Here is a 72,089-nt window from a genome sequence, read left to right as displayed (position 1 = left end):
GGCAGTGCTTAAAGCTCAATTTTTTATGAGAGTCCATTGTTCTTAGTTCATGTTCAAAAATTCATGGTAATGCTCCTAACTTCTCATTACTTTTTTTTAAATTTCTTTGAATTACCCAAAACATTTCCTTTAAAATTTCTAAATTACTAATCTTTTAGCATAACTATTTAAACCAAACAAAGAGATAATCCTTTCTCTGTCAATCAGTTAATAGGTATTTGTTACATTTCTACTTGTTTTGTCTTGTTTTGTGATGTTATATTGATTGGGGAAAGGAGATTGTAGCAATTATCAAAAGGGCATTACTTTTTAAAAAATTCCTAAACCTTTCCTATTTCAGTGACACCAAAAATTCTTTCTCTTATTCCTCTAATCTTTACTTGCCAATCATGCAGACTGATTTTTCTTTTTAACTTCATTGACTTTTGCTTTACACTTTAGCACAGGCACCCAGAACAACTGTCCAGGTGATGGGGTGTGGCCCAAGCCGAGATCTTAGCCCCTTGCCCCAAAGGGAATCTGACTCCCATTTGTCTACAGTCCCAAGCCCTTCATCTCCCTTTGAAAGCCTTAGCTTACCTTTTAATCTTATTCAGATGCACCTTTGCCCCTTGACCTAAAAGAGTCTGGCTCCCTTTTGTCTATGGGCCTCAGAAAGCCCTTACTCTTGTCTCAAATGGTTCCTTATCGACTCCCCTTATCTCCCTTTGGAAGCCTTAGCCTTCACCTTTTGACCTTACTCAGATGCCTTCCAGTTCCCTTCATTACAGGCCCCATAAAACTCGTCCTGTTCCCTCCATTAGCTATTCCCATTGTCCATTCAATCTCTCAGACCTCCCCAATTAGAATTCTTACCTCGAACCTTTTCCCAGCCCCCTTCTCTGGCCGCCCAAAGTTACTTTAGTATTTAAGATCCACCTTGGCCCCCATTCAGATGCTGAGAACCTCATGCTCAAAAGGCTGAGACTTTCTCATGCCTGCTCATCCTTACAGGCGTCACCTGACCTATGAAATTTATCACTAATAAACTTTTCTTCTGGCTTGAAGAAGATTTGAGTTGAATTCATTCAAGCAGGGCCTGGTACCATGATCTTGGGGTTCCCAACAGAACCCCAAAAGTCCTAGACCTCTTCACAGGGACAAGAGGGGCTTGAAGCATGTGGCCTCACTACTGCCTGTCTCCCATTTTTGTTCCCAAGCCTTTTTATCTACTTTAAGTATTTTCCCTCCAGCCTTTATTTCTCTTTCCAAATCTTTGAAACCCATTACTCAGACTATTCAGCTTTCATTTACATTTCAACCACATACCAGACTGCACATACTGCTGCTAAACCTTCCCAAGCTATAGAGTTAATTTCAACCTGGGTGATTCTCTTCATTAATTTACCCATAATTATAACCTGTTGTTTGATTAGTTGCAATTCAGGTGTTATCTACTAGATCAAATAACACCAAACCTTTCTCATTCTCCCAAAAGGTTTCTATTCAGAAACCTGCGAATTCCTAGTCCCAGAAGAAGTTTAAAAATCCATTTTTTGTTTTAGTAATTAGAAAAACTTTTAGGAAGCCCTTTGAAGCCCAGTGGGATTCTGAATTCCTCCAAGCCCATTAACAGCTTACAAAAGGCTTGACTACCCAATTGAAAATAGAGATCTGTCATGTTGCCTAGGAAACATTTTTCCAAATTAAAAATCATACTTACTTTCTTTTCTTTCCTGTTACTCTTCACTTTTCAGTATCTGGAGAGAGTTAATACTTAATAATTCATCAATCAAGAGTTGTATTTCTCTCATAATTTTTACCAAAATTACTTATATAAATAGCTTTTACAATAGTAATGTCCATTTTAGACCTAAATTGCTGAAATTCTAAAGTGATTGCACTTAAGGTTAAGATAGAAAAACCTTGATCAAAGTGTTTTAAAAAAGAAAAAAATATTTTGCAGTTTATCACATTACCCTGATGTCAAATATTTCCCCAAATTTAAATTGAACACAATCTACAAACTTCAGTTTGGGAACCAATTAAACCTGAATTTGTAAAATTTTAGTATTCAAGTTCATTTTCCAGTCAAAGGTTTTAGCCTAAAAGCAGGAAGATAACTTACCCTCTAGCAGCTTCTGAGCTAAGACAAAACTTTTTTCCATACTTTTCCATATGTAGGTGTATACTCTGGGACCTTCCATTTCTCGGTCCTCACAAAATAGGATATAGCATTCTATTGGGACCAAAGGACCTGCATACCAACCAGACTGCCCATCCAATCTGTGTGATCTGGGCATGGCCCTTCTCTCTCTGTGCCTCCCTTGTAAAAAGAGCAGTTTTCATTAAATAATCTCCTGATAATGTCAGGAGGGAACATCTATTTGAATAAATGAGTGCTTCTCTAACTTATCTTAGAAATGTTATGCCCAGAGGATATGGGACTATCCTAACATGGTCCATGTGAGACTATGGAACAAATCTGGAAGTTGTCAAGATGTCCTGCAATGAAGCAGGAATGGGTAATCAGCCTGGCAATGGAGATTGGATCAAGATCATAAAGGACTTTAAAAGGCAAACGGAAGAGTTAGTATTTTCTTTTAGAGGCACTAGTTGCCACTGTAGCTTATTGATCAGTGGAATGACATAGTCAGAGTTGTGATTTAGAAATTCCATCATCTGTGTGAGGAGGAGATGTTGAGAGGAGTGGCTAGGTGAAGTGTGGGGGAGGGGGAGGGAACAAGCATTCATTGAGTTCCTACTGTTTCCCAGGCATTACACTCTTTATAACTGTTATCTCATTTGAGCCTCACAATGATCCTAGGAAGGAAGTACTATTTATTCCCATTTTATACTATACAAGAGAACTGCCCAATCTTCAAAGATAGAAAATGAAATAGCAATTTAAAAATGCATAGATCACCTCTAGAAAAGAACAGAAAAACCCAAGGGTTCTGTACTAAGCACTATATTACATACCCCTATTGCCAATCCCCACTTCCTCTTTCTGAACCACACAAATCTATGTTCATTTATTAAATGTTATTATCACAAAGAAATATCTAATTTGGTAGAACTATCTTGATTTTAAGGGAAATAGACAGCAAAAGAACAGAGCCAGCCCATCTAGTTCCCTGGAAGTGCTGTTTCCCCTCATCTACACCCTTCTTTCTTATCCCCACCACTCCTCTGAAAAGCCTAGCATTGTGCTGACCATTCATTAGTTGCTCCACAAATGATATTTGTTCTAAAACAAATTGACTTAAAATCTAATAAACAAGGAACTGCCTAACTCTGATTTCATTGATTGTCAGCTATGCACTTCCTCAAATTTTTTTGAGCCTAAGAGCAGCGTTCCCAATTCTCCCAACTTTTTCACATATATAGTTGTTGTGATTTATCTTCCTATCTGACTTTAACATAACAATAACATTTTGGCCCTGCAGATCCTACAGTCAGGAGGAGCTTTCCTTTGGATGGTGTCAGTCAATCTAGAAGTCTCTGAGAAGATATCTCTCTTGTGCCGTGCCTTTCAAGGAGGTTTGAGTGCCAGCAATCTTTTATTTCAATGTTGGAATGAAATGGGGTACTGGGAAGTTATTAGATAGTTAACAATAGCACGTTTCCTTTGGGCTGACATATCCTTGGGGATGGGGAAAGAGGAGACAGTTTATGAATTCTTCTTCTCCCCATCATCTTTTTCATTAGGTGACATTCAATTTAATGGTATATTTATTTTTGTTCTGTTTTCAACCAACACCTGGTGAAAGGGGCATGTCCATATATGTTGTTGTTAAACAGAGAGGGGAGACTATCTGTGAATCTGCAGATTTCTATGATTTAAAAACTGAAAGAACAGAGTTGTTTTAGTTTGCAGTTCTCTAATTATTAGAGATTAGGAACATTTTGTCATATGGTCATTGATAGCTTAGATTTCTTCCTTTGAAAACTTCCTGTTCATGTCCTTTGACCTTTTGGAGAATGGCTTTTAATGATTCCTATTGGAATCAATTCTTTATACATCTTCCATATGCACCATACTAAAAAGATGTTTTTCCTTATTTTACTGTTACCCTTCTAATTTAACTACATTAGATCTGTTTGTGCAAAGACATTTCAATTTTATGTAGGGAGAATTATCGATTTTATTTTCTGTGTTCCTTGCTGTGGCTTGTTCTGTCATGACCTCTTCCTTGATCCGTAGATGTGAAAATAATTTCATCCTTATTAGTCTAATTTGCTAGTAATTTCCTTTTATATTTAATTCCTGTATCGATTTGTAGTTTAATTTGATATGTGGTGTAAGGTGTTGATCTCCTATCAAATTACTGCCAAACTGCTTTCACATCTATTTTGTTATCAAATGCAAATTTGCCCACTGATATAGGGAAAGGATAGAGGGAAGCAGGAAGGGGTTCATGTCACCATGGAGAAAGGGGGCCAGCACCTGGTTCAAGGACACATATTGGCCAGGGACAGAAAATTGAGAACAGCAGAAGGAACATGTGGGGCATAGGGCCAGCTATGTGGGAGCCTGCCTTGAACTAAGAAGACACATGGGGGCTGAACACTGACACAGACAAGAGAGGACAGGTGGCATGGGGGAGGCTGGTGAAAAATACACGGTACTTGAGGGTAGATGAAAAGAAAACACACATGTGGGCACATGGGTGATTCGGCAGGGCAGGGCAAAGGACTCCTTTCCCATTGCCATAGGTCCCAAGCTAAGCCTTGGATTGGGCAGTAATGGTGGTCTCTTTTTGTGTCCAAAACCCTGTTCTTTCCTCCTTCCCCTACTCTATTAATGAGATTCTTGAATTAATTTTTTTCAAAAATATTGTTTCTATGTCTCACATAACAGTATTCCATATCCTCCCCCTTCTCCCCATCCCTGAGAGCTATCCCACATAACAAATTGTATTTTCTGTTTCAGGAAAGAAAAGAAAGCAAAACTCTGTAACACTGAGAGGTGAATATGTTTATGGCTGGAGACACTCTCTCTAAGAACATTCTTTTTACTACAGCCTTGCTCTCTAAGGAAATGCATTTAGTTTCAGAACAGTCAGTGGAGAAGATACTTGTGGCTGGAGACACTGTCTCTGAAAACATTATGGTTACTACGGGCTTGCTTTCTGGGGAAATGCATCTAGTCTGGTTATTGATAACATGGATTTCTTCCTCTGAAAACTGCCTGTCTATATCCTTTTGTCATTTATTAACTGTTGTATGACTCTTAATTTTGTAAATTTGGATCAGTTCCTTGTAGATCTTAGAAATGAGACCTTTATAAAAAAAAAACTTTCTACAAAGATTTTTTTCCCCACTTCTCACATCTCTTCTGTTTTTTATTTGGACAATTAAAAAAAATTAATATAATCCAAATTGTCCGTTTTACATTCTGTGAAGTTCATTATCTCTTGCTTGGTCATGACTTCTTTCCCTTTTCATAGGACTGGCAGATAATTTCTTCTACGGTTCTCTAATTTGTTTAGGATGTTCCCCTTTATGTCTATGTAACAAACCCATTTGGAGCTTGACTTTATCTTCTGTGTGAGATGTTGAGCTATGCCCGGTTTCTGTCAGACTACTTTTTCATTTTTCCCAAGAGCTTTTATGGAACAGTGAGTATTCTAAAAGCTAAGATCTTTAGATTTGTCAAAGACTTGGTTTTGTGCTTTGTTGCTTCAGTAGATTGTGTACCAGACTACTATTTCAGTACTCAACTTATCTATTTCTTACCCAATGCCAAATTGTTTTAAAACACAATTTTGTAATGTAGTTTTAAGATCTGGTTCCCAGGTTCTTTTCCTTCCCACTTTTCCTCATGAATTCCCTCGATATTCTTAACTTTTTATTCATCCACATGAATTTGGTTATTATTTTTTCTAACTTTCTAAAGAAATTCTTTGGTATTTTGATTGGTATTGCACTGAAATAGTCAATTATTTTTTATCATTTTTACTTGGTCTACAAATGAGCAATGAATTTCTCCAATTATCTAGACCTGCTTTTAATTGTGTAAAGAGTTTTATAACTGTGTTCATTCAGTTCCTATGTACATTTGGTCAGGTAGACTCCCAATTATTATATACTAACTACAAATATTTGAAAGGAAATTTAACTTTTTATCTCTTCCTGCTGGATTTTATTGACAATTTTAAAAATGCTAATAACTTGTTTGTGTTTATTTATATCCTCCTGTCTTATTCAGTTTGAAACTTGCTACATTTAGGTTTTTGGTTGACTCTCTAGAGTTTTCTAAGTGAACAGTCATATCATCTGCAAAAAGTGGTCCTTTCACCTACTTATCATTTGCCTCTTTGCCTATGTGTATTCTTTCCATTTCTTTTCTTTTGAGTTAATGATCTAGCTTATATTTCTAACCAGATATTAAATCATGATGGTGATAATGGCTATCCTCTTTTCTTTCCTTCTGTTCTTACTGTAAAGGCTTCTGCCTTGTCTCTATTACAGATAATTGTAGTTCTTGATTTTAGGCAGACACTACTTATTATTTTTAGGATAGCACCATTTATACCTATGTTTTCTAGTGTTTTGAACAGGAATAAGTGTTTTATTTTGTTGGTTTAAAATTTTTGTACCAATATTCATTACAGAATCAGGTCTATATGTTTCTTTTTCTGTTTGGATTCTTCCCAGTTTAGGTATCAAGATCATATTTACATGATATAAGGAATTTGGTAGATTCCCATCTTTATCTGTTTCTTATACAGCTTAGGTAGAATTTGGAATTAATGATTTTTAAAATTTGTTAGAATTTACTTTTAGGGGCAGCTAGGTGGTGCAGTGAACAGAGCACCGGCCCTGAAGTCAGGAGGACCTGAGTTCAAATCCAGCCTCAGACCAAACACTTGACACTTACTAGCTGTGTGACCCTGGGCAAGTCACTTAACCCCAATTGCCTAAAATAAATAAATAAATAAATGATTTACTTTTAAATCATTTAGTCCTAGATTTTTTTTCTTGGTGAGGTTCTTTTGGCTTGTTTTCTGTCTGTGAGATTGGGTTATTTAAATAGTTTAATTATTCTTTTATTAATCTGTGTCCTGGAAAGGAATTCTTCTACAAATCCATTGACTTTTTCTGCCAGAAACAGCCCTGCTTGGGCTCCATCAGACCATACCATCCAAAGCCAAGGCTTCAGTGACTTACTAGTTCGCTATTTGAATTTCTTCTATAACCTTCTAAGGTCCTTTTGCAATCACTCAGTCAGTAGGCCTTTATTAAACATCTATTATGGTTTTTAGTGCTGAGGATAGAAAGGCAAAAGATAGTCCTTGCTCTCAAGAAGCCTATAGTCTAGTTGGAAAGAAAGCATATAAACAATTATCCACAAGAAAGTTATAGACTTGATGAATCAGAAATTATCAACAGAAGGAATGTGCTAAAATTATAAGGATGACTTTGTGTAAAAGGTGGGATTTTGTTTGGGACTGGAAGGAAGCCAGGGAAGCTCAGAGAAGAGTTGTATTCCAGTCCTGGGGAACAGTTATTGAAAAGGGCCAGAGTTGGGAAATTCCATCTCATGTGAGAACCAGGAAGGAGGTAAATGTCAGAGGATCTCACAGTACATGGGAGATGAATGTCAGGTCTCATAAGATGAAAAGGTAAGGAGGGAATGCTATGGAGGGCTTAGAATACCAAAGGGTTTTATATTTGATCTGGGAGGTGATTGAGAGGCACAGGGATTTATTAAGTGAGGAGGAGGGTGACATTGTCAGAAGTGTGCGTTAGGAAGATTGCTAAGAGCAGGAAGAACTGGAGTGGAGAGAGACTTGAGGCAGGGAGGCCAACCTATTTCAAGAGTCTAGGTGTTAGGCGATGAGGGGTTGCACCAGGCTGTTGTCAGTGCCAGAGGAGAGAATGGGACATATTTGAGAGATGTCAGGAAGGGGAAATGGAAAGCCTTTGGCAACAGATTGGATATGAGGAGGTCAGAGAATGTCAGAAATCTAGAAGGACCCTTAGGTTGCAAGCCTGGGTGACTGGGGGTATGTGGACAGTACTTAGCTGCCCTTGACAGTAATAGGGCAGTTAGGAAGGAGGGATTGTCTTGATTCTTGATGGGCTCAGTCAATCAAACAAGCATTTATTAAGAGCCTGCCCTGTACCAGGCTCTTTCCATCGCCTCTAGTCCTTTGTTAATTTCCCATCAGACAAAAATAAGATCTATTTGAAAGTCCTGTACTAGATAAGTAGGAACCACAATTTTTCTTAGTATCTTAATGGACCAATCCCCCCAAAACCTGGTGGCCTAATATTAGAAAATCTCTAGCCTCTATTGAAGAAGAAATAAAGTAAATCCTCCTGTCCAAGGATACAGTAAAGCAGATGTTCTCATCCAGTGTTGTAATAGCTATTTGTTGTCCTTAGAGAAGAGACCCCGCAGTTTTGTTTAAATCAACTCCTTTCGACAAAAGTATGGTAGACCCTAGGAATTCATGATACCATAGGACAAATAAGATGCCAGAGACACACAGGGAGAAAGAGAGTGAAAAATCAATCAATCAATCAATCAGCTCCTTTCTCAATTGGAAAAGTATTTTTTCACTTCCTATTGTCTCCTACCCTTAAAGAAGGGTACTATTTTCCTACAATCAGTTCTACCAGTTGCCTTCCAAATCTGTCCCTTTGATCCCTTGAATGACTCCTCCTGCCTTTACCTGTCCCTTTGCTGTATCAAGCTTTACTTACCTGTCTTAAATTGCTGCAGAATGCTGCTGATTGAGTATGTAAGCTAAGTGGGCCAGAAAGATTATAAACACCTAATCTGTTCCTTAGGAAGGCAAAGCTGCTAGAAATGACACCTCACCTCACCACCACCACTATCACCACCACTGACAGGTGTGTCCTTCCCAAGAGATCCTGTTCCTGTGGTGTGAAAGAATTTCTGGTAGTCTTTTACCCTTTCTTTGTGAAGACCTAGAGAGAATCCAGATTCTTACATTCCCAGAATTCCCTATGGTGGGATCAATAGGCACCCTGGGAAGCAGAATTGTAGAGAAGAAAGAACACTGTCCAATTTACAGTTAGGGTGATATCCTGGCTGTGATGGCTTGTATCTGTATGACCTTGTACTTTCAGGGACCCAGTTTTTTTCATCTGTAGAATGAAGGGTGTAGACTCATTAGCCTCTGAGATTCTTTCTAGCTATGTATCTAGTTTTCTGACCATCCTAGCTGAGGACAGCCAGAAGGCTGCCCACTAAGAGATGAATTTCTTTGGCCACATCAACTGATAAATCCATCTGTGACATCTAATGGGCTTACATAGTTAGAGGTAGTACTCAGCATGAGTATTATACCAATGAGAATTATACCAATGCCTAACATTTGATCAGGAGACAGTATGGTCTTCCCAAATTTTTCTACACAAGTGTAGGCCTGAAGATGCTACACTTTTAGATATGGCCACTTTGTAGGTTCATTTTACTTCTCTTTTTCTTTGTTAGACTTTACAGGGAGGAGGGTGGATATCAGCAAATGACTGATGTAAAAAAATTTTTTTTTATTCATAAAAATGGAAAAGAAAGGGACATTGTGGTTGAACAGACAAAATAACTGACTTGTAGTTTGAATAAACGTGAGTTGCAACTTGATTCCTGACACTTACTATATGACCATGGGTACTGATAAAACTGTCTATGACATTTGATGAGCTATACAGTTAGAGGATCTTGGAATAATACAAATATGTAACATTTTATCATGAGACATTGCAGTCTTCTCAAATCTTTAGAAAGGGAGGGGGAGGGGCAGTGCTACAGATGCAGAATATTGTATGTCATTTTGGATTTGGCCACATTGTAGATTCATTTTGAATTACTCTTTCTTTGGTACACTTGACAGTCCTATTAGTGAGGGTAGATATCAGCAAATGACTGGTATAAAAACCATTCATTTTGTTTTATAAAAAGGTAAGGGAAAGTAGCATTATGGTTTAATGGACAGAATGAAGACTGGATGCTGAAGAAATAGGGGCTGAAACACTACCTCTGACGATAGCTATGTGGCCATGGGTAAATGACCTAAGCTGTCTGAGCCTCAGGCTTTTGACCTGTAAGATAGGGATAATACCTCCTGGGGGGTGAGGAAATATGAAGCAATTGAAGTCATGCATTCCTAGCATAGACTGTGGAGCTACTCTCCCTGCCCCACTCCCACTGGCATGCCAGGTTCCCAGAGGACAGCTGCTCCATCCTTGCTCTGGCTTCTAGAGGTAGTTCTGAGGGGTCAGGGGAGGAGATAGTAGCTCACAAGGCCCCCACAGTGTGCTCCCTCCATTATAATTGGTTGATGCCTATTAGTCCATAAGGCTGAACTGTGGGTATTTAATGCAGGAATAGTGTTGGAAACAAGCACTCTCTCCACCTCTATCCCTCCCCCATGTCAGTGACAACAGTCTCTCTCTAGGATATATAGGGTCCAGGGTTTGAAAGTGGATTCCAGCATAGGAAGCACCATGGCAAAGGAATAACTCCCAACACTTGGACATTCTTTTTGCTGATGTCTTTAGGATGTTCCCCTCCTGCCCCAGCCCCAGCTCCCCGTTTATGGTGTAGCTTTACTGCTAGGCTATTGGATAAGCCTTGAATCTGCCTTCCCTCCTTTTATCCCATCTTCCTTTGGCTTCTGTTCCAGATACTTAGGGCTGCTCACCACACACAATGTTGAATGAAAGGTCCACAAATACTCCTTTCCCCTGAATTTCTTTACAAATTCCTTCTCTGCTAGATGTTCAGCTCCTCTGATCTTGGCCAGACTAGCCTGCCGGTTTTATACAAGCCCCACAGGCCAGGACCAAGTCCCTAAACCAATCTGGGCTGACTTCCTGGCACAGGAGAGGACATGCCAGAGATGTCCTGGCCTCCTTCACACCTGGATCACACCTCTGTTCCATTGACTTGTTAAAGGTATTCAGAGAATAAGTGATTCTTTGACTCAGTCCACCCCTACATTTACACACACAAAATGATTTGCAAGCCTTAAAGTGTGAGATAACGTCATCTCTTTTAATAGAGCTTTAAGGTTTGCAAACATTTTCCTCCCAAGCCACCTTGCAGTACCATCAACCTATATTACACTTGAAAAGATTGAGGCTCTGAAAGACAAGGTCACCTATTCTGATCTTCCAATTCATTGGAGATGAGGTCACACAGGGTGGCCTTTTTGTTGTTTGTCCTTCATTCCGGAAGAAGGTCATGCCATCAGGCAGGTAATGCCATCACCTGCAAGTGAATTGGATTTGAATGGAATACCATTGTGAAGACTTCTCAGTGTAATTAAGATTTGGGACAAGACTATCCTGGATCTGGTAGTGGGTCCAGGAGGTGGGATAGGGTTAAGTATGGATTTCTGTAAGATCATCTTTTTTTTTCTTTCTTTTCCTGGTGCCAGATATTAATGGTTGGAATTTGTCTAGTTGTTAAAGCTCTGGCCTTTGACCTTACCCAATGTGTTTTCTTTTTTGGCTCCCATTCATCTACCAGTCCCGGGAAACCCAAAATTCTTCAAGTCCCCTTATCTCCTTTGACAGGATTTTACTTAGATGTCTTCCTGTTCCCAACATTGTCTGTTCAATCCCTAAAACCTTCCAAAACAATTGTAAATTATCTTCCTAACTGCACATTTCTTTTTATTGCTTCTTTGACCTTATCTCAACAAACTAAGAAATATAGAGATGTATACTATGTCCTTTGTCCTGTGTTAGAGTCTGGCTTGTGAGATTGTGAGCCGAGTTAATGGACAGCTGTGAGGGAGGGGGAGCTGAGTCTTCAGGGTTATATAAGCTGATTTCTACCTCTGTGGGCCATCTCCCATCATCAGAGCTTACTGATGGACTGATGGAGGGACACCCAAATCTCAAGATTTGAAATAATAATAATTATAGCTACAATAAACTAACTTTCTGTTTCTCCTTGTACACCTCTGTGTTTTGTTTTATTTTTAATTTGAATGGCATCCCACACAGATTTAACTGACAGAGGGCTGTGCAAAGTCACCAGCCCCACTTTGTCCTCTGGAGCCATCTGGGTCCAGTTGTGAGATATAGACCAGGATGACTGCAGGTGGCCCTGGATGCAGTGGAAGACCTTGGTCTTTTTAAGCTAATATCTTTAGCAGATCTCAGTATGACTAAGGCAAAATGCATTCAGTGATTAAGGCTAGGTAAGAAATGAGGCAGAGGGGGCAGCTAAGTGGCGCAGTGGTTAGAGCACCAGCTCTGAAGTCAGGAGGACCTGAGTTCAAATCCTGACTCAGACAACACTTGACACACAGCTGTGTGACCTGGGCAAGTCACTTAACCCCAATTGCCTAAAGTTAAAAAAAAATTAAAAAAAGAAATTAGGCAGAGACTGTCCTCTTTACTGAGTAAAAAAAAAATCAATCTGGGAGGGAAAGACCCTCAAGGTTTCCAGCCAAAACAGAAACAATTGCTGTTTACATTCACTTCAAGCCAATCAGGGCCCAAACAATGAACAAGTGAGGCTTGGCCTGGGACCTATTTCTGGCCAGTCACAGAGAGCCAGAGTTATTTGCCTTTAAGACTTGGTCCTTGGGTTCTGCTTCTGGGAGCCAAGATGGCGGAGTAAAAAGGTAGTCACTCTCACTCTCCCCTCTCAACCTCTGAAAACCCAGAAAATATCACCCCAGAAAAAACCCTGGAACACCTGAACTAGAAGAAAGACGGGGAGCAGCAGTGAAGCAGCCCAGCAAACTGGTCTCCCAGTGCCCTGAAGCATTCATCTGAAAAGATCTGAAGAAAGCAACCTAAAGTCTTCATAAAGTCTGAGCCTTGCTGATTCCAGCCCAACACGCGATAAGCTGTCAGAACCTCCAACTCTCAACCAGAAAGAGATCCTGAAGCCCAGGTGGTAGAGCAAGCAAACACCAACACCTTGACCTCCAAGTGCCTCAGTGAGGGTGGGGGGAACTGGTGGAAACCAGCTCAGAAAACCACTAGGTGCCTTGGCACTCTACCACAAAGGACTCTCCCAGTGCATTAGCAGAAATGAGGGAGACAGCACTGCGAGGAGCCCCAGGCAGATAAACACCCTGCAGCACCCATCTATGTAAGCACTTAGAGATATAAAACTTCCCCGAAGAACTGCTTTCACTGCATCCCATAGGTTTTGGTATGTTGTCTCATTATTGTCATTCTCTTGAATGAAATTATTGATTGTTTCTATGATTTGTTGTTTGACCCAATCATTTTTTAGGATTAGATTATTTAGTTTCCAATTATTTTTCAGTCTATCTTTCCATGGCCCTTTATTACATATAATTTTTTTTGTGTCATGATCTGAAAAGGATACATTTAATATTTCTGCCTTTCTGCATTGTATTGTGAGGTTTTTATGCCCTAGTACATGGTCAGTTTTTGTGTATGTGCCATGTACTGCTGAGAAAAAAGTATATTCCTTTCTATCCCCATTCAGTTTTCTCCAGAGGTCTATCATACCTAACTTTTCTAATGTTCTATTCACCTCCTTAACTTCTTTCTTGTTTATTTTGTGGTTAGACTTGTCTAGTGCCGAGAGGGGGGAGGTTCAGGTCCCCCACTAGTATAGTTTTGCTGTCTATTTCTTCCTGTAACTCCTTGAACTTCTCCTGTAAGAATTTGGATGCTATACCATTTGGTGCATATATGTTTAGTAATGATATTACTTCATTGTCTGTGGTGCCTTTCAGCAGGATGTAGTTTCCTTCCTTATGTCTTTTGATTAGATCTATTTTTGCTTTTGCTTTGTCTGAGATCAGGATTGCTACCCCCGCTTTTTTCACTTCAGCTGACGCATAATATATTCTGTTCCAGCCTTTTACCTTTACCCTGTATGTGTCACTCTTTTTCCAATGTGTTTCCTGTAAACAACATGTTGTGGGATTATGGTTTTTAATCCATTCTGCAATCTGTTTCCGTTTTATGGGAGAGTTCATCCCATTCACATTCACAGTTATGATTACTATCTGTGTCTTTTTCTCCATCCTTTTCCCCCCATTTATGCTTTTCTTTCTCCTTTTTCCTTTCCCCCCTTCACTAGTGTTTTGCTTTTGACCACCGCCTCCTTCAGTCCCTTCCCCCTTTTATTATCCCTTTCCCTTTTCTTCGCCTTTAGTCTTACTGCTTCTTCCCTCCCTTCTTTCTCCCCCTCCCTTTTCTTTTCTCCCTCCCTTTTCTTTCCCCTTTTCCCTCCTACTGCCTATAGGGCAAGTTAGATTTCTATACCTAACTGATTATATTATGCCTTTCTTGAGCCAAATCTGAAGAGAGTAAGGTTCAAACAGTGCTCCCCCCCTCCCTTCTTTCCCTCTGCTGCAATAGGATTTTATGTCTTTTCCTGTAATGTAATTTACCCTTGTCTGCCTCCTTCTTTCTCAGTACATTTTCTAAGATAAGATTGATCCACTTATTTGGATCCATTTAACCCCACTTGATTAGATTTTTTGTTTTTTATCATTACATCAAAGTCAACTAATATCCACCCCCTTTATGTATACTCCTGTAACAAGGTGTAGTATCAATACAGTTCTCGAGGGTTGCAAGTCTCATATTCCGTTGTAGGGGTTTAAACAGCCCCCCCCCTTAACAACATATTGTATCCTTCTGTCCCATTTACCTTTTTAAGTCCTTCTTGAGTCCTGTACTTGAAGATCAAATTTTTGGTTGAGCTCTGGTCTTTTTATCAGGAAAGTTTGGAAGTCTCCTATTTCATTGAATATCCACCTCCTCCCTTGAAAAATGATGCTCATTTTTGCTGGGTAATTGATCCTTGGCTGCATTCCAAGCTCCTTTGCCTTATGGAATATCATGTTCCATGCCCTGCAGTCTTTTAATGTACCTGCAGCACCCATCTAAAAGGAGCTGAAGAAAGCTAAAGGAAAGGAAAAGCAGGCAACCTAGAATTGCCTGAAAGTTCCAGCCTTGCTGATTCCAGCCCAACACCAGGTAAGCTGCCAAAACTCTATAGCCTCCAATTGCCAACAGAAGAGGCCCCAGCACACTAAGCCAGTGACTAAGACCTAGGCTCCCAACACAAGAAGCTTGGGTCAGTGCCCTCTGTTCCCCAGCAGGAGAGCTCAATCTCTTTAAAGGCCAGGGAGTAAAAAAACACCATGACTAAAAAGAAACGTACCATAGATTCATATTATGAGAAGAGTGAAGATCAAGACAGAAAGTCTGAAGAGGACAACATTGTCAACAAACCCACATCTGCAACATCAAAAGGGAATATGAACTGGTCTGAACCCAAAAAGCCTTCTTAGAAGAGCTCAAGAAGGATTTTAAAAGTCTAATGAGAGGGGTAGAAGAGTCCTTAAAAAATACAAGTGGCCAATTGGAAAAAAAGTACACTGAAGAAAACAAGTCCCTAAAAAACACAATTGGCAAACTGGAAAAAAAGTACACTGAAGAAAACAAATCCCTTAAAAATACAATTGGCCAATTGAAGAAGGAAATACAAAAACTAACAGAAGAAAACAATCTGTTAAAAACTAGAATTGGACAAATGGAAACTAATGACTCTATGAGAGAGCAAGAATCAGTCAAACAGAAACAAAAAATGAAAAAAACAAATGAAAACATAGAATACCTCATCGGTAAAACAACCGACCTGGAAAATCGATCCAGGAGAGACAATTAAAAAATCGTTGGACTACCTGAAAATCATGATGAAAAAAAGAGCCTGGATAGTATCTTTCAGGAAATCATAAAGGAAAACTGCCTTGGAGTCCTAGAACCAGAAGCTCAAATAGCCATAGAAAGAATACATCGGTCACCACCTCAAAGAGATCCCAAATTGACAATACCAAAGAATATAATAGCAAAATTCCAAAATTACCAGATGAAAGAGAAGGTGCTGCAAGCAGCCAGAAAGAATCAATTTAAATATCATGGAACCACAGTTAGGATTACACAGGACCTTGCAGCTTCTACATTAAAAGACTGTAGGGCATGGAACATGATATTCCATAAGGCAAAGGAGCTTGGACTGCAGCCAAGGATCAACCACCATGCAAAAATGATCATGATTCTTCAAGGGAGGAGATGGATATTCAACGAAATAGGAGACTTCCAAACCTTCCTTGTAAAAAGACCAGAGCTCAACAAAAAATTTGATCTTCAAGTACAAGATTCAAGAAAGACATAAAAAGGTAAATGGGACAGAAAGATACAAAATGCTGTTAATAAGGGCACACTGTTTACGTCCCTACAAGGGAAGATGACACTTGCAACTCTTGAGAACTATATTTATATTATGCCAAGTTAAAGGAGTATACATAAAGGGAGTGGATATTAGTTGACTTTGATGTAATGATAAAAAAAAATCTAATCAAGTGGATTAAATAGATCCAAGTTAGTGGCTTAGTCTGATCTTAGAAAATATACTGAGAAAGGAGGAGGCAGACAAAGGTAAATTACATTACAGGAAAAGAAAGAAAATCCTATTACAGCAGAGGGAAAGAAAGGAGGGGGGTGAGCATTGTTTGAACCTTGCTGTCATCAGATTTGGCTCAAGAAGGGAATAACGTAATCAGTTAGGTATGGAAATCTAACTTGCCCTATGGGCAGTAGGAGGGAAAAGGGGAAAGAAAAGGGAGGGGGATGGAAGGGAGGGACAAAGCAGTGGGGGCAAAGGGGAAGAGAGGTGAGGGGGATAATAGAAGGGAGGAGAGAGTGAAGGAGGTGGTGGTCAAAAGCAAAGTACTGGTGGGGGGGAAGGGAGAGAGGAGATAGAAAAGCATAAACAGGGAGAAAAAAGGATGGAGAAAAAGACACAGATAGTAATCATAACTGTGAAAGTTGAATCGCTATCTTTTTTTTTCTTTTTTCTCTTCTGTTGAGTTTTGTTTCCTCTTTCTGATGGTTCCTCCTATTGGTTTTAGTTCTTACTTACAACTTCACTAATGTGAAAATATGTTTAATAGGAATGTAAATGTATAGCCTTTATCACATTGTGCACCGTCTTGGGAAGGATGGTGGGGAGAAAGGGGGAGAAAAATTTTAAACTCAAAAGCATATGGAAGTGATTGTTGATAAATCAAAATAAATTTATAAATCAAAATTTTTAAAAAAGAGAAAAAAAAAGACTTGGTCCTTAAGAAAAAAAATAAAAAGGTTTCATGGATCAAAATTTATACTCCTTTGGGCAAAGCACCTACAGGCGAAGGTATGATACCTTATATGGATAGAGGGAATGGACTTAAGTGGTGGTGAAGTATACACATGTCTCCCATATCCGTCCTATTCTGTGATACCTCTCTAGGGCAGATGGCAAGAACAAAGCATGGCCTGGGTGGATGGTTGGATAAAAGGGTCAACAGAGCTTGGTCTCAGGCTGGCTCCACAGAGTGGGCTAGGTAACTTTCTGATTACCCACCAGTCAAGACTGCTGGACCCCAGTAGGTGAATTCCCAATCTTAGTGGATGAAATTTCCCAAGGTGTGATCTCTGGAGTTTAGGTGCATGCTGACCCAGCGGTGATTTCCCTAAGGCCCTTCATTTCTGTCTTCTGGGCCTCAGTTCCTTCACCTGCAAAATGTAGATGATAAATGTGTTTTTATTAAAGTACTACCTTTTTCACCAAGGTTTTGTAAAGATGAGATGAGGCTTGTGAAAAGTCCTTGTCATCCTGAAAGCACTTTGTGTTGGTATGGTTAATCTGCCCTAAAGTTCAAAGGCTGTTTTGGGAACTTGTATAGTTCAGTCATGTGTTTGGGTTAGAGACAGACTTACTAGGAGGTGATCAGTGAATCTTCACCTGGGATGACAGATGGTAAGTTTATTTCCTATACTTCAGGTCTTGGTGTAGTAGCTGGTTTGCATTATCTTCTTAGCAGTTTTATTCTGCAGTTAGATATGTTCTCTGTCTTTGTCTCTGACTCTGTCTCTGTTTCTCTGTCTCTGTCTCCTTTTCCCCCCTTCCCTTCCTCTCTCACTGCCTCTTCCTCCTTACCTTCCTTCCTCACTCCCTCCTGGGCTATGCATGTTTCAACACATGGGATGTGCATGCAGGTGTGCTTATCTCCTTTTCTTTTGTAGTACCTAGTGATTTATGGCCTTTCTCATCTGGGAATCCAGAGCAAAGCAGGACAGAAGCCTTCCCTTCCTCTTGGCCTAGGGATTGTAACACAGGCCAGATAAGAAGCTAGTCTGAGTGTGTGCAACTCAAGATTAGGGATATCCTTGGAGACAGACCAGACACTTTTACAACCAATAATTGGCATCAATTGACACTATCTTCTTAGACACTGAATTTTTGCCCCAACAAGGTTATAAATGGAGTGTTCAACAAAAATGAGTTGGCTGATCTGGCCCTCCTGCTTGAAACAGTGTAAGGCCTTACTGCTGCTCCCAGTTGGTTGAACAAACCTGCTTTTTACCCCAAGAAAAATATCCTTGGGCGCAATGGTGGCTAACTGGATGATGGGACTTGAATGTCCCATTTTTATCTTTTCTTCCCTATGTTCATTCAATATGTCCATTGTGGTCAATTATAATGACTTACTGAGCAAATCCAGCTAGCAGCTGTCAGTTATTCAGTGGCAGTGGGCTACAGTTGACTGGCCTCACACTAGTTCATGGGTACTGCCCATTTATGGAAAATGCATGTATACTTTATTCATGTATTTGTAAAAATCACTGGGAAGCCCTCACTTCACCATGAGGTAGACTACATTTACATCACAGACATAACATCTTCTGACACAGTTGAGATGTTGGGGGTGGAGTGGAAGAGGGTCCTAGTCATTAGGTCTGAAGGATCCAAGCTCATAGGGAATTATACCAGCAGATTTGGTCTAAGTTCAATTCCGGGGGGGGGGCGGGGTGCTCATTTAGAAAACATAAGGTGCTGAGTCAGGAAAATCTCCATTACATGTCATGTGAGTTTTGATAATACTTTCCTTCCAACTCTGACATTCAGTGAGTTTTGAGGACCCTCCCAGGTTTGTCCATCTGTTTGCTGGGGCCCCTTCTAGTGTTGCCAATTGGTGGTCCAAGGTCCCTCTCAGTACTGAACCCATTCACTTCAACAGGGCAATATTAAGTGCCTACTATGTGTCAAGCATTGTGCTAAGCAGTGGAGACACAAAGGAAGGCAAACACAGTCCCTGTTCACATGGAGCTCACAGTCTAATGGGGAACACAGCATACCAATAGCCATGTACAGTCAAGACATATACAGGAAAAATGGGAGATAATCACCAAAGGGAAGACATTAACATTGAAGTGGATTGAGAAACTGTTCCTGTAGAAGGTGTGATTTTAGCTGGGACTTGAAGGAAGCAAGGGAAGCCAGGATGATAAGGGAGAGGATTCTAGTTTTGGGGGGGACATTTTAGTGAAAGAGAAAGGGAGTCTGATGAGGGAGTATCTTGTATGAGGAAAAGCAAGGAGGCTAGAATCACTAATTAGGAGAAGAATCCGGGGTAAGAATACTGGAAAGGAAAAAAAGGGCTAGGTCATATAGTCAAACAGAGGATTTTATGTATAATCTTGGGGGTAATACAGAGCCACTGGCATTTTTTGAATAGAGGGGATGGGAGTAGGCAGGGAATGTTACATGTTCAGACATATGCTTTAGGAAGATCAAATGGTCAGCTGAGTGGAGGATGGAGAGAGTGGAGAGAGCCTTGTAAGATGGCAAACTATCCTGGTGACTAGGCCAAATGTAAGGGTGCAGATCTGTTCTGCCTTAGTTATGCTAATTGCAAAGTGGCATACCCTCTGAGAGAATACTGAGATACAAAAGAAAGAGACACTCATATGAGCTTGGTTATTACTGTTTTATTAGTAATTAAGTTAATTTTTGGAGGAGTTTACTCACAAGAGGCCAGTTGTCCTGTATGGCAGCAGGACAAAATAACATCATGAATCCTCACACCAGCCCCAGGCCAGGTCAGGTATTTTATAGAAACAGAGCAAAGATGGTGCAGGGTCACGTGCAAGTTTTCCTATGGGATATTTAGAGCTTCTTTTTCTGTTTCATTTGCTCAAGGTAATTCAGGTTTTTCTATGGAGTCATAGTTCGAGTTCCAATTTTGGCCTACCCTCATACAAGCCTTTAGCCGCAGAGGCCAGAAAACCATAGTGCTGTCTTGAGGTGAGGTGATGAGGACCTGCAACACAGTGGTGACAGTGTCAGAGGAGAGAACATCTCTCACATATGAAAGTTGTTGTGAAGGTAGAACTAATTGACAAGATTTGACAGTAGATTAGATGTGGGTAGGGGCTTGAGAGAATAATGGGGGTATAGGTTGCTGGTGCTCAGAAAAGTCATAGAAGTGTGAGGAGAGGGGAACTTTTAGAGGTAAAGCTAATGAGGTCAGTTTTGGGTATGTGGAGTTTGAAATACCTGTGGGACATCCAGTTTGAAATATCCAATAGTCAGTTGATGATTGAGCCTGGAGGTCAGGAGAGAGGTTAGGGTTGGACAAGTAGATCTGAGAGTCATCTGCATCAAAATGATTATTCAATCCATGGGAGCTTATGAGATCACTAATTGAAATAATAGAGAGGTAGAAGAGAAAAGCGCCCAGCACAAATCCTTGGGGAACCCCTACAGTTAGTGGACTTGATCAAGATCCAGACTGATCTAGCCAAGAAGACTGGTAAGGAACAGTCAGACAGGTATACAGAGAAGCAAGAGAAAACAGTGTCACAGAAACCTAGGGAGAAGAGAATATCAAGGAGATGAGAGGGACTGTATCACCCTGAGTGATGATATGACAGAAAAGAGCTGAAGAAGGATGAGGATTGCCAGAAGGCCATTGGATTTGGCATCTGGGTCCTGATAAGTTTGAACAGTGGCTCCTCTGAAATAGTTCCAGGCATTCACGTTTGCACTATTTGGAAGTTAAAATGATGGAGCCACTTCAGGGGACTCCTAATTCCCACTCATCAGGGCCTAGCTTCAAGAGATGGTTTTAGGACTGAGCAGTTTTCTTTAAGGGATGAAGTTAGCAGTTAGACTTGAGACAAGAAGAGAGGGAGAAGAAAGGAAGTAGAAGCACTGATTAGAAGTAACCTTCTGAACCAATGGTAGCCACAAAAATTAGGGAAGAGTTAGGATAACAGCTGACAAGGATGAGTGTATCAAATAATGGTTTTGTAAGGATGGAGGAGACAAGGGCACGTTTGTAGGCAGACAGAAATCAGCCAAGAAGACAAGGAGAAATTCAAGTTAAGTAGGAGAATAGTGATCATAGAAGGGGGAAAATACTAGAGAAGATGGGATGCCATGGGATTATTTCTGCATGTGCAAATGTGTTTCTTGGCAAGGAGAAGAACCACTTCTTCATGTGGGACAGAGGAGACAGTGGGGGAAGATTCTAAGTTATGTGACATGTGGATGATGTGAGAACAGGCCTTAGTGAATGAGCTCAGGTTTATTTTCAGCAAAATGTGGTAAGGTTAATGGGTGAGCTGAGAGGGAGCTCTGCAAGTTTTGAAGAGGGAAGAAAAGGTTTGTAGAAACAATTGTGGTGAGTGGGATACTGAATCACTTGGGGAGAGGTGAAAGGATTGCCTTGCTACAGTCAGGCCCCAGTTGAGGTTATGTAATAGAAGTTTGTAGAGGACCTAGGCAGCATGGTTTCAAGATTTTCTCCAGCTTCATTCAGTATCAAGTGATAAGGGGTAAAGACAGTGGATGATGGGTCTTATCTAAGGCTATGCAAGATGTTGAATTGAGGAATAGCTACCAGTGAGCTTGGGGCTTAAGGTGGGAAATCCAACAATTTGTTAGCCCCTCCCCTTAGCAATGTTGGAGGACAGTTGAAGAATGGCATTTTTATCCTAGGAGGTTTGTTTCTTGAGGGCCATAACAGGGAAGTGTGTACTAGGTATTGTTGCAAAAGTCTCAGTAGGGTAAAGAGTGTATACAGATAGAGCAAGAGGTCTTGCCTAGCTATTGTCTGTGTGAGCAGAAAAGAAGGTAAAGCGAAGAATGTAGACAGAGAAAATGCCAACACATACTTAAATCAAGGCCTTAGAGACAACAGAAGGGAAGAGAAAACAAAAAACTAGGACAGTATACTCAGCCTTCATCTGGAATCTTGGAACAGCAGTCTTGTCTGGATGTCAGCTGCTTCTGGGTTCATACTAGATGAACCTTGAGGGCCCAGAAGGTCCTGCCATTCACTCAGGAGTGGGGACTCTCTTCAGATGATCCAGGAGTCCACACCCACAAATTTGGCAGTTGTGGGAATAGTCAGAAGGACCTGGTAGGATCCCTTAGATTGAGGGGGATGAGTGAACAGGTACAGTTTCCTGAATTCAGAAAAGGAAGTGTCCAATTCCCCAAACATCTGTAACATAGAAACAATGACTGATTGATCAGTCTGAGGCCACTTTTCAGTTGCTTGAGATGTACAATTGTGAAAAAAAAAAACTCCTTACATCAATCTCTGGATCTGAGTTTCTGGTCAGCAGATAGTTAAAGGTCTAAACCGCATGTAGAGATGGTCCGGTTTCCCAGCCACTCAGGACTAAATTCAAACAATGCAATGAGGTTTTCTCCCAATTCTCACAATTGAACAACATTTTCTCACAAGACAAAAGTTGCACTAGACCCATAATTGAACAGAAACTAAGCTAGCTCCAGGATTGGGTTGCAAGATGGAGTCAGCATGGTTCACTCAAGTCTCACTATTAACCATGTGCTATACTGATCCCCTTAATTCACTCAATCTTCCCTTTGTTTTTGCCTTGTGGGTAAGTGGGCAACTCCCTCCCTCCATGGATCACTTATCTATAAGCCAAATCTATAAAGTTTTTCATAAATTCATACTCATAATTACATTGTCAGATTACAAATCAAACTACTTAGAGGGCTCACAATGGACTAGTTTTGAGAAGGGCCATTTACACCAAAGGAACCAAGAAAACTTAAACATAAACATGAAACAAAAGACCAAAGCAATAGAATAATTATCACCAATATTAACTAACATCAATTCTCCTTGTATCCTAGTGACCCATTCTCAATATCCATGTAATCAGCACATTTTGAATCCCAGGTATCTCATGTGGTCATCTTGTCCCGATATATCTTCTTTTGGAAAATATGTTTCATTCTCAGTATAATTCTGAAGAGGGATCTGCTTCTCTGATTCCAAATCTAGAGGTTCCCAGATAATTCTCCTAGTAACAAGACTTAAGACAATTTAATAAATCACTTTTTGATTTTCCAATCTTGAAACTTCAGATAATTTCAGTTTACATATGATTGGCTGTTTCTATCCTTACCTAAATACTATACCTGATATAGGAATCTTTTAAAAATTCATAAAAATCCAACCATAAAACGAACTATTATGCCTCTTACTTAAAATTGGGAAAATAATTTCACTATCTTTAATATTATCAATACAATTTATATGTAAAAATCCTTAATCCAATTTTGAGAACTTATTACTAAAACATGCTCAAAGCCTGAATTTCCATGATAGATAAATTTGGAAGCCAATCATATACATGCATATACTTCTTTAAAAAATAGTCCAATTCTCTTTTTTTTCTCAAAATTCACTATTCCATTTAATTAGAAATATTTTACATTATATCTTTGTCTTGTTACTTTGTCTAATCATTCCCGCCTTTAGGAAGATATCATCCCTATATTATAATTTGACCACAAATGTTGGTTAAAATGATAAGGTGTTCATACCTGTATCCTATTACGGTAAATCAGAGATGTTCTAGTTTCAATCTTCTATTTAATAGATTTGGTATTGTGCTTATAAAACTTTCTAATTATAGAAATTTGGTATAAAAGGAAAAAGAGGGAAATAGTTATAACAATGTCATATATCATAGTAAGGGAAAAACTCCCTTAGCTCTGTCTGATTTGAGGCATGAGTCATATCTGACAGCCAATCATGTAGTCACCAGGTATCAAAAGGAAAGCTCAGAATCAACCAGGTGGTGAAATTTCCTTTTCAAAAAGGAAATCGCACAATGGGGAAATAGAGTCATGAAGATCCTACCATTCCATGCCAAGGCCATCTCCAAAATTTTCCCAGGCACAGACATCCACCTTTAGCAGTTCCCAGACTGCATTGTCATTTTCTATTGGTGGATTCGTGACAACTCAGATGACTATCCCTGGGGTAAGTAGATAAGATAACTTGCTTAAGATTACCCAGCTAACAAATTTCTGTACCCAGAATGTAACTCAAGTTTCCCTGAATTTTTCCAGTATTTTTCCCAACACATTTATTTCACAGTCTGATGTGAGATGAGAGGGATTAAGAAGATCAGAGGGAGAGGGTCTTTTGTACTAGGGAAATCACAAGAGAGCTTTGCTTTAAATAATCTTTTCTCCATCAAGAAAGGGTTAACAAGAGGTGGTTTTTTTTTCATTCTGGGATTATTTCCAAACTAACTGCTTTCCTTCATTGCCCTAAAATAAAAAGGCTATAAATCTGGAAGAAAAAAAAATATTTCAGTGCCATTTCCCTTTAAAATTTTTGTAGAATCTAATTCTTATTTTTCCTTAAAACCAGTTTTACAGAGTGGTACCCCAAAACTCACTAAGATATTTCGGAAAGGAGGGAGTACGTGGAATTACCCATAGTCCCAGCAGTTCCCCCCTGCCATCTTAAAATGGTAAATATCCAAACTTCTTAATCTCCAAACCTCCTTAATGATTAATCTCCAAAACCTACTAAGATATATTTTTTTAGCAGTTCTGCAAACTTTCATTACATGACTTTATTTCTGTAATTCCCATGTGGCCAAGACTGAAATGATAGGGGAAACAAGTGATTTGCAGGGTTCTTTTTCTTTTTTTCCCCTTTTCTTATAACCTAATCTCAAACAGAAAACCTAAAGTGAGAGTTAGTCCTTCTTACTGGGACAATTGCTTCAAGTATGAAACCTTATTAATCTTTCCCCAGCATTCTGATCTCTTTGACTGTAGTCCTTAGAAGTTTTTCTGTCTAACTGCAGTTTCCCTTTTAGAAATCTTTCAAGGTAACAGAATCTACAAACAACACAAACATGATGCAAGGAAAACATTCTGTATTTCACAAAGACACACAAACAAAAACAATAAGACAGACACAAAGATGGATAATTCTATTTAAGCTTTCCTTAAAGAAATCTAAGTTACAAAAGGTTTCTCATTTGGTGGTTTTGAATAGCCATTTATTAAAAGCATCCCATTCAGAGTATTTTTTTCCTGCTGGCTTTATCAAGACATTTTTAGGGTACTTTATTTTATTATAAATTTATTTATTTTTAGTTTTCAATATTCACTTCCACAAGTTTTGGAGTTCCAAATTTCTCACCCCTCCCCCCACCCCAACATGGCATGCATTCTGAATACCCCTTCCCCAGTCTGCCTTCTCTTCTATCTCTCCCCCCTCCCTTCTCTTATCACCTTCCCCTTCTGTTTTCCTGTAGAGCAGGATAGACTTCTGTACCCCATTTCCTGTATTTCTTATTTCCCAGTTGCATGTGAAAACATTTTTTTTAAACATGTCTTTTTAAAACTTTGAGTTCCAAATTTTCTCCCTTCCTCCCTCCCCACCCACCCTCATTAAAAAGGCAAGCGACTCAATATAGGTTGTACATGTGCAGTTATGCAAAACACTTCCTTAGTAGACATGTTGTGAAATACTAACTCTATTTCCCTTAATCCTATCCTGCCCTCCCATTTATTCTATTCTTTCTTTTGACCCTGTCCCTCCTCAGAAGTATTTGCTTCTGATTACCCTCTTTCCCATTCTTCCCTCCTCTCTATCAACCCCCTGCTCTCTTGTCCCCTTCTCCCCCTATTTTCCTGTAGGGTAAGACAGATTTCCGTACCCAATTGAATGTGTTTTATTGTTGTTCTCTCCTTAAGCCAAATCCTATGAGAATAAGATTCCCTCATTCCCTCTCACCTTCCCCTGTTTCCCCTCCACTGTGAGAGACTTTTCTTTTCTGTTTTTTTGTGAGATAATTTACCCCATTCTACCTTTCCCTTTCTTCTCCGAGTATCATCCTCTCTCATCCCTTAATTTTATTCTCCAGATATGACCCCTTCATCTTCAACTCACCCTGTGCACTCTATCTATCTAAATATACATATATACAATTTTTTTCCTTCAACTACCCTAATACTGACAAAGTTCTCATGAGTTACAAATATCATCTTTCCATGCAGGAATGTAAACAGTTCAATCTTAATAAGTCTCTTATGATTTCTCTTTCCTGTTTACCTCTTCATGTTCCACTGGAGTCCTGTATTTGAAAGTCAAATTTTCTGTTTAGCTCTGGTCTTTTCATCAGGAATGCTTGAAAGTCCTCTATTTCACTGAATGACCGTTTTTTCCCCTGAAGGATTATACTCAGTTTTGCTGGGTAGGTGATTCTTGGTTGTAATCCTATCTCCATGCCCTGCGGTCCTTTAATGTAGAAGCTGCTAAATCTTGTGTTATCCTGATTGTGTTTCCACAGTACTTGAATTGTTTCCTTCTGGCAGCTTGTAATATTTTCTCCTTGACCTGGGAACTCTGGAATTTGGCTACAATATTCCTAGGAGTTTTCCTTTGGGGATCTCTTTCAGGAGGTGATCAGTGGATTCTTTCCATTTCTATTTTGCCCTCTGGTTCTAATATATCAGGGCAGTTTTCCTTGATAATTTCTTGAAAGATGATGTCTAGGCTCTTTTTTTGATCATGGCTTTCAGATAGTCCAATAATTTTTAAATTCTCTCTCCTGGATCTATTTTCCAGGTCAGTTGTTTTTCCAATGAGATATTTCACATTGTTTTCTAATTTTTCATTCTTTTGGATTTGTTTTACAGTGTCTTGATTCCTCATAAAGTCACTGTCTTCCAATTGCTCTATTCTAATTTTTAAGGAAGTATTTTCTTCAGTAAGCTTTTGGACTTCCTTTTCCATTTGGCCAATTTTGCTTTTTAGGGCATTTTTCTCCTCATTCGCTTTTTGGATCTCTTTTGCCATTTGGGTTAGGCTGTTTTTTAAGGTGTTATTTTCTTCAGTATTTTTTTGGGTCTCCTTTAGCAAGCTGTTGACTTGTTTTTCATGACTTTCTTGCATCACTCTCATTTCTCTTCCAAGTTTTTCCTCTACTTCCCTTACTTGCTTCTCAAAATCCTTTTTGAGCTCTTCCATGGCCTGGTACTGATTCATATATTTTTCTTGGAGGCTTTAGATGTAGGAGCTTTGACTTTGTTGTCTTCTTGTGGATGTATGTTTTGATTGTCATTGTCAGCCAAGTAAGATAATATAGTCTGACTCTTTTCACATTGCTTGCTCATGGTCCCGATCAATTACTTGAGTAATAAACTGTTTGTTAAGGTAGGGGTCTGTTTCCAGTGTGGAGAATGTACTGTCCCATGCTTCAGGGGTTTTGTGCAGCTGTTTTCAGAGATACTTCTAGGGACCTGTAAATTTTCAGTCCTTGTAAGGTGGTATGGTAATGGGCGAAGTGTTTACTCCTTTCCTGGCCTGTGACCACAAGTATTCCTTTCTGTCCCGTAACTGTGAGGAGGGGTTTCTCTCCACAGCCACTACAAGCTCCACCACGCCAGTGCTCCTCCTTACCCCAGCACTGCCGCCCAGAACTGTGACCCAGATCCACACACGGGCAAAGCAAGAGATTCCTGCCTAAGCACTGGCAAAGAGATCCCTGCAATCCCTCTCTGATCAGCCACTGGATTCCCCCTCAGTCTGTGGGCCGGAAGCTCGGGAAGCAGCTGCTCCCCCCAGGGCCATGCTCTTGGGGAATGGAGCTGAAACCCCGCCTTCCTCTCTGACCACCGACAGAAACAGATTTTTCCCACTGACCTTCTAAGTTGTCTTTGGCGTTTGTGGGTTGAGGAGTCTGGAAACCTCCACAGCTGCCCGCAATTCAGTCTTCTAAGGCCTGCTCCAGGTTTGCTGCAGCCTGCGTGCCCACGCTGTGCTGCGCTCCCAGCCTGGCACGATACACCTTTCTGATCAATCATCCAGGTTGTCTTGGGCTGGAAATTTGTTTCACTCTGTCTTTTTGTGGGTTCTGCTGCTTCAGAATTTGTTTAGAGCCATTTTTTATGAGTATTTGGAGGGGTTTGGGGGAGAGCTCAAGCAAGTCACTGCTTTCACTCCGCCATCTTGGCTCCGCCTAGGGTACTATATTTTATAACACTCAAAAGAACCCCATGTTGGCCAACAATGTCAAATTATGCCAGTTATTAAGAAACTTGAAAGTATATTGTCCGTGGACTAAATGCATATACCCTGCAACCAAATTCTTTGACATTCTCAGATTCCAAGTTTCCTATATTACAAGTGAAGGAAACAAACCCAAAGGTAACTGTTCCAGAGAAGTCTAGAGATTCCATAAAGAAGAGATGTATGAATCCTCTTTTCAGTGGAGACACCAAAATTTGAATCCTCCAAGGGAGCAGAGCTAAATCCAAAGGTGGGAGCTCAGGAATCTGAGAAGGAAAAATCACTCACTGCCACTCTCAAAGTTACAGCTCCAGGATAGTGCAACGAGATGCTGTGGGTACCTTACCTCAGGTTGAACTGGGGAGGGTAGGAGGAATTAACTCTTTTTGATCCTACTTCTGACACCAACTGTCAACTCTGAAATATAAGTGACCAAAGAGCCACAGAGGTTATATACCAACTGTTAACTCTGAAAATGCCAGAGATCTCACAATGGTTGTACACTAACTGTTAACTCTGAATAATAAAATATAATGCCAAAGAACTCCCAGATGATGTAGGCAAAAAGCCTTCTTTATTCCATTGGAAGGGAGAAACTAGACAAACATGTAGCAGTCTCATCTAGGACTGAGGAGACCCATGGCAGTGAGGCTAAGCCTTGATACACATGGTTGTGGCTAGACAAAGAATCAAGAAGGGAGGCATAGCAAATTTCCCTAATCAGCCCTTAGTTACTACAGCTGGGTTCATGGTGCCATGTTCATAGGTTCTCCTCCCTTTGCCAGGGACCCCATATCATGAGCCAAAATTATCAAAATAAAGAATGGAAAATTAGAAAGTCTTATTGTGAAAATAATTTAAATCCCTTCAGAGGAGCCATATGGTTTAGCATGGCTGAGATACTATCAATTAATCCCAATTGAGACCTGGGCAGTGCACCCTCTTAAAATTAAAGGTAAGGGACACATAATAGTCTCCTGTAAAAACAGAACATTTTTTTCATTAACCCATGGTTTTCACAACTGTGTTCATGTCACCATGCTTGTTCAACTTGGGTTTCTCTTTAATTTCTGTTCGACCTAGTTCATGAGATACATTGTAAAAATAAGGAAGTCAAAATTAGAAAGTTAAGGCTAGTGAGGTCAATTGTCAAAATCAGGGAGCTAAAATAAGGGTTCCAAATGTCTAAATAAAGTGAAAATTTCAAATTTAAAGAGGGAAATTGTGAAATTACAAAGTCAAAATTAGTCCAAATTAGGTAGTTGAATTGTTCAAATTGTTTAAATACCTCCAGATGGGTCAAGTGTCTTAGCATGGATGGGAGACTATCAATTAATCCCAACTGAGATCTGAGTGTGTGCTTTCTTAGAATTAAAGTTACAGGACACCTAATAAACCTTTTTGGCAAAAAGAGAGAATTTCCCTCATCAGCCCTTGGTTTCTACAGTTGTGTTCACCGCACTATGCTTGCCCAGTGTAGGTTCCCCTCTTTTTCACAGGGCAGTCATGAGTCAAATTGTCAAAATAAAGAAGTAAAAGATAGGGAGTCAAGACTAGTGAGAAGAATTGTTAAATTTTTAAATCAAAATTTGGAAGTGAAAATTAGGGAAATAAATTTTCTCAATAAAGAAGATAATTTTTAAAAAAGAATCAAAATTAAATAGAGAATTTCTTAAAATTATGAAGCCAAAATTAGCAGGTTCTAGAAAGGGAGTTGAATTGTTCATTTTTTTTTTCAAATTTCTCCACAGGGGCCACGTGGCTTAGCAGGGGTGGAAGACTATAAGATATTTTAAATTCAGACATGGGTGGTATACCCTTTCAGAATTAAAAGTATGGGATGCATAATAACCCTTTTCAGGAAAACTGAGCATTTCCCTCATCAGTGCTTGGTTGATATAATTAGGTTCATAGTGCCGTTCTCACCCCACATTGGGTTGCTTCTCTTTGCTGGGGACTTTGAGTCATGAGCCAATTTGTCAAAATAAGGAAGGTAAGATTAGGGAGGCTTATTGTTAAAATTGTTTAAATCTCTCCAGATGGACCACATGGGAGACCATCAGTTAATCCCAATTGAGACATGGGTGGTATAAGCTCTTAGAATTTACAGTATAGGACAAATAGTAAGTCTTTTTTGTAAAATCAGAATTTCCTTCCTTACATACAGACATGTGCCATGATCCCATGGCAACTCAACTTCAGATCTTAGCCAGATGATTGTGAAATTAGACTCGGAGTTGGCGCTGAATGATTGGAGTAAAAGGTTTTCATGTCCACTGGGAAGGAGGTCTCCAGTGGAGTGCCTCAAATAACTTTCCTTGGCCCTTTGCTGCTTAACATTTTTATTAATGCCTTAGATAAAGAGCATAGATGGCATCCTCATCAAATCTGCAGGTGACCCAAAACTGGATGAAAGTATCAGGATCCAAAAATCTCAGTAAGTTAAAGAATTGGGCAAAATAGTGAATATCCAAGAATGGAATCAAAATGGATTCCACAGGTGACATTCCACATGAATTCAACCAACAGTGTATGTACAGAGAAGCACTAAAGGCATGCTAGTCATGTGGGTTTATTTATAGAAATGGAGGGGGTTTCTAATGGCAATTCCACATCATTGTCACCACAAATTATAGAAAGATTGTGCTCAAGGATCTCAGATATATTAATCAGCAGAGATTATATAAGGAAATGATAGAAATTGAGCAACACTTTACTGAAGCTTGAAAAATATTAGTACTATTCAGTAAGTATTCATGCCTTAGCAAGGCATGAACAGGTGGCTAGAATTATCCATCAGAAGCTCAAATTTGCCAAAAGTTAACAGTTGAAAAATTTTTATATTACAAATAGAGACCTCAGGATATTCTTGAGAATTCAATAAATGATTGTACTGGAACTGAATTTAGACAAGGTTACCCACAGTACAAAGTCAAGCAATTTTGCTGGAGGATAACTTGAAAATAAGGTAGATTGATATGGATATCAGTAAATGTGAACATTCGGTAAGATTTGGGTGAAGCCAAAACACAAGTTCGAGTGGACCCCAAACAATATTTGGGTGAGGGAACCTCAAATCAAAAATGTTTTGGGTGGATCCAGGACCTGGGGAAGCCCCAAATCCTTTGTAGCCATCTCTGGCTTTCTGGGAGAGTTACTGAGGTTGGGGTGATATTCTGGGATCAAACAATTTCTAGTTGCATTAATTTAGGTTCAGACAATTTTAATGCATGATGAATAATAATCCATATTGCTCACTCCTCCTTCTTTAATCTCCTACTGAATTTCACTCTCATGCATTCATGTTTTTAAAAGTTTTATTGATGTCCTTTTTTTCAAATATTACAAACAGATTTACAGTGCAGATTATCCCCACTCTGTGAGAGGATGCTTGTGACAAAGTAAAGCAATTAGTCAAGACTAACAGTAAAATGACTTTATCTGAAAGTACATGGAACATTCCACATCTTTAGCACTCCCAAACTCTCTTTTTAAATTGCTTTTTCTAATGAAGAGAAATATATTTTCTCTCCCTCTCACCCCTCACCCTGTTAAAAATAGATGAGAAAGGAAAAATAAATTATTCATTACAAATATGCATCATCAGATAAAACAAAATAGAGTTAGACAGTAGCTATACATACATATATACATATATGTGAATATGTATGTGTATATATATATATTTACACACACACACACACACACACACACACACACACATATATATATATATATATATGTATGTATGTATGCCCATGTGTATATTTCTACATCCTAAATCTGTCATATCTGTGTCAGGAGGCAGACAGTATGTTTTATCATCTGTCCTTTAAAATCAGATATGGTTCTTGTGCTGATTGTAGTTCTTAGAGCTTGCCAAATTGCTCAAATTTACATTATTATCATTATTATGTAAATCATTTTCATGGTTTTGCTCATTTCATTCTAAGTCAGTACATAAATGTCTTCAAAATCGTTTTTATAACATTGTTGTTATGGTGTAAATTATTTTTCTGGTTCTACTTACTTCTCTTAGCATTAGTTCATATAAGCCTTTCCAAATGCCTTTGAAATCATCTACAGTTATACTTTCTACATCATGACTTTACCCATCGTGGTTTTGATATGTCATGGGTTGGCATAAGAAATTAAATGGAACTATTTGGGAGTTTTATAGAAGCTGCAAATGACATGTGAAGGCCAGTAGATGACACAAAAAAGTTTAGAAACTCACAAATGCATGAAATATATCTATAGTATTGTATAATATCAACATATTTTGTCCTTTAATACCGTAATAATTCAGACTTCTTCTCTGGTATGAAGGGAGGGCCAAAAAAATTTATGAGGATTTTCCAGATCAAGGGCCACACCCCTATCCCAAATGATGTGGAAAGAATAACTGTATTTCCTTATTTCTTACAACACAATACTCTCATACTCTCCTGAATGGAGTGAAGTGCTGCTACAAAGCAAAAGGCCTCTGCTGTCCATTTGATTAGTGCTGACTCAGCTCTCAGTGTTATGCTTCACTGTTGCCCTTTTGAACTTACTGTCCCAGAGATTGAGGTAGTGTAGGGAAGAGTATGTTCTAGATGTATTTTTACTGTCTCTTTGAAGTGAAAAATCCTGTTATAAAAGCCAACTGATATAATTAAAAGTTATTGCGCTGCTAGTCATTGGTCCCTAACAAATGGAAGGTCATTTTCTTTTAGATAATCTTGAATCTATTGGTATTCCCACCAAAAATATTTTCAAACCAACATTAAGAACGTTTCAAAATTTTCCTTTATCCATAATAATATTTGGCCAACTTTTTTTTTGTACTTTTAAAAAAAATTTTTAGAAGAATGTTAAAACTTCAATACCTAATAAGAAACGAGAAAGAAATATTATAAACTTAAATATAAAGGAAAAAAGAAAAAAAATGTCATGTGCATATCAGAACACAGGAGAAGATTGAAAATATGCAGTGATAACTCTTCATTTCAAGAAAGCCTACATATTAAATACTGTGCATTATATTGAAAGCTGCCCATCTTTGCTTTCTTGTAGGTTTTCTTTTCTTCTCTGCTGTACACTTTTTACTTCGTTGTTTTTTCCCCTTCCTTCCCCTACCAGCCACCCTAAAGTTACAACTGAACATGGATATATTTATATATAGGTATTGATATATATGTATATGTATACATACACATACATGCATCCATAATACATGTATACATAAACATATCCTTTCCCTAAGAGATTCTACTCCTAATCTTTGTTTTTATGTTTGTGCATATCTCTTTTTCCCTCTCTCCTAACTCTACTTTACTTCTACCTGCTACCTTGTCCTCCTATTACTTAACCTACCCCCACTCCAGCAATTTAAAATCCTTCTTGAACTCTTCTAAGAAGGCTTTTTGGGCTTCAGACCAGTTCATATTCCCTTTTGAAGTTGCAGATGTGGGTTTGTTGACAATGTTGTCAGAACTTCTGTCTTGATCTACACTGTTCTCACAATATGAATCTACAGTATGTTTCTTTTTACTCATGGTGTTTGCTTATTCCCTGGCCTTTAAAGAGATTGAGCTCTCCTGCTGAGGAGCAGAGGGCACTGACCCAAGCGTCTTGTGTTGGGAGCTTTGGGCCGGGTCACTGGCTTTGTGTGCTGGGGCCTCCAATGTTGGCAGTTGGAGGCTATTCTGCCAAGTTCTGGCAGCTCACCTGGTGTTGGGCTGGAATCAGCAACACTGGAACTCTAGGGGTAGGATTGGGTAGTGTGGCCCCTGGATGTTTCCTGCTTTTCCTTTCCTTTCATTTTCTTCAACTCCTTTCAGATGGATGTTGCAGGATGTTTATCCACCTGGGCCCCTTGAAGCGCTTCGCAGATTTTTGCAGAGGCACTGGGAGACTGATGTAGAATGCCAAGGCACCTAGTGGTTTTCCAAACTGGTTTCCACCTGTTCCCCACCCTCCCTGAGGCACTCAGGGGTCCAGGTGTTGGTGTTTGCCTGCTACACCACTTGGGTTTAAGGATCTCCTCCTGGTGTGCTAAAGTGGGGCTTTCTGCTAGCTTGCTGGGACATCTCTTGTTCCGTACTGCTCCCCTTCCCGCGGGGCAAGAGGGGCCTTTCCCATTAATCCCCCAAGCTACCTAGGCTACAGGACTACTGCACCCCATCTTTCTTCTGGTTCAGCTGTTCCAGGGTGTTTCCTGGGGCAATATTTTCTGGGCTTTCAGAAGTTGATAAGGGAGGATGAGAGCTCAGCCGCTTGAATGTAATTAATGAGGGAGAGCCATATAGGTTTTCAATGTTTGCTAATGAAGTACAGTCTGAGCATGAGCTCAGTCTGGATTATCTTGATGTGGACATTGTAAGAAGTAAAAGTGATTTTGTACTTCACATGCCTGATGTAACATTGGAAATTGAGCCAGAGATACTTTTCCTTCATAACATCAAACCCTCCATTTTTCAGGACTCTTCAAACTCTAACACTCCCCGAAGCACCAACCAGGAGCTTATGAAATGCAAATGGAGCCATTTGTCCACTCTCCTCAGGGAAAATGAAAAAGATGATATGTTGCTTGATAATCACTTGAATGAAGCCAAAATCCCAAATGGCAGTGGCTCTCCACCAAAAGATCTCATCAATGGAAACTCTAAAATGGCCTGGAAGACATCAAACACTTCAGGCTCTATTTGGAGGAGAAGGCACATGTTCTACCGCCAGGCATCTTGCACCTTTTCCTACTATGGCAAAGTAGGGTCTCACCGTTACCATTTCTGATGAGCTAATCCCATTGTGCTGATTAAATCATCCCGCAGCATGAATGATATCTATGATATACAGAAGAGGCATCGTCAGAGGTGTAGACAAAGGAACCAGAGTGGTGCAACCAGTTCCAGTGGAGACCCAGAGAGTGAAGAAGGGAAAACTGAGACCATGTTCAAACTGCTGTGGCTGTCCATGTTGAAGATGCCCAACGAGCTAAAGAGGCTTTGTCTGTGTCACCTTGTGATCTTGTTTTCAGTCATTGCCAAAGCAGTGTTTTATACAGATTTCATGGGCCAAGTCATCTTTGAAAGGAGACCCTAAAGCACTTTCAAATTCTACTGCTTGGCATGGATATAATGCAGGCGTGAAAATGGGTTTGGAGATTAGTCATCTATGCCTCTACTGCTGCTATTTGCTCAGCCCTATTACAGAAGTATTTGGCCAACTATGACCTTAGTATAAGGGTGATTTACCTCCTAGGAACTCTGGTTTTTTCAATTGGTACTGCAGTGATGGCCATTTTCTCCAACATCTACATGGCTATGATAATGATCAGCACTAAGGGCATGGTGTCAGTGAGCATATCCTGCTGTCCCTATGTACTCTTAGGACTATATCATGAGATTAAAGAGTATATGCAACACAGCCCTGGAAATTCAAGGCATGGATTTGGCATTGACTGTGCAATCCTCTTCTGTCAGGTTTATATTTCCCAAATCCTTGTAGCCTTTGCGGTTGGTGGGGTGGTGGAAGCCATATGTACTGTTCGTGTTATTCCAATGGTGGCATCTGTGGGATCATTCTTGGGCTTCTTGTCAGCAACATTCCTGGTGATTTACCCTGACTGTGAAGAATCCAAGGAAGAACATAAGGGACTGTCTTCTCACCACCCAGCTGGGAGTGGCAATACCGAGGATAAACCCAGTGTTTTAAAGCTCTTTGGGAAACAGGAGTCCCAAGTCTCAGTAGAGGGCAAGTCAGTCATCTGAATCTACCATTCTGATTTTACACATATTCTAAGAAGGAACTGGGGCTGAGTGTGGAGATGATTTTAAAGGGGGAGTGGGGGAGAAGTTACTGAACATTCTAGAATTGCTATTGCTTGAATTATGGAATAAATAAGATTTCATGCAAAAAATGTACTCAAGATTCGTTAGTCTTAGGTTAAGTTTGAACCAGTAGGCAAATGTATAAAACTGATTGCTGTCTCCACTTTAAAAAACGGGGAAAAAAACAAACAGAAAAACCCCACATTACTTACAAATGCCTACACCTTTTTTTCTTTTTTAATTAAGAATAAGACCTTTTGATTCCAACTGTTACTCAAAATCTGCAGCTATATTGTTCTGCATGTTTTTAACATGTTGCTGTATAGACAATAAGCAGTTAGGAAAAATTAAGAAATATTTTGCCTTTTTTAGATTGTAGCAAATGACACACTCCTCTCTGTATTTAAGGAAAATCCCCTTTGGCAGCTGTGTAGATCAGGAATGGGAGAGGACTTAAGAGACTTGAAGTACACACTAATTGGGAGGCCATTCCAATAGTCCAGGCAAGAGGTGATAAGGGCCTGAATGAAAGTTATGGCTGTGGGATGTAAGAAGTTGAGGGTCATGCTAAGGCTACAGTCCTGGGAACCTCGTATGATAGTGGTGCCCTCGACAGGAGAAGAGAAGTTCTATAGAGGGGAAAATTGTAGAAGAATCTTCCTAGAAGATTGATTGAGAAATAAATATTCTTCAGCCACTGCACCCATGAGGTTTTTGATCAAAATTGCAGTCTTACAAGATTGGGGTTCTGAGTCAAGTCAACAAGCATTTATTAAGCACCTACTGTATGCCAGGCACTGTGATAAATGCTAGGAGTACAAAGAGAGGCAAAAAACACTTCCTGCTTTCAAGAAGCTCCCAATATAATGGGGAAGATAACATGCAAAAGTCTATGTGCAAAAAAGTTTGATGCAGGATAAATTGGAGGTAATCTCAAAAGGAAGTCACTAAGATTAAGGAGAACTGGGAAATGCTTCTTGCAGAAGATGAAACTTTAGCTGAAACTTGGAGGAAGTTGAAAGATGGTGATGAGGAAGGAAAGAATTCCAGGTATGGGGGAAAGCCAATGAAAATACCCAGAGTCAGGAGATGTAGTGTCCTGTTCCAGGAACAGCAAAGGAGGCCAGTGTCACTGAGTCACACTGGAAGTATGGTATCAAAAGTTTGGAAAGGTAGGAAGTGATTTACTTATGAAAGGCTAAGAGGCCACGTTGACAAAGGGTTTTAAAAGCCCTTCATATCTGAACCTGGAAGTAATAAGGAGCACAAGAATTACTGAATTGGGGGGAGATCAGGTTGACAATTGAGTAGATGGACTGGAGTGGGAAGAGATTGCTGAGGTACTATAAGCAGATTCTTTGAGAAGATTTCAGCCATGGGGGAAACAAGAGATAGATTAGAAGTAGTCAGATAAGATTTATTCCAGTTTAATTTTTTTTTAAATTTTAATGAAACCTTTACTGTGTTCAGAGCTCAATGCTAAGTTGGAGGGATATAATTAATGTAGAACCACAGTCTGTAGAGGGTAAGAGAACCCAGCCATCATTCCTGATTAGAAGGAAAATCAAGATAGGCCTTACACAGGACATAGGTAGTCATTTGGGGTTTTTAACTAGGAAATTTTGTTTTGACATGTATAAATTTTAGCATACTCAAAATTGAATCCCCCACAATGTCAGAAAAAATTAATTAAAGCAATATAAGAAAGTAATTGCAACTGATGGTATATGTAACATATCCTACTTTAGTAGGCTGCAATTCCTTAAAGGACAAGTATAAGTTGTATTGTTTGATATCTTTATCATCTAAAGTTCTTGATCTGAGTTCTCTTGTCATTTTACATTGTTTTTTTATAGTTGTTTAAATGATGTATATCATTCTTTTGGATTGACTTTCTTCCTTCTGTATCACTTCATAGAAATCTTCCCATAACCCTTTGAATTCATACATTTCATTCTTTATTACCCCCTCAGTGGTCCATTGAATTCACAGAGCACAATTTGTCCAATCATTCCTCCAATTGTTGGCTACGTGGTTTCGAATTTGTTATTGTAAATGCTGCTTCTGTGAATATTTGTGTAAAAAGAGGTAGCATTTTAAGCTGGATCTTAAGTGATGGGTAGAATTTCAATAGGTGGAGATGCCATGGGTGAGAAATACATTCCAGGGATAGGGTAGCATGTAAGCAAAGGGGCATTTGTAGGGATGTAAGTAGTCCAGGTTGGCAGGTGTTTAGGATCTATGGAGTATTGACTGTAATCTTTGTAAAGACAGGTGGGAACAGGGCCTATTGTGGGGAAAGAATAGGCCCCTGCCTTAATAGACCTTATTCTGTCATTTCAAGATGAGGTTTACAGATTTGAAACAGAGAAGAGAATGTAACTTTAGTTCATTTGTCATTACTTGCCACAAAGATAACACAGATCAACCAGCTGTCAAAATTGGCAAATTTGTGCTGCAAATCTTAGAGGATAGACTTAGCAGGGATGAAAATGGTGCATTGCTGCCCAGACACAGACAAGTAGAATAGATAACCTCCAAAATGTCTTGCAGCCCCAAGGGTCTAACTCAAATAGGTTTTGCCTCCACAGAAAGTCACCCAAACCCAGTTTGAAGGCACCAAGCCTCCCTGGAGAGCTAGCCTCACCCATCTCTCAGTGCCTGCCTACCAAGATGGAGTCCCTGGGGAGCTTGTACTTGACACCAATCCCTGCCCTTAGAAAGCAGCCTGGACTCCTTGGGTGACATCATATTGGATTCTGGTTCCAAGACTCGCTCAGCTGGAAGGCATACCACACAGACAATTGACATCACAGTGCTATCCAGGGTGACGAGAAGAAAGGGTGATGAGAAGAAAGGGTGATGATTTTGGACTGGGGAAACTAAATTCAGGTGCCTCAAGTGGGTACTCATGTAATTACTTTCTAAATAGTTCTATTAGAATGTTAATTCCTTAAGGAATTAACAAGGATCAAATGAGATATTTGCATAGCACCATGCTTGACACCTAGTAGGTGTTATATAAATGCTTAGTTCCTTCTTTCCCTCCCCCCTTCCTCTCACTTTTGCCTTTATATCTGAGTGCCTGGCTCACAGTAAAAGATGCTCACATATCCTTACAAGAGCAGAGCTAATTTATTATCCCCATCTGATATGTTATGAAAGTGAGGCCCACAGAAGGCAGAAGGTGTGCACAAAGTCATGTGGTAAGCTAGCATTAAAACTGGTAAAACTCAGGTCTCCTGACTCCCCCATGCTTTGCTGTGTTTACCTCATTCAGTCTCTAATGAAAGAAGATAGAGGGATGGGATGAATGAAATGATTCTAGCTCCTTTTAGAATATCTTTTATGGATGAGATGTCATTGTCCCTCCAAAGCAAGTTGTTGCACCTGACAGTGGCCTGACCTTACACACCCTCAACCCTGGACTCCATATTTTTACAGCAGCTGGTATGACTTTTAGAGTCATCTCTTTCTGGCTCAGATGGGGAAACAGGATGGGTAGGCCTTCTGTACGCAGAGCGCTCTTTGATTACAAAATTGAAATATGGAAGATAGTTGCTGACCTCAGGAAGCTTAATCTTAAGCACATTTAGGGCTAGTAGAAAGAGAATAGAGAGTCAATAAACCTGACCTAAAATCCCAGCTCTTCTGTATCTGTGAAGTTATCAATGTAAAACATTCTACACAATGTAAAGGATTATTCTTATTAGCAGATGTTGCAAAGACTGACAAAAACAAGAATGTCTACAAAGGAATGTAAACCTAAGGGCTAGATGAGAAGGTCCCACAGTAAACAGGATCTAAACTTGGCAGGGTCAATCAGAATAGGTTGGCCCAGGAGCAAAAATAGTGAAACTAAATGATCTCTGTAGAGATTTGGGCTGACCCAACCTCTCCCCCAAGCTGTAACTTAGCCGTCCTGTCTTTCAGAAGCTGGACACAGATGAACCTGATATTTCAAATTCATCCTTCTACAGCACAAGTCAGCCCCTGCCTCCCAGCATGACCTTCATGGCAACCTTTGCTCTGCATCCTCATCTCTGTCCCTGGCTAACTGTCCCTCCAGGGGAGAAGGATGGTGTACAGAGAGGGCTCACAAGTCAGCAGATTCCCCCCAGGAGACCAAGCATACAGACTAACTTAGGCTGCCAGCAGTCCCAGCATCGGGAAGCTGTGTTATCTACTCACAACACTTTGGAATATTTTTAATCCTGAGCTGCCTTGTCTTACTGCTTGACATACTCCCATTAGCCTCCTGGCCAAGCCAGTATGCGCTCAGGGACTGCATACTAAATTTAAAATCAATCCATGGCATTCATAATTGGGATGCTGAAAAAAAATCACACTGCTAACCTGGTATTCCAAAGCATGTGTCCCTTGCTACCCATGGGATCAACAGATCCTGGGGTCCTAGATGTCCAGTTAGGCTAACCCTCTCATTTTATATATGATCAAACTGAGGCCCAGAGAAATGAAGTTACTGGCCTGAAGTGGCACAGGTGACAGGGCTCCTATAGAATTCAAAGTTCTTGAGAGTAGGGGTTGTTTTGGGCATTTTTTTGTCTTTGAATTCTCATCACCTATCAGTGCCTCCAGACACTGCTTCATAAGGTGCTTCTGATTAACAGTGTGTGGCATAGTCACACTTTGAACTCAGGTCTCCTACCTCCAAATCTAGTTTCCTTCCACTGTGAACTATCTCTTTGGGTTGTTTCCTCACATTAGCTTAGGTAATCAAAAGCAGACTTGACAGAGGCTCAGGATTAATTTTAGGATGCCTATTCCTGTGTGTGGCCCCAGGTATATCTCTTCTTCTTCTAGACTCACTCAGGATAATAACCAATAACCTTTAGTAACTTGCCTCAGAACCTGGAATTTGAGACATTTGCCTTTTGGTCTTGCCACTCTCTGGGTCAACTGGAGGCACTGGGGGCTGCTGCTCCAGTCTCTTTCCCTGGGCCTCTCTCACCCATATCCAAGGAAGAAGGCATGAGTATTTATGGGAAGGGATTTGGGATAGAAGGAATCCCTGGTCTCCTCACCAAATTTGATCATCTCTGGGGCTAAATGGATCTAGGGCACATCAGGGAGGCAAAATGTTTAATGTAGAAAAGCCAGCTCTCTCCTGGGCCCTGCCTTTTTCCCATTCCATACCTCTCCTGTACATCACAAGCCAAAGCAGCCTCTACATGGGCATTGCCAGGATGAGCCAAATCATCCGGATGACTGGAATCAAATTGTGGAACTGCAGCAGTATAACTGTGCCTGCCTCCCCCACCTGAAGACCTGTTACCCCTTAGAGTCTAGGATGAGACTGACACCAGTGGTCAGGCCCCCCATACTCTCCTTCATACACACCCCCAGCTACTTTAGAGCCTGGCTTCTCTCCCTCCTTCTTGGCCACTTTCATCAGCCCAGCTTTGTACAATTTTGTCAGCTCTGTTCTTGAGCCCTTTTGGCTCCCCAAGGTGAATACAGAGCTCAGAGGATCAAGCTCCCTCTCTGTTCCTTCCTCTCCCACATGCCTGGATGAGCTTATGCCTAGACAGGATATTTACTCCCTCACTTATCCTTGCTCTGAGTAGCCATCCCCACTTATCCTTTCTACTGAGTGTTCAGGTAAAAATTTCCATGGCAGAAACTAATCATATTTGTTCTTTGTTCATGGGCTTCCCAGGCCAGTTTTTTTTTAACCTTACAGTAGGCATTTCAAGTAGGATAGGAGGCCTTGAGTGGGAAGATTGAAGTTCCTTAGGTCAAGTATGGCAATCACACAAGGGCTCTAGGAGCCACCCCTAAAGCTTCAGCCCTGTTACAAGCTACTTGCCTGTTTCACATCCACCTTCTCTTTGTCCCATGCTTCCTTCAACCTTCCATGAGCCTGACCACCATTACAGAAGAGGAGACCCTTCAGCAAGCCACCATGCAGCTGGCCCAGATCAAAGAGTACAGTGCTACCCATTGCATCCCCCCAACTATCACTACTCAGCAGCACCAAAAGTATGTCTCCACTGAGCCTGACTAAGGCTTTGGCACCCCTGAGGTACATGGTCCCCTGTGCCTCAGCTCCCACTCTTAGATCTTCACAGTGGTTGGGATTACCATCACCTCTTTACAGCTGATTAGACTGAATCCCACAGAAGTGACATGACCAGCTTAAACTCACAGAGGAAGTTGGTAGTAGACCATAGCTTAAGGCCCCCATCTCCCCAACTTGCAGCTCAGGGCTTTCATAGAAAGCTAGGGCATGTATCTTTTTTGTGTTGTCATGGGACTGTCAACTTAACTGAACCTCTCAGCCTGTGGAAGATGGAGCAGAACAGATAGAGCAGGCAAGAACAACTGTGCAGAGACTAAGACAGAAGTTTATTTTCTATAGTGAGGGGAACTAAACACCTGTGCTGGGGCACCTTTAGCGGGGGACCTGCTTTACTGTGGGCAAATCTCAATACATATAGCAATGGCTACACAGTGAGCTGTAGCCCTCACAATGAGGGGTAACAGCAACAATGAGAAAAGTTTAATTCATAGCAGGGCTTGAAAATGGGTCTTGCAGATGCTTGTCTGAGCTCAGAGAACACCCAGGGCTGGTGTGAAACAATTCTGGGATTTTGCTGTGGCTGAGTTCATCCAGAGGGTGAGTACAAAGGATTGTTGTTCTGTCAAGCTCAAGGCACAGCTTGCTTGCTGGGCCTTAGCTCTAGAAAACAGGGTATCTCCTAATAGTATCCTGACATTTCCCCCATTTGTTCAAAAAGAAGGGGTATAAAAAACCCCTCCCCTTCTGGCCAATAAAGGAGAGGCAGGTATAAGCCAAGATGCCACAAGGAGACAGATGGGCTAGGACAAAATGTTGAGTTGAGAGACAGCTGTAAGCTTAGGTTAGTGTGCCAGCAGCCAGTGTGATGTGTGACAGAGTGGTGAAGAAAAAAGGGAAAGGGAACTGGAGAAAGAAAAGTCAGGCTAGGCGAGTCTGAGACTGATGCTCATAAGACTAGTTTATTTTCAGGTGTTACAAGATTATATACTACAGAAAACAGCTTTGTACCATGAGAAATGATCTACAAGCACTAATTAGTAACATAAACAATCTAAGCAGCTAAAGATCCTCGTTTTCTCATGAGAAAATAGGTTTAATGCCAAATTTTATATCTGTTGTTTCCCTGCCCAGTTCTTAGTATTGTCTACCCAAATCAACCACCTGGCCTCAAGGTTGGGCATGAGTGAGAACTTAGAATCAATAAACCATAACAAAACAGAGCTAGGGCAAGAGTCATGGGAGCGTTTATCCCGAGGTAAGCCTCTATATGTACTGACCCCTAAAGTCTATAAGGATTTAGAGATTTTCCATAAGGACCTGGCCCCCTACATCTCCCCCCTTTTCATTTGTTAATTTAAGTTCGTGCAATTGACTCATTATTGGTTTGATGGTAGCATTTATGAATCTTAAAAATAATGGGAAACAAAAACAAAAACAAATTAGGCCAATTCCGTAGGGGAGCATATGCAAAAGCAAGGATACACTTGAAAAAGGTGAAAGTTGGTGTAATGTGGGCAGGATAATATTAGCTACTTTATTGGGGGTAAATCCCAAGGCAGGGACTGCTTGCAAAGTTGGAAGTAATATCATGAAGTGTATTAATATTGAGGGTAATATTAGAATTGTACCAGACCCTGAATAGGTGAGCACATATCTTAACCCATGAGATATTAGGATCTGAAGCATCACATCACAGGGTAGCAGGGTAACATAAATATATGAATATCTATAATCACATTGCAATAGCAACCTTGTTTTCAAGGTTTCTAACTCATATCCTAAATACAATACTGATTGCTCTAATAAATTGACTTTATACAATATATCTCTATCAATAGCTTCTTGTGTTTTAAGTGCTAAGCTTATATTTTTTGCTAAGTCATTTACAAAGTGTGCAGTTTCAATTTCAGATTGTAGCACAATAGATGAAACAGTAGTAGATACAATAAGAGAAGCAACAATGATTAAACCAGTAATAAGGAGACCAATAAATTGTTTTGATTGACTTAAGGAGGAAATAATAAGTTGAGGAGCATGTTCATCAGAGTTCTGGAACTATTCATGTGAGATGTTAGTAGGGAAAATAGCAAATGATGATTGTTCTACAAAAGTACAATATAGTCATTATTATCAATACATTGTTTGAGAGTACAATTGACACAAGTAACATTCTATTCAAAAGTATTATTAGATTGAGTAAAATTTACATATCCATTAGACAAACTGGCATTAAAAATGATGTAACAAGAAAAAGACAAGGTTCAGTATTGTTGCTAACTTTTGTAAAACATATAAGTGTCCTAAATGCTACAGATTTGAGGGTAATTGTAACATTGGCTCTGTCCTAGAGAAAGGGGTATTCTTGTCCTCCAAATATATGAGTGTTATTAGTATATATAGTCCCTCCCCAATTTGTCCATATATGTGAGGGGTTGTAACCAGGGTGGAAAGGGAAAATAAATCCAGTGCTGAGTACTGTGTACATTACACACTTGAGCAAAAAGTAAACCTACCGTTGCTAAAAATACAAGTTCAGGAGTCTTCCATCGCTCGATGAGAGGGAACTTTCACTTGACCCCATGTGGGAAGGCGACTTGTCACTGTAGATTGGCACCTTCTGCGCTTTCCCCGAATCCTCATACTCTGCATTCGAGCTGTGAGTTGTGGTACACGTTCAGATATTTTTCTCCAGTACCCAGACAGGTTTATCAAAGTTTTCTGAAAAAAATACAAACATACCCTCGTCCCCACATTAGTAAGGGATCCAGGCCTCACATGTTCATTTTTCTCAAGATGTTTTTCGGCTGGAGTGTACCCATCTTTGTTAATATTTTAAAAATTAATAGCCAATTGTTGATGAGGGGTAATAGCCCAGATACCCCCTTTTTTGTTTAAGAAGAATAGTTTTAATATCTTTGTTTTTAATTATATAAAATGCTTGTGATCAGAGAAATGTTATAAAAAGCATAAAAGGAAGAAAATGTTTTGCTAATGTAAGCAGGAGCATTATCTGTTTTAATTTGTTTAGGTATAACCATAACTGAGAAGGCTTGTAAAATATGGCTGATTGCATGTTTAATTGTTCCACTTGTTTGTAAAGTGGCAAAAGTGAAAGAAGAAAAGGTATTGTCTATAACATGAATATAAGAAAGCTTTTCAAAAGAAGGCATATGAGTTACATCTATTTGTCAAATATGTTTGGGAGGAAAGCCTCTGGGATTAATGGGAAAAGAAGGAGAGTTAATAAAAGTGATACATTTGAAACAGCCTTAAAAAAATTATTTTTTATACTATGTTTCTAATACTGGAGGAGTTTATTAAAAAATAGTCACAAAATGTTATCCTGTCTACAATTACAGTTGTTATATTGGCAGAATGTAGCTAATAAAAGGCCTAATAAAAGCTTAATAAAAAGTTAAGTGGCAGCATTTTGACGAAACTGGAAATGAGAATTAATAGCTTGTTGTATGGTAGTGGTTAAAAGTGTTGGATAGAATTATAGTTGAGAATCAATAATGGTATTACTTTCAGTAAGAGGTCTGGACAAATTAAAGTGTACTCGCATGTGGGTAATATAGATAGGGTGATAACGTGAATGAAGTAAGGTTTGAAGTTGTTGAAAAAGTATATAATTGTGTATTAGTAACATATTTTAACTTTGCAGTCTCTATATTTTGAGAGACAGAGTATTTGCTATCAGAAACAACGTTAATAGGCTCAGTAAAATCCTGAAGTAATAATATAAGAGCTGCTAATTCAGCCTTTTGTGCAGAAGAGTAAGGTGTTTGAGTTGGCAAGATATAATATCCTGCCATACCTGTGCTTGATCCATCAGTGAACGCAGTGGGTGCTGAAGGAATGGGGTTAGATCTAAAAATTTTTGGAAATACCCATGAATAATTAGTAAAAAAAAAAAAAGGTTAATATATTGAGAGGTGATAAGTAATTATCAATATGGCCAGAAAAAATAGTAATAGCAATTTGCCAATCCTCTGAAGAGGAAACAAGAGTGTCTATTTGTTTTTTTATTATAAGGTTGATGAATAACAGAAAGTAAATTTCCTGTAAGTTGAAGATATCTTTTATGAAGTTTTATTATTAGATAAGCTACCATTGTAGGATAAGGAGTTATAAAATTGGGGAATTGATGAGGGAGGTGAATCCATTCTAAGACTCCAGAAGATTGAAATAAAACTCCTGTAAGGGACACTGGAGTACTAAGAATAGCACCTTGTACCTCTTCATTTAAAGAAATACAGGTGAGTTGAGCTTCAGAAATTTTCTGTTCGACTAACTGAAGCTCCTTTTTTTGCCTAAGGAGTTAATGTCCTAGGGGAATTTAGATCAGGATCTCCTCTAAGTGTGAAAAAATGATTAGTCAATTGTTCTGTAGTAATTTGGAGTGCTGGTCGAAGCCAATTAATATCCCCTAAGAGTTTTTGAAAATCATTAAGTGTTTTTAAAGATTTAAGGCATAAGTGTACTTTTTGTGGCTTCACCATTGTTTCAGTGACAATATGGCCTAGGTAGGAAAATGGAGATTTTTCTTGAACTTTCTCTGGGGCTATAATAAGCCCATATTCTTGTAAAGCTAATTGAAGCTGAGGTAATAAATGTGTGAGTTCATTTTTAGTGGAACAGCTACAAAGTATGTCATCCATATAGTGTATTATTTTTGTGTTGGGAAATTTTTTCCTAATTGGTTGTATATCTTTATTAACAAAATTTTGACACATTGTAGGGCTGTTTTTCATGCCTTGAGGAAGAACTTTCCATTGAAACCTGGTTGCAGGTTGTTCTACATTAACACTGGGTATTGTAAAATCAAAGCAACATTTGTCGGCTTCTTGCAATGGAATAGCAAAAAAGCAATCTTTTAAATCAATAACTATCAAAGGCCAGGAAACAGGAATCATAGTGGGTGAGGGGAGACTGGGTTGAAGGGCACCCATAGTCACCATAGTGTCATTAATAGCTTGGAGGTCATGAAGCATCCTCCATTTCCTTAATTTCTTTTTAATAACAAAAACAGGTGAATTCCAAGGACTTATAAAGGGTTCTGTATATCCTTCTAAAAGTTGTTGTTTGATTTAATTGTTTTAATGCAAAAAGCTTCTCTTTTGTCAAAAGCCACTGTTCCATCCAAACAGGCTTATCAGATTTCCATTGTATTTTATCAGCTTTATGGATAGGAGAAGCACAAACAGTGGCAGCCACTGTAAATTTTGGGAGGGGGGGTGGGAGAAAATAACAGCTCCCATTTGATGTAAAATATCATGCCCCCACAAATTAAGGGGAATTAATTGGGTTTCAGCTATCTGTTATTCTATTAGTTTAAATTCATCTTTTGTTTGAAGTGTAAATATTCTTAGTGAGGTATCTGAGGGTGGTAAAAAGATTAAATAATTGATTAGTGGTGATCTGTGAGGCAGGCTGAATCTAATTAATATCTTTAAGAAATTTTTTGAAAATTATTAAGAGTTTTTAAGGAATCTTGCCTAATTTGTAATATTTTGGGGGTCTAATTGTAGACTATGAAATGATATGTCTAAAGTAAGCAAAGGGTGATTTCTTTTGTACCTTTTCATGAATTGAAGGGCTTGTTAAAGCTTAGGCATTAATAAGGAGAGTTCGCTAGTAGTAGAACAACTGCTAAGTATATCATCCATATAATGAATTATTTTTGTCTGGGAATATCTCTGCCTAACAGGTTTGATAGTGTTATGAACAAAATTGTGACACATGGTGGGAAATATTCCTTCTTAAAGGAACACAATAGGGAAACTTCAAATACTGATTTAATGGAGATAACTATACTCAAATTCAAACTCAAAACAAAATTAGTTATAGTCCAAATGTTATACCGAGAAATTAGCGAGTTAGACCCAGACTAATTTAAATTGTAGACTTTATTAGCGCGCGGCTGCCAGAGGTATTCACACCCAAATCAAGCAGCCCCCATCAGGGGTCGAGCTAGGGTTTATATAGGGAGTATACAGGACAGGGAGGGGGATGGATCTTTGAAGTCTGGCAATGCTCTGCAACAAAGGAAAAAACTTTCTCACAATGGAGGCTTCCAGAGATATGATCTGAGGGCTGGGGCCTGAGCAGCCAGATAAGGGTCGTGCTAAGGAATTTGGAGGCTTCCAGAGATATGATCTGAAGGCTGGAGCCTGAGCAGCCAGATAAGGGTCGTGCTGAGGCCCATGCATGAATACTGCTAGGCACAGTGTCCTTGGGCTGGGGAGTGGTTGTCAGAGATAGTGTTTCTGAGACTAGGGAGGCATTTTTGGGGCAAAAGTATAAGCACAAGCATCCGAGCACCCCATCTTTACAGGTCAGGGATCACACAAACCAGACCAGGTGTCCTGGTTTCTGGTATAAACATAATTATCTAAAGCCATTATATTGCAAGTTTTCTTATCCATTTGCGTTGGAGGTATGGGCTGTGCTTAAGCTATGCAAGAGTACATTTCACTATTGTTTAGATTTAGGAGGAAAGAGGTCTAGGGCAAGATTAAGCAGCAACTTCTGCTTTCCATGGCCTAAAGGGTCCTACTGCCTAAATGGTAAAATAATGTTCTGCATTACACTAAGAGTCTTTTGCCTAAAACAGTAAGTTTCACTAATCATGGCTTAAAGCCAGATACAGTTAATTTTATTCTCATGGAGTTGCAATAAGTAATAAAGATTTAGTAGGACTCACATATATAAGAGAATTCACTTAACATCCTTTTTTCTCAAATTTAAACTTGTTCTGGTGTAAAAGCCAATTATTAGAAATCATTTCTATCTACTGTACATAAAGTTGCAACTTCTCAGTAAGCCAAATTAATTATTTAGGAACTCTATAATGCAAACAAGTTTTTTTCTCAGGGCAAATTACCTTGCCCACACAGATGGTTTCTAGGGACCTTGGCGAGTTTACAAAGTAAGGGGAATTGCCTTGTGCCCCTCCTTTTCACTCATAAGTAATTAACAATTCTAGGTTTTAATATTAAAACAGCAACTCCAAAAAATTAATTAATAATCTGGCAGTTTTCATAAGTGGTAGCCAAATTGTTTTAGCTATAAGCTGTTTTTTAATTACAGGTAAAGATGAAAATACCTGATTTTCTAATTGACAGTTATAAAACAGTATAAGACAAGATTAGCAGGCCTTTACAAAATAATTTAACTGGTTTTACACAATTTTCCCACTATCTTTTGGTTTCTTTTAGTTCACATTTTAATAACATCCAAATTATGAAAAGATGATTGACATAACTGATACAAAAGTTTACCAGTTGGAAAAAATACTAGATTTTTAAAACTTGAAACAAACACATTACCAATAGAATGAACTAAATTATCTTTTGGTTGTGTTCCAATACATAAAAACTTGTATTTTTGATCTGAGGGGAAAAAATTCACCCTCCTTTCCTCTTTCTCATCCTCTCTCCCTCACCCCAACCCCGGCTGAGTTGGGCGCCACAACCCGGCCAAAGCTGAATGCGGAAGAGGGGAAGAGAAAATTTTCCAACAACTTGTCTTTCTTATCTTATCTTTCCATCCACATTCAAAAACTTGGCCAGAGTCCAGAATGTAAAGAGAAAGATAATTTTTTTCTAACAATTCCCCAAAAGTTTCCAAATCGTTTATTCTCAAACCCTCTGTTCACACTGTTCATGCAAATAGATTATGCTTTTCTTTCTACCCATACTTCTCTCATTCCTGCATGCTTAAACTTTCTTGCCTTTTACCAATCATATAACCTAAATAATACAGTATTTTTTCTCTCTTTCTCCCTCCCATCCACCTGCTCCTGGGAGGTGGCTGGTATTAGGGAGGGAGAAGGGGAGACAGAAAGTGGAATTTCAGAGTCCAGCTACAGCCCCTGGAATGCTATTCTTACTGACTAGTTGCAAAGGTTATCAGATTACACGCGTGGACACTCCACTCATACCACACAGATGAACACAGAACAAATACAGAAAAAATATGACAGGGAAAATTCAAAAGCTCAGAGGGGTTTGTTAGAAATTCCTTGCACAAATCAAATAATATTTATTTTTATTTTTATTTTTTTCTTTTCATGGTTTTCCAGATGTTATGGAAACCAGGCAAAATTTACCTTAAGATCTTGGAGAATGAGTTTTCTCCAGGGAGAACACATTTTAACCAAATGAGAGGAAAGTAAGCTTGAAGGTGTTGCTCTCTATTTTTAAACTGAATCTGACCCATTTTAAAGGACAGCAGAGAAATCCCCGAATAAGCCTAGAGTTGTGTTTCTTTCAACACGAGTAAATCCCCTTACCTCTTCCCATAGTTGTAGTGGAGTTCTGAGTCAGTAAGGTGCCACTGTGTCTCTCTTAATCTCTTTTACTGCCCTGGGGTCTAAAACTTTCCCATCCAAGGATTGCGAGTCCCTGTTTGGGTGCCAACTGCCAGCAGCCGGTGTGATATGCGACAGAGTGGTGAAGAAAAAGGGGAAAGGGAACTGGAGAAAGAAAAGTCAGGCTAGGCAAGTCTGAGACTGGTGCTCATAAGACTAGTTTATTTTCAGGTGTTATAAGATCATATACTACAGAAAACAGCTTTGTACCATGAGAAATGATCTACAAGCGCTAATTAGTAACATAAACAATCTAAACAGCTAAAGAGCCTCATTTTCTCATGAGAAAGTAGTTTTAATGCCAAATTTCATACCTATTGTTTCCCTGCCCAGTTCTTAGTATTGTCTACCCGAGTCAGCCACCTGGTCTCAAGGCTGGGCATGAGTGAGAACTTAGAATCAACAAACCATAACAAACAGAGCTAGGACAAGAGTCATGGGAGCGTTTATCCTGAGGCAAGCCTCTATATGTACTGACCCCTAAAGTCTATAAGGACTTAGAGATTTTCCATAAGGACTTGGCCTCCCACACTGGTGCATTTTCTTTAAGGTGTTATTATCTTCAGTATTTTTTGAGGGGTCTCCTTTAGCAAGCTGTTGACTTGTTTTTCATGCTTTTCTTGCATTACTTTCATTTCTCTTCCCAGTTTTTCCTCTACTTCTCTTACTTGATTCTCAAAATCCTTTTTGAGCTCTTCCATGGCCTGGGACCAATTCATATTTTTCTTGAAGGCTTTGGATGGAGGAGCTTTGACTTTGTTGTCTTCAACTGGTTGTATGTTTCAATCTTCTTTGTCACCAAAGAAAGATTCTATGGTCTGACACTTTTTGGGAGATTTGGTCATGATCCCAGCCAATCACTTGAGTTATAAACTCTTTGTTAAGGTAGGGGTCTGCTTCCAATGTGGAGAATGTACTGTGCCCAGCTTCAGGGGTTTTGTGCAGTTGTTTTCAGAGATACTTCTGGGGACCTGTAAATTTTCAGTTCTTCCAAGGGACAAGGTGTTTACTCCTTTTCTGGCCTGTGCTCTGGTCTGTGAGTGACCACAGGCACTCTTTCCTGCCTTGGAACTGTGAGGAGGATTTCCTCTTTACCACCACTACAAGTTACACCATGCCAGCACTCTTCCTCACCCCAGAACCACCACCCAGGACTATGTCCTAGATCCAAGCACGGGCAAAGCAACAGAATCCTGCACCAGCAAAGAGATCCCTGCAATCCCCCTCTGATCAGCCACTCAATTCTCCCTCAGTCTGTGGGCTGGAAGCTCCAGAAGTAGCTGCTGCCTTGGAGCCAGGCACTGGGACTAGGGCTGGGACAGAGCTTCTCTCTCACCATAGTCATAGACTTTTCCTACTGACCTTCTAAGTTGTCTTTGTTGTTCGTGGGTTGAGAAGTCTGGAAATTGCCACAGCTACCCATGATTCAGGCCTCTGAGGGCTGCTCCAGGTTTGCTGAAGCCTGCGCGCCCATACCGAGCTGAGCTCCTCTCCCCACCCAGCTGATATACCTTTCCAATCAACCATCCAGGTTGTTTTGGGCTGGAAATTTGTTTCACTCTGTCTTTTTGTGGGTTCTGATGCTTTAGAATTTGTTTAGAGCCATATTTTAAAGGTATTTGGAGGGTTTTGGGGGACAGCTCAAGCAAGTCACTGCTTTTTCTCTGCCATCTTAGCTCTGCCCCTCCAAACCCAGGTTGGTACATTTTAATTTCAGGAGGTTAGTTCCTTGAGGGGACCTACTGGGGAAGTATGTCCCAGGTATCATTGCAAAACTCCCAATAGGGCAAAGAGCATAAACAGATAGAGTAATAAGTCTTGTCTGGCCATTATTTGTTTTTTTTTAATTTATTTTATTAATTTATTTTGATTTATGAAAAATCACTTCCATATTGCTTTTGAGTTTAAAATTTTTCTCCCCCTTCGTCCCCACCACCCTCCCCAAGACAGCACACAATCTGATGTAGGCTGTACATTTCTATTCCTACTAAACATATTTTCACATTAGTGAAGTTGTAAGTAAAAATTATTCACTAGTGTTTTGCTTTTGACCACCACCTCCCTCAGTCCCTCCCTCCCTTTCCCTTTTCTCCCCCTTTAGCCTTACTGCTTCTTCCCTCCCTTCTATCCCCCCTCCCTTTTCTTTCCCCTTTTCCCTCCTACTGCCTATAGGGCAAGTTAGATTTCTATACCTGATTATGTTATTCCCTTTTTGAGCCAAATATGATGAGAACAAGGTTCAAACAATGCCTACCCCCCTCCCTTCTTTCCTTCTGCTGTAATAGGATTTTCTGTCTTTTTCTGTAATGTAATTTACCCTTCTCTGCCTCCTCCTTTCCTTTTCTCTCAGTACATTTCCTCGGTTAGATCAGATTAATCTACTTCCTTGGATCCATTTAACCCACTTCATTAGATTTTTTTTTTATCATTACATCAAAGTCAACTATTATCCACCTCCTTTACATATACTCCTTTAACATGGTATAATAATAATAATAATAATAATAATAATAATAATAATAATAATAATAATAATAATACAGTTCTCAAGAGTTGCAAGTGTCATCTTCCCTCGTAGGGATGTAAACAGTCCACCCTTATTAACAACATATTGTATCTTTCTGTCCCATTTACCTTTTTATGTTTTTCTTGAGTCTTGTACTTGAAGATCAAATTTTTTGTTGAGCTCTGGTCTTTTTATGAGGAAGGTTTGGAAGTCCCCTATTTCATTGAATATCCATCTCCTCCCTTGAAAAATCATGCTCCTTTTTGCAGGGTAGTTGATCCTTGGTTGTTATCCAAGCTCCTTTGCCTTATGGAATATCATGTTCCACATCCTGCGGTCTTTTAATGTAGAAGCTGCGAGGTCCTGTGTAATCCTGACTGTGGTTCCATGATATTTAAATTGTTTCTTTCTGGCTGCTTGCAGCACCTTCTCTTTCATCTGGTAATTTTGGAATTTTGCTATTATATTCCTTGGTGTTGTCAATTTGGGATCCCTTTGAGGTGGTGACCGGTGTATTCTTTCTCTGGTTATTTTCCCTTCTGGTTCTAGGACTTCAAGGCAGTTTTCCTTTATGACTTCCTGAAAGATACTGTCCAAGCTCTTTTTTTCATCATGATTTTCAGGCAGTCCAATAATTTTTAAATTGTATCTCCTGAATCGATTTTCCAGGTCGGTTGTTTTACTGATGAGGTATTCTATGTTTTCATTTGTTTTTTCATTTTTTGTTTCGTTTGACTGATTCTTGCTCTCATAGAGTCATTAGTTTGCATTTGTGCAATTCTAGTTTGTAACAGATTGTTTTCTTCTGTTAGTTTTTGTACTTCCTTCTCCAATTGGCCAATTGTATTTTTAAGGGATTTGTTTTCTTCAGTGTACTTTTTTTCAAATTGGCCAATTGTATTTTTAAGGACTTTTCTCCCTCTCTCATTAGACTTTTAAAATCCTTCTTGAGCTCTTCTAAGAAGGCTTTTTGGGCTTCAGACCAGCTCATATTCCCTTTTGTTGTTGCAGATGTGGGTTTGTTGACAATGTTGTCCTCTTCTGAATTTCTGTCTTGATCTTCACTCTTCTCATGATATGAATATATGGTACGTTTCTTTTTACTCATGGTGTTTCTTTATTCCCCAGCCTTTAAAGAGATTGAGCTCTCCTGCTGGGAAACAGCAGATACTGACCCAAGCTTCTTGTGTTGGGAGCCTAGCTCTTGGTCAATGGCTTTGTGTACTGGGGCCTCTTATGTTGGCAATTGGAGGCTGTAGGTTTCTGGCAGCTTACCTGGTATTGGGCTGGAATCAGCAAGGCTGGAACTTTCAGGCAATTCTAGGTTGCTTGCTTTTCCTTTCCTTTAGCTTTCTTCAACTTCTTTTAGATGGGTGCTGCAGGGTGTTTATCTGCCTGGGACCCCTTGTAATGCTGCCTCCCTCGTTTCTGGGAGAGGCACTGGGAGATTCCTTTGCAGTAGAGTGCTGAGGCACCTGGTGGTTTTCTGAGCTGGTTTCCACCGGTTCCCCACCCTCACTGAGGCACTTGGAGGTCCAGATGTTGGTGTTTGCCTGCTCTATCACCTAGGCTTCAGGATCTTCTCCTGGTTAACAGTTGGAGGCTGTAGGGTTCTGACAGCTTACCTGGTGTTGGGTTAGAATCAGCAAGGCTGGGACTTTAGGAAGACTCTAGGTTGTTTTCTTTAGCTCCTTTCAGATGAATGCTGCAGGGTGCTTAGCTGCCTGGGGCCCTTTGTAGTGCTGCTTTCCTTATTTTTGCTGAGGCACTGGGAGACCCGTTTACTGGGCTGCTGCACTGCTGCTCCCTGTCTTTCTTCTAGTTCAGGTGTTCCAAGGTTGTTTTTTTTTTCTGGGGTGACATTTTCTGGGTTTTCAGAGGTTTATAGGGGAGGGTGAGAGCGACTACCTTTTTCCTCTGCCATCTTGGCTCCCGGAAGCGGAAGTCCTCTTGGCTCTCCATTATTTGTTAAAGGAACAAAAGGGAAGAGAGGGAAAAAAACTAAAACAGTATACTCAGCCCTTGTTTGGAATCTTGGGACAGCCATATTATCTGGGTGTCAGCTGCTTCTGTGTCTGTACTAGATTGACCTCGATGTCCCCAGAGGGTTCTGCCATCCACTCAAGAGTAGGGGCTTTCTTCAGATAATCTAGGAGTCCACACCAATGAGTCTAGCAGCTGTGGGAGTAGTCATAAGGACCTGGTCCAGGACAATGATTTATTGATCAGTAGGGGGCCAGCATGATATGTACAATTGTGAGAAAACTCCTTGCATCAATCTTTGGATCTGAGTTTCTGGTCAGCATAACATAGGTCCTTGGTTAAAGGTCTCTAAACAGCACATAGTTTCCCAGCCTTGCAAGGGTAGGTTCAAACAATGCAATAAAGTTTCCTCCCAATTGCCACAGTTGAATAAGTTTTTCTTGTAAGACAGAAGTTGATGGGGCAGCTAGCTGGTGCAGCGGATAGAGCACTGTCCTTGTATTCAGGAGGACCTGAGTTCAAATCTGGCCTCAGACATTTAATATTTACTAGCTGTGTGACCCTGGGCAAGTCACTTAACCTCAATTGCCTCACAAAAAAAAGACAGAAGTTGGACTAGACCCATAATTGAATAGGTAGTAAGCTAATTCCAGGACTGAGTCACAAGATGGAGTCAGAGTGGTTCACTCAATTCCCACTATTAACCACTTGCTGTCCTAATCCTCTCAATCCACTATAAACCAAATGTATATGTTTTTTTTCACAAATTCATAATCACAATTACATTAAGTCAGGTTTCATTAATGTCAGGTTACAAATCAGACTACTTAGAGGGCTCACAATGTACTAGTTTTGAGAAGGGAGATTCACACATCCCCAAGGTAACGAAGAAAATTTAAACATGAACATTAACATCAAGTCTTCTTGTATTCTAGTGACCCATTCCCAATATCCATTTAATCAGCACATTTTGAGCCCTAGATGTCTCATGCAGTTTTCTGGTCCCTAGATATATTTACTTGGACAATAGTCTTTATTCTCAGAACAGCTCTAAAGGGGATTCTGCTTCTGTGGTTCTAAATATAGAGGTTCCTAGATAATTATGACTTAATATAATTTAGTAAATTTGGTTCTTCAACCTTGAAACTTCGGAGAATTTCAGTTTATATACCATTTTCTATTTCTGTCTTTACCTAAATTGTGTTTAAAAACTTATGAGGGTCCAACCATAAAATGAACTGTTTTGCCTTGTAAAATTATCAGACAGATACTTTAAAAATGGGGAAAAAAATTTCACTTTCAATTTATGTGTAAACTCCTTAATCTAATTTTGAGAACTTATTAATAAAACATACTCAAATCCTGAATTTCCCTGACAGATAAATATGGAAGCAAATCATATGCATACGCATATAGTTCTTAGAACAGTCTAATCCCGTTGCTTTCTCAAAATTTACTGTTCTATTTATTTAGAAAATGTTTTACATTACATCATTGTCTTATTACTTTGTCTAATTGTCTAACCCCCTTAGGAGTATGGCATCCCTATATTATAATTTGACCGCAAATATAGGTTAAAACTGTAAGGTGTTAATACTTGCATCCTATTGTAGTGACTCAGAGATGTTCCAATATCCATCTGTTATTTAATGGATTTAGTATTGTACTTAGAAAACTTCTTGATTATAGAAATTTTCTATAAAAGGAGAAGGATAGACATAGTTATAACAATGTCATATAACAACGACAGGGGGGAAAACTCCCTTAGCTTTGATTCTAGGCATGAGTCACATCTGACAGCCAATCATGTAGTCACAGCATGTTAAAAGCAAGGTGAGGAAATTTCCATTTAAGAAAGGAAATTATACAATGGGTAAATAAAGTCAGGAGGAGTCTGTCTTAGGCCATGCCAAGGTCATCCCCAAAACTTTCCCCAGGCATAGGCATCCATCCACCTTTAGCAGTTCCCAGACTGCAGCACATGCCAATTCCTACTACTGGTTTCATGGCAATTCAGACAACTATCCCTGTAATCAAAGTTCAAAACAATAGTTATTCTCAGTCCCAGGAATTTTTACCTTAAATAGCAAAATTTCACTAACCACAGCTTAGGGCTTGAACATCTTTACCTATGTTTCCCTAACAGCTAATTAACGTTTTTCCTTTACTTAAAAATTAAAACTACTCATATTCTGGGCCTTCAGACATACAGCAAATATCTGATAGTTGACTCATCATTAATATGCTGAAGTTACATCTTTAAACTACCCTATATACTTTTATAATAACCAAGATGAAGATTTGCTATTATAGCAAACTACTACTACTACAACTACTACTACTACTACTACTACTACTACTACTACTACTACTACTACTACTACTACTACTACTACTTGTGCCATCTACTTTTAAGTTTTATAGAATTTAATACTTATTTTTTCTTAAAATAAATTCTCCTGAGTGGTAGCCCAGAACTCACTATTTCAGAAAGGAGTGAGTTCCTAGAATCACTCCAAATCTCAGGAGTTCTCCCCTGCAATCGTAAAAGGATCAATCTCCAAACCCAAATTTTATCAAGATATTTTTGGCAGTTCTACAAATTTTGATTATCTGACTTTAATTCTGTAATTTCAACTTGGCCAATGTTGAAATGACAGGAAAAAAAGTGTTTTGCAGGTTTTCTTTTCTTTTCTTTTTCTCTTTTCTTATAACCTACTCTCACACAGGAAGCCTAAAGTGTGAGTCAGTCCTGTTTACTGGGACAATTTGCTTCAAGTACAAAAGTTCATTAATCTTTCCCAGTGTTCTAATCTCTTTGGCTACAGCTCTTAGAAATTTTTCTGGCTGGCTGCATTTTCTTTTTTTAGAATCTTTCAGGGTAACAATACACAAACAACAAAAACACAACAAAGACATTTTACATTTTACCAATACACAAACACATGCAAAATAACAAGACAGATACAAACAGACACAAATAGTTCTAATAAGGTGCACAATCACAGTCCATAGCAAGCCATGCACTTACTGGTTTAACATGGCATGCAGCTAACCAAACACTCTCAGCCTTTGGGGGTGGGGGGAGGCAGCAGGGAGGGTGCTGAAACCAGAACAGAGCAGATAAGAGCCTCCTGGCCTGTGAAGGCCAGAGCCAAACAGACCAGGCAGGAACAATCGGTTAGGGGAACAGAGTGTGCCAAAAGGATATCCTTACCAGAGTGACTGAGATGAATTGGGTCACTGGAGGGTGACGGAGTTTTCCTCACAAAGAATGGTGAGCTTGACCAAGGTGGGAGCTTGGGCATTGGAGGAGGGAGAAGGGCAGAGGACTCACCAAACAAGAGGACTGGAGAGTCCAATGGCCAATCCCACTTCTGACACCATTAAACATCAACTGGACTAGACCTCTTGGCCTGCAGAGACTGTAGCCAAACAGGCAGAGCAGGTAAGAACAATTGTCTGGTACTAAGACAGAAGTTTATTTTCTATAGTGAGGGAAATGGCTTGCAAGCAAGGAGCGAAACTAGACACATGTGCCTGGGTTCCTCCTAGTAGAGGACCTGTTTTAGTGTGGGCAAATCTCAATACATATAGCAATGGCTACACAGTGAACTATAGCCTTCACAATGAAGGGTAACAGCAACAGTGAGACAAGTTTGATCCATAGCATGGCTTCATGACCAGAAAATGGGTCTTACAGGTGCTTTTCTGAACTCAGAGAATACCTGGGGCTGGTGTGAAACAATTCTGGGATTTTGCTGTGGTTGAGTTCATTCAGAGGGTGAGTGCAAAGGATTGCTGTTATGTCAAGCTCAAGGCACCGCTTACTTGCTGGGTCTTAGCTCTGGAAAACAGGGTATCTCCTAATAGTATTCTGACAGGTCCCTGCTGGGTCCCTTTAGCCTGTTCTCTTTTATCTCCATGTCTGACCATCTACACTGTGCCCCATCCTGAGCCTCCTTGGACATGGGTGCTCTTCTCTCCCAAGGTGCACACCACCCATCACTTGACAGTCCCAGCCTTCTGACTCCAAAGCAGGATTCAAGCCAGCCCCTAAGCCACCTCCCCAGTCTCCTTCAAGAGAATTCCATATCCCACATGTCCTCTTCCTCCACAGGCCAAGAAATCAACCAGCTGTTTCCCTTATCCCCTTACTCCCTGGGACAGACCTGAAGGTCAGAAGATGAGTGCCACTGAGGGCCACAAGAAAAGTGCTCTGCCTGCCAACAAGCAGGTGAGGGAAGGAGAGCCCTGAGAGGGGTACAAGAACCCTAAGGGGTCATTGTACTCATCTCAAAGGTGAGGCTATGGAAGGGGAATATTCTTACCTTTCTTTGTGCAGAGCTGGGTATGGGCGCTGCCCTGCCTACCTGCCCACACATAGGCAAGCAGCTTTCTCTTCCTCTTCTTTCTCAGATCAACAGATGCTAGTCAGTGACCTTCAACATTCTGAACACATCCAAGATACTGAGGAACAGTCTGCTTCAGAGGGGCTGCTAAGAAAACTGAAACCATGGCCTCTTCCCTCATTCAAAGTGGGATCTGTCTCTTCCCCCATATTACCACCACCACTGCTGGCAGCAGAACGTTTCCTTAGACCAGGGGCAAGGTAGGGAGCAAGGGAGGGGATGGGGCTTAGTAGGCATAAGGGTTTCCAGGGCAGTGTGCCTCCATCAAAGCTATTGAACACCAATATACTCCCACCTGAGACTCACCCCAGACCAGGGGTCTCTCTGCTACGTAAGTGCCCCACTATGCCCCAAGGATCCTGTGCAAATAATGGTAGTCTGGGGACACCTTTGACCCAGGGTAGAAGTGCTCTGATCCTTTGCTTGACCTTGGGGAGATCAGTCTTGTTGGGGGAAAAGATTCACACGTAGAATTCCATTAGGGCCTTTAACTTACTCTTCTGGGGAAGCTTGAGGGCCTTAGGTGTCCAAAGGATTCAGAGAAGAGAAATACTACTCTCCAAGTTTAGGAAATGGGGTGTTTGGTCTAGGTTTCTGTCCCCATTCACACTTTACCTGCCTTGTCTCTTTCAGGCAAAGCACTGAGGGACCAGGATCTGTGAGCATCTTCTGCCCATATCTTCCATGACATCCCCCCCACTCTCCCAAGGGGCCCACATGCCTTGTCTCAGTGCTTCAGTGTAGAGAAACTTCTCATCTCAGAGACACCTATACCTGCCTCTTACTCTCCCTGCCTGGAATCCCACACAGCACACCTTCCCAGGAGGGCAAATGGGGAACTGCTTCCTGGGAACTGGGGCCTGACTGATTCCTAGCCAGATCATCCTGTCCCTGTCCCTCCATTTACCTTGAAACATAGCAGTCCTTCTTAGCTCTCCAGCAGAGAATGACAGACCCAGTCAAACTGAGACCCTATAGGTGGCCAGGCCCCAGGAACCATGCTGTCCAGCTTCCCTTTCCTCCCTTCCTCAGTCTTTCTAAGCTACAAGCTTAGGAATATCCTATTGGTCACAGAAAGGGGCTGCCTCATGGCCCCCTTTGCCTCCCATTAGCTCTATCCATAGGGATGGTTCTTGTTCTGATGGCTGTGGCTGCTCCAGGGGCTGACATTGGAGAAGGCAAGTTCCCAAAATTAGTTGGGGAAAAGAGAGTCTGCATCTCTGCTACCCATACCCCAGATACCTAGGCTCTTCTGCCTTTCTCTCCAAAGGTCCCCCTCCAGCTCCCATCACAATCTTCCTCATCTCAAAACTTAAGATTCAGCATCTCCTGCCACCTCTAAGCCTCTGTCCTGCCTCTCAGTGCTTCACTGCCCTGAGTAGACATCTGCCAACACACAAATGACACTGAGGCCCTCACCCCACCCCCAGCTGATGGAACCTAGGGAAAGAAACTGGATGGCTATGTCCCCTTTCCATCCTCTGCCCCTGTGGTTCAGGGGGCATTCAGAGGTACCCAGCATGACACTTCTCTCTTCTGGGTATTAACTGCCTCACAGTTCCTTCAGGCTTTTGGAGAGACAGGGAGTAGAGAAGGTATAGAGGGAACTGGAGTGGTAGGGAGGAAATAGGGTCAGGGATCATCTGAATTTTTATAAATGTTATCATTGCTTATAAATATATGTCTTGTTTTTCTCCCTACAGGATGGACTGGCTTTGAGGGAGGAGACGGGTGTGGGGAAAGGTTCAGACCACTTATTCCCCAACATTGCCCCTTTTCCTCTATGCTGGCTGGCCTCCCCAGTTGCTGCTTGTCCCTCTGGTATTTGCTGAGGCCAGTGGAGGTCACCAAACTGTTCCCCTCAGAGAAGGGACTGTGGAAAAGAGGACCTCCAGGTTCTGGGTGTCTCCTCATTCTTTGCCTGGAGTCTCCCTGACCTGTCCTTGAGATCCTGGGCATCCCCTTCTGAGGGCTGGTTCCCCACTCCCAGGGTTCCCTTGCCCCTCTTTTCTCAACTCTCTGGGATTATTTTTCTCTGGTTTTTAAAAGGTTTGGTGGAAAGATTTTTGAATTTTGAAGTAGAGTTTTTGGGGGTTCAGCCAGAACTCTGCTCCTTTTTGTCTGTGACTTAGAGAAATCAACTCCCCCTGCACCATTTCTCCAGGTGCAAAATGAAGGGTTTACTAGCTTATCTCCATGTATAGACCCCTCTCCACCATGCCCAGATGGCCAGCTCATGATGGTGTGGCATCAGGTTCAGACCTGAGTAAAAGATCCCAGAGACCACCTGTTCCATTTGCTGAGGCCCTTTTGAGGAATCTGATTACCCAAGGAAGAAAACTAGACAAGGCCTGAGCTTAACATTTTATTGGAAGGCCTCCTTGTCTCATCTCTTGCTGCTTTGACTGGTCAGGCCTGGTCTGATACTATTGGAGCAGTTGGCTGGGATTCTTCCTCAGTCAGAAGTTATCAGGCATGTGACTGGGCTAGGACTCCTTGGCTGGTGGCTAAAGATTGGGATTGGGATGTCCTCATAACGGTCTCCTGATGGGAAGTAGACAGGAGTGTTAGGAATGAAGGAAAGGCCTAATATCGGGGGTATTTGAGGGAACCCCACTCCTTTAGTCCATGACAGCTCTTCACAGGACTAGGCAGAACCAGAAAGTACAGAGACAATTGCCCTCTCTTTGCTTTCTGAGTCTAAGAGAAGATCCTGGATGGGTGACCTGGTCAAGGCCTTTCCCTCTCTAGGCCTCCATTCCCAGATATAGAACTGAATCTCTGGACTTTCCCAGTTTGGAGCAGTGAGCCCATGCTTCGTTCTGTTGGGCCTCCAGGTCATCCTACAACACGGAAGGGAAGAGGGCATCTTCTAGCACCCTATCCTTAAACACACACACCCCTTTTCCTCATCATCCACCCCCATATAGTCAGTGTGCTGCTCTGCTCTTTCCCTCAGTTCATCTGGCCTCTCCCTACTTTTCTCATTGTAATGTAGAGTCCATGTTTTATAATAGTTGGATTACCTAAGTATTTGGACCCTCAAATCACTTCAGAAAAATCATCTTGTCCAGTTTCTCAAAGAAGCCATTTACAGACAGGAATTGCTTTACCAGAGAAAAATGAACTATCCTATGTTTTTGTTTTTTAAGGTAGTTGGGGTTAAGTGACTTGCCCAGGGTCACACAGCTAGTAAGTGTTAAGTGTTTGGTCCGAGATCAGATTTGAACTCAGGTCCTTCTGACTTTAGGGCTGGTGCTCTATTCACTGCACCACCTAGCTGCCCCCATTTGTTTTTTGGTTTTTTTGTTTTTTAGATGAACTATCCTATGAGTGGCAAAACTGTTTATTTCTTCTGGGAAGGAAGGGAAAGGCAAGTACAAGTTCGAAAGTTATATCCTTAAACTGCATACTGCAAATGTAAGTGAATGCTCTCCTACTTCTCCTGCTTGGCAACCTATCAAGGTTCTATCTACCTACACTTCCAATTCTCAAAATGCAGATCAAGCAAGACAAGTAGAAAGAGAACCACATTAAAAATACATTGTACTGAGAAGTGGGGACAGCCTAAAACAAATACTTTGACTCTAACATTGGGGTTCTTGGCACAACCCAGAAATAGTGGCCTGTAGACAGGAAATGTAAAACAGTCTACAGACTACCCTTGAGTTAACAGAGCCCCTCATGTATGGCTGATCCAGTACCCAATTACAGTATGTAAATTTTACTGTGGTTCCTTGATGCAGAGAATGTCTCCATACAGAAATGAAACAGGATTAAGCTGTAAGACATACCCATACAAGGACACGGAAAGAACAATTTCACTTTAGACAAGAAATATAAGCCAGGATCACTACCTTGAGGGGTGAGTGTCCATAGTTCAGTTTGGGGTTCAGATTGGACATAGTTACAGTAAGTTTAGAATACTGTAATATTCTGTGAAGCTCAAACATCCACGAGAATATTCTTTGAGGCCTCCAACCTAGAATAATCCTATTCCTAAGCTAGCCCTTTAAGTCTATCACTTTTCCCCAGGGAAGAGATACAGGTTCAGAATTAAAAAAAAAAAAGTACATTTTTATATTTTCCATTTTTCAGTTATATAATTCGTTATGATTGTAAAGAATTCATCACTTTTAATTTTAAAATTACTACTAGGCTCATTCACCGGCCCCTAACATGGCAGTACATTTTGCTAAAAAGCATTAATGCTTGTGAAACTATCAAAATGGAAGACATTGGTGATTTTGTCAAGCAACTTGCAACATTGTTTTGTCCACAAGTAATATATATGTCATTATTGCACATCCTTTGTTTACGTTTTAACTTTTCAAAAGGGAAACTTTCCAACCAACGAGGAAGACTGGAAGAAGAGAAGGTATGGCAATAGGCCACAGACAGTGCTGCCTAAAACCACTGCCAGGAAGGAAACTGTAGAAAGACACACAGGCAGAAAAGAAATACAGGGGGTGTCTTAAGGAAGTATAAGGCTGAAACAACTGGTCATGACACAAATTTTAGTTGCAATGAGATTGGGAGGAGTATATTTAAGGAAAACATTGAGCATTTAAGTTATTGGCTATGAACTTGGATAATGCTAAGGGATCTAAAGGAGTAGGTCTGATGTCTGAAGCACCAATAGATCAGAGTGGATCTATCGCAAGTTTGACAGAAGAGGTAAGGAGAATAGAATGGCTCTGCAGATCTTGCCAGAAAGACTACCAATAAGAAGGCATTAAAGGAACGGCAGAGAAACAAGATTTAAAAATCTTTCTCAACGTTTTGGTAAGACATTTCCCCAACAACACTGGTCTTTATCTTTACAGAGTGGTAACAAATGAAAAAAAAAATGAACAAATGACTGGTAGGTCTGCTGGAGTGAACTGAAAGACCTCTAACTACTGCAAACATACAACTTTCAAAAGACGTGAATACTTACACAGGGTATTCCAAAAGTCTTTGTGCAGTTTTAAGGTATTAAAGCTTAAAACTGCACCAAGACTGAGAATGTTGTACTTTACTAGTACTCAATCTTAACTGTTGCCCTTATAAAATTATGCTTTACCCCAATCTTTTTTTCCCCTAAAATATATTTTGATTTAGATTTCAGTTCCCATTGGCCAAGATCCGTTATTCACCAGAGGCTAATATTCTGTTTTGGCAATTGCTGTCTTTAACAAAATTCCGCTTGGATAGAGTAGGTCTGAATCTAGGCTCTTTATGCCGGCATTATACCAGGGCTCTGGATGTACACATTCCTAGAAACACAAAGATGTTTCTTAATATGGTCTTAATACCTAACCAGTTTTACATTGATTTCTCTAGTCATGTAAACAAATTAAAAAGAATGAAAAAAAAATAGAAGAAAATGTAAAATACCTCATTGGAAAAACAATTGACCTGGAAAATAGATCCAGGAAAGACAATGTCAGAATCATTGGATGACCTGAAAGCCACAATCAAAAGGAGAACCTGGACAGTATATTTTAATAAGTTATCAAGGAAAATGGCCCTGGTATCCTGGAACCAAAGGGCAAAACAGGCATTGAAAGAATTTACTGATCACCTCAGGAAAGAGATCCCAAAACAAAACTCCAAGGGACATTATAGCCAAATTTCAGAACTATCAGGTCAAGTAAAAACTATTGCAAGTGGTCAGAAAGAAACAATTCAGGTATCAGGGAGCCACAGTCAGGATGACACAGGATCTAGCAGCTGCAACATTGAAGCATCAGAGATCATGGGACATGATATTCTGGAAGGTAAAGGAGCTAGGACTACAACCAAGAATCAGTGAAATTAAGCATACTACTTCAAGGGGGAAAATGGTCATTCATTGAAATAAAAGGATTTCAAACTTTCATTAGAAGAGCAGAATTGAACAAAAAAAAATTGATCTCTAATATCAAGAACCAAGAGAATCCTAAAAAGGGAAAAGGAAACATAAGAGATTCAATGGAGCTGAACTGTTTACATCCCTACATGGGAAGATGATACTTGTAATTCTTAAAAATTGTACCACTAATAGTGCAGCCAGAAGGAATATAAATAGGGGTTACAGGTAAAAGGTGAATTTGAGGGAATAATATAAAAATAATTAAGGAATGAGAAAAAGGAATACAGTAGGTACAGAAGGAAGTGAGAGGTTATTTCACATGAAGAGGTGCAAAAGACCCATTACAGTGGAGGGGAAGATGGGAGAGTGGGTGATGGGCCTTGCTTGCACCTTACTCTGATCATTGTATCACATAGTATTGGCTCAAAAGGGAATAATATATGCAATCACTTGAATATAGAAATCTATTTTACCCAGAGAAGTAGGAGGGAAAGAGATTAAGTAAAAGGGAGGGGGGACTGACAGAAGGGAGGGCAGACCGGGGGAAGGGATAGACAGAAGCAAAACACCGGTGAGGAGGTGAGAAGGTAAGCATGATAAGAGAGAGAACAGATAGGAGGAAAAATAGGATGGAGGGAAATACACAGTTAATGATCATAACTATGAATGTGAATGGGAGGAACACTCCCATAAAATGGAAGTGGATAGCAGATTGGATCAAAAACCACAATCCTACAATATATTGTTTACAAGAAACACATTTGAAACAGAGGGACACACACAGAGTAAAGGTAAAAGGGTGGTGTAGAATATGTTATGCTTCAGCTGAAGTAAAAAAAGAAAAAGCAGGGGTAGCAATCCTGATCTCGACAAAGCAAAAGCAAAAATAGACCTAATTAAAATAGATAAGGAAGGAAACTACATCTTGCTAAAAGGTACCATAGACAATGAAATAATATCAATACTAAACATATACCAAGTAGTATAGCATCCAAATTCTTGAAGAAGTTACATGAGTTATAGGTTCATGACCAAATAAGAGAGAGAGCAGTATGAAATGTAAAAAACATAATTTTGATTATATTAAAAAGCTTTTGTACAAACAAAACCAATGTAACCAGGATCAGAAAGAAAGCAGAAAAAGCTGGGAAACGATCTTCATAGCAAATGTCTCTGACAAAAGCCTCATTTCTCAAATACATAGAGAATTGAATCAAATTTATTTGAATACAAGCAATTCCCCAGTTGCTAAATGGTCAAAGATATGAAAAGGCAGTTTTCAGATAAAGAAATCAAAGCTATCTATAGGTGTACAAAGAAATCTCTAAATCACTTTTGATTAGATAAATGCAAATTAAAACAACTCTGAGGTACCACCTCATACCTATCAGATTGGCTGATATGACAAAAAAGGAAAATAATAAATGTTGGAGAAGTTGTGGAAAAATTGGGACACTAATGCATTGTTGGTAGAGTTGTGAACTGATTCAACCACTCTGGACAGCAATTTGTAACTAAGCTCCCAGGGCTATAAAATTGTCCATACCCTTTGACGCAGCAATACCACTTCTAGATCTGTATCCTAAAGAGATCATAAAAACAGGAAAAGGGGGCAGCTAGGTGGCGCAGTGGATAGAGCACTGGCCTTGGATTCAGGAGGACCTGAGTTCAAATCTGGCCTCAGACACATAACACGTACTAGCTGTGTGACCCTGGGCAAGTCACTTAACCCCATTGCCTAGCCAAAAGAAAAAACAAAACAAAAAACAGGAAAAGGACCCACATGTACAACAATATTATGGCAGTCCTTTTTGTGGTGGCAAAATATTGGAAATTGAGGGGATGCCAATTAATTGGTGAATGGCTAAACAAGCTGTGGTATATGAATGTAATGGAATATTTGCTACAAGAAATGAACAGGCAGATTTGAGAACAACCTGGAAAGACTTGTATGAACTGATGCAAAGTCAAATGAGCAGAACCAGGAAAATATTGTACACATTATCAGCAACACTGTGTAATGATTAACTATGAATTACTCAGTCTTCTCAGCAACACAGTGATCCAAGACAAGTACAAAGGATTCATGAAGGGAAATGCTGTCTACATCCAGATAAAGAACCAATGGACTCTGAAAAAAGTATGATTCAATCTGCATTCAATTACTCTATTCTGTTTTGTGTTTTTTTTTTCCTTTTAATCTGTTTCTTCCTTCACAACTGTGACTAATATGGAAATAAGCTGTACATGATAGCACATGTGTCACCTATATCAAACTGCTTACCATTTTAGGAAGGAGTGAGGGGAGGGAGGAAGGGAGAAAAATATGGAGTGTGAAGTCTTATAAAAATGAATGCTAAAAATTGTCTTGACATATAATTGGTAAAAAAAAAATACTTTTTTAATAAGGAAAAGAGAAAAAGAAAAATGGAAAAAATCTCTTTTCTCATCTAAGCTAATAGTTGCCGAATGCCAACATCAATTTGCTTCTTTTTTCCAGGCAGAATTGGCATGATGCCAGTCAGATGGCACCTGGGGGAAGCCACCTAACAAGCTAAATGTTCTGGATTTGAGAAGTGGAACATGAAGTGAAGAAATCTTTACCATTCTGGTCCATGGAGTTAAAGTAGAGAGGAGACAGATCCACATGACAAGACCAAGGACTGCAGTTAAATAAAAGAAGCAGAATCACCTGAGAAAACAGTGAAGGAAGAATGATTCAAATGAATGTCTATTTTCTTCTAAAGAACCTACTAAATTCTGGATTCCATTTTCCTTTCAAGATGAGGACAAATCACTGCAGGAAAATTGTTCTTCCTAGGATGAGGAACCTGTTCTAGCAAGACTAGTGGGCCACTTCATTTCTCAAATATATAGAGAACCGAGTCAAATTTATGAAAATACAAGTCATTCCCCAATTGATAAATGGTCAAAGGATATGAACAGGTAGTTTTCAGAGAAAGAAATAAAAGTTATTGATAGCCATATGAAAAAATGTTCTAAATCACTATTGATTAGAGAAATGCAAATAAAAACAACTCTGAGGTACTATCTCACACCTATCAGATTTGCTATTATGACAAAAAAAAAAAGGAAAATATTAGATGTTGGAGGGGATGTGGGAAAACTGGGACACTAATGCCCTGTTGGTGGAGTTGTAAAGTGATCCAACCATTCTGGAGACCAATTTGAAAGTATGCCAAAAGGGCTCTAAAATTGTACATACGCTTTGATCCAGTCATACCACTGCTAAGTCCATATCCCAAAGACATCCAAAAAAAGGGAAAAAGGAAAAAGACCTGATTGTACAAAAATATTTATAGCAGTGCTTTTTGTGATGGCTAAGAACTGGAAATCGAAGGGATGCTCATCATTGGGGGAATGGCTAAACAAGCTGTGGTACATGATTGTAATAGAATATTATTGTCCTATAATAAATGATGAGAAGGACGATTTCCAAAAAAACTTGGAAAGACATACATGAACTGACACATAGTGAAGTGAATATAACCAGAACATTGTACACAGTAACAGCAATATTTTATGATGAACTGTGAATGACTTAGCTATTCTCAGCAATACAACAATCTCAAAGGACTAATGATGAAGCAAACTATCGACCTCCAGAGAAAGAACTCCGTATTGTTTGAGTACAGACTGAAGCATGTTAATTTTTCACTTTCATTTTTTTCTTTTGAGTATTCTTGTACAAAATGACTAATATGGAAATGTTTTACATAATTGCTTGTGTGTAACCCATATCTGATTGCTCATCATCTCAGGGAGGGAGGGATAGAATTTGGAACTCAAAACTTTAAATAAAAATGTTAAAAAAAAAAAAGACTAGTGGGCCACTGATCAGGGCTGTCCCTCCCCACCCACCATCGGTTCCCAAGGCAACAGCGACGGTGGGAGCCACTGCTCCTCACTCCACCATCTTCCTCTCAACTCCTTAGACACCTTTGCTCAAGGCTAGGATTTTCTCTTCCTTGCTCTGCCCTGCCCCCAGTTCTCCAAGGTCTCTCATTTCTCACCTGTGCCTCCAGCATTTCAATTCGGGCTGCAAGGTGGCGGCAGGCCTGCTCAACCTCTTTGATCTTCAGCCAAACCTGCCGCAGCTCCCCACTGACCCTCTCTAACTCCGCATTTTCCTTCTGTAGATTCTCCATGTGCTGCAGGTGTTCCTGCAGCCAGTTCTGCTCCTTGGCATCATAGTGAGCTCTCTCCATCTGGGGGGAAGGAGGGAAGGAGGAAGAAGGGCTGAGAGCTCAAGGGATTTCTTCCCTAGAAGTGGGACCTTGAGGGGCATCACAGCTTGAAGGGGCTTGTGCTCCTCACCTGTGCCTTAGAGCACTCAGTGGTCTGTTCGTTCTGGCTCACTTAGTTGGGCCTGGTGAAGGCAAGTCTCCTGCTGGATTTCACTTTCATGGACCTGTGGAGGGAGGGAGGAGGAAGAGGTTAACTATGAAGCCAATTTGAACTTCTCTCAATTCAAGCAGCTCCCACAAATACCTGGGAGCCCACATTTTGTGTCTTTTCTTCCAAGGGTCCTGTTTCTTAATGTTTTGAGTGAAGAACCATCATAGCATAATATAAAGAGTACTGGATTTGGAGTCAGCTGACCTCAGTCTGAATCCTGCCTATTCCACCTGCTAGTGAATGTCTGTGTACCCATTACCTCTCTGGGATGCAGTTTTCCTATCAGTAAGATGAGGCTGTTGGACTAGGGAGCCTCTAGCTCTATGATCTGAAGATACTATTAGAGAAAAGAGGACATGACACACACAGGGAGGACCCAAGTCTGCCAGGTAGCCCCTGCCTGGACTGCCCATTTCCTTTTTGAACATCTGGATGCAGGAGAGTCAAAACCAAGAGAGATCCTATCCTTCTAGAAGGGCCACATCTTCTAATTGGCAGCTTTTCTGTCCACTCTTCTTAAGACCTAGGATTATTCCAATATGTACTTTACCTCCTTCCTTATCCCCTCATGTCTGGATTATGCCCTACCAGGTCCCACGATGTTTTTGCATACTCTCATCACATTTGATCCCCCCCCACCTCGAAAAGTAATCAGGTAGGTATCCTCAATTTAAAGATGAGGAAACTGAGCCTTAAATAGGTTGTATGGCTTACCCAAGATCAGCAATATTACATAACAGTCAGGGCTTAAACTTAAGTCTCGTGACCAGATCTAGTGTTCTTTTCTCCAATACAGATTTCATTAGATATTTACTGATGAATATGAAGCCCTTGTTCCCTACACCACCTAGTATAGGGCCAAGGAGAAAGCAGGTATGGGAAGGTTGGAAGGTTGAAGCATGTGAAGGTTGAGGATGTTTGCAGCCTCGGTGTCATCCCCCACTTCTTGTCCCTTTCCCTCCCTGTCCTGAATCAGTTGCCAATTCTTTGCCTCCCTCTACTAACATAACCCCAAGATTCATTTAGGCATTCAGCCATTTCTTGCCTGGACTCTTATGAATGTTTCCTAATTGGTCTCCTTGTTGCTTTCCTAAGGCATGGGCCTGACCAACCATATCACTGCCTTATTTAGACTCAAAGGCCTTCCTTGGTTTCCTGTTATTTCAAGGATTAAAAGATAGACACACCTTGGCACTGAAAGTCTTTCATAATCTATCTCGAACTCACTTGTCCAGATATTTCACACTAATCTTTCCTCTTCATGTACACCACATCCCATCCAAATTGGTCCACTTACTGTTGCCAGAACTTTGGGTATATCCCACCAATGGGCGATTCCTAGCCTGCTTGGTGGCATCGGACTAGGACTCAGGCTACAAGAAGGACAGAAGGAGCAAGGAAAATGGCAACTTCTTCCTCAGAGCAGTTCCCTCTTTGCACACAATGGCCCTTAAGGCAGAGCCAGGTAACCTTTGGAGATGTTGCTTGCAGAGGTAAGGGCACCCATAGTGCCACATTCAATTCCCCTCTGTCCTGGATACATGGCATTGAAGAGACAGGACTTAAATAGCACTGGCTGGAGGCACTATCTCTGCTCCTCCCCATCCAAAGTCAGTACCCTTCCCTGCTCCCATAATTTGCCTTGAGATTTTGTTGTTGGGCCAGCTTCTTACTCAGTTCCTCCACCTAGAGGAAGAAGGAAATGCAAACAGGAGGAAGGAGAAGAAAGGACTCAGGACTCATTCAGGTACAGGGACTGGATTTTAAATGCTTGTCCAAGCATGCAAGCAAGGGCCCAAATCCCCAGACCTGGTCTAGGAGTGAGGCAGTGATGCAATTCATTCCTTTGCACCAGTGGCTGTGGAGTTCACTGTGGAGAGTACATGTGTTATATTGTTAGGATCCTTACACTAAGACTACTCTTCTCTTTTTCACTCCTCTCTTTTCTTATTATTAGGAGACACCTTGTTTTCCAGAGCTAAAGCCCAGTAAGCAAGCTGTGTGCTGACCGTGGCATAATAACTGTCCTCTACGCTTACCCTCTGAATGAGCTCTGCTGCAGCTAAATAACAAAATTGGCTCACACCAACCTCAGGTGGTCCCTGAGCTTGGGCAAGCACCTGAAGGAACCACATTAGAGTCATGAAGCCCTACTATGAATAGACTTTTCATCATTAGGCAAAATTACCACATCGTTGCCATTAATACCTCATTACCTGATTCTTTGTCTTGCCACCTGTATATGCATCAAGATTTAGGTCTCCTTGGTCCTAGACCAGGCCTTGGCACACGTATCTAGTTTTACTCCTCCAATGGAATAAAAAAAGAAAAAAGACTTTTTGCCTATGACCTCTGTAAGCTCTTTGGTGTTTTATTTTATTGTTCAGAGTTGACAGTTGGTGTAAAGTTTTTTGCTATAACCTCTATGGGCTCCTTGGTAATTTAATTTTTCAGTTTGCACTGCCCATTTTTTCTTCCTGCACCTCCAACCCACTCCCAGACACTCAAAACACAGATCTACCCCCAAGCCACA

General features: G+C 40.2%; 1 protein-coding gene, 2 long non-coding RNA genes and 1 pseudogene across 3 annotated transcripts in view; 2 read left to right on the top strand and 2 right to left on the bottom strand.

The window, feature by feature from the left end:
- Positions 1-19,773: 19,773 nt before the first annotated feature.
- Positions 19,774-49,178, bottom strand: LOC144454971 (uncharacterized). Its single transcript, XR_013483546.1, has 2 exons — positions 44,540-49,178; positions 19,774-22,310 (listed from the first exon to the last, which is right to left on the bottom strand). It is a non-coding gene; the product is annotated as an uncharacterized LOC144454971 (long non-coding RNA).
- On the top strand, positions 31,148-36,082 carry LOC110203777 (solute carrier family 45 member 4 pseudogene; annotated as a pseudogene).
- Positions 49,179-58,933: 9,755 nt separating the features above from the next.
- On the top strand, positions 58,934-62,708 carry LOC110203776 (uncharacterized). Its single transcript, XR_002323082.2, has 3 exons — positions 58,934-59,191; positions 59,309-59,501; positions 62,619-62,708. It is a non-coding gene; the product is annotated as an uncharacterized LOC110203776 (long non-coding RNA).
- Positions 62,709-67,691: 4,983 nt separating this feature from the next.
- LOC110203774 (uncharacterized) overlaps positions 67,692-72,089 on the bottom strand; it is a 12,317-nt gene continuing 7,919 nt past the window's right edge. The window contains exons 4-6 of the mRNA XM_078147775.1: positions 69,476-69,569; positions 69,172-69,366; positions 67,692-67,829 (exon numbers count right to left, since the gene is read on the bottom strand). Of these exons, the coding sequence (XP_078003901.1) occupies positions 67,692-67,829; positions 69,172-69,366 (333 nt within the window). The 5' untranslated portion in view covers positions 69,476-69,569. The remainder of the gene's footprint in view (positions 67,830-69,171; positions 69,367-69,475; positions 69,570-72,089) is intronic.

The sequence above is a fragment of the Phascolarctos cinereus genome, unplaced genomic scaffold, assembly GCF_003287225.1.
Source record: "Phascolarctos cinereus isolate Bilbo 61053 unplaced genomic scaffold, phaCin_HiC Scaffold_8;HRSCAF=390, whole genome shotgun sequence".
NCBI classification, from domain to species: Eukaryota; Metazoa; Chordata; class Mammalia; order Diprotodontia; family Phascolarctidae; genus Phascolarctos; species Phascolarctos cinereus.
This window is presented reverse-complemented; position numbering and strand designations above follow the sequence as displayed.